Source organism: Coffea arabica, chromosome 5c (genome assembly GCF_036785885.1).
Source record: "Coffea arabica cultivar ET-39 chromosome 5c, Coffea Arabica ET-39 HiFi, whole genome shotgun sequence".
Lineage (NCBI taxonomy): Eukaryota > Viridiplantae > Streptophyta > Magnoliopsida > Gentianales > Rubiaceae > Coffea > Coffea arabica.
In genome coordinates this window covers 5,949,032-6,020,376 of record NC_092319.1, presented here as the reverse complement: position 1 = coordinate 6,020,376, position 71,345 = coordinate 5,949,032, and the positions used below count along the sequence as shown (strand labels likewise).

The 71,345-nt window shown below is 35.6% G+C and overlaps 5 protein-coding genes, 2 long non-coding RNA genes and 1 pseudogene across 12 annotated transcripts; 5 read left to right on the top strand and 3 right to left on the bottom strand.

Annotated features, from left to right (window-relative positions):
* Nucleotides 1–2,861: 2,861 nt before the first annotated feature.
* Nucleotides 2,862–6,152, bottom strand: LOC140007418 (uncharacterized). The gene is made up of 3 exons (XR_011814727.1): nucleotides 5,899–6,152; nucleotides 5,532–5,792; nucleotides 2,862–3,086 (listed from the first exon to the last, which is right to left on the bottom strand). It is a non-coding gene; the product is annotated as an uncharacterized lncRNA (long non-coding RNA).
* Nucleotides 6,153–27,865: 21,713 nt separating this feature from the next.
* LOC113690131 (large ribosomal subunit protein uL11m-like) lies at nucleotides 27,866–28,357 on the top strand (annotated as a pseudogene).
* Nucleotides 28,358–29,222: 865 nt separating this feature from the next.
* On the bottom strand, nucleotides 29,223–43,476 carry LOC113690308 (ATP-dependent zinc metalloprotease FTSH 12, chloroplastic-like). 5 transcript variants are annotated; one of them, XM_072050504.1, is made up of 23 exons: nucleotides 43,230–43,476; nucleotides 42,976–43,038; nucleotides 42,306–42,355; nucleotides 41,163–41,362; nucleotides 39,795–40,343; nucleotides 39,366–39,550; nucleotides 38,862–39,085; nucleotides 37,857–38,134; nucleotides 37,382–37,459; nucleotides 37,051–37,293; nucleotides 36,832–36,972; nucleotides 36,571–36,738; nucleotides 36,006–36,118; nucleotides 34,965–35,181; nucleotides 34,586–34,657; nucleotides 33,865–33,984; nucleotides 33,645–33,761; nucleotides 33,387–33,563; nucleotides 33,128–33,247; nucleotides 32,924–32,998; nucleotides 32,163–32,270; nucleotides 31,241–31,321; nucleotides 29,223–30,251 (listed from the first exon to the last, which is right to left on the bottom strand). In XM_072050504.1, the coding sequence occupies exons 5-23, from the start codon at nucleotides 40,320–40,322 to the stop codon at nucleotides 30,174–30,176; spliced, it is 3,123 nt and encodes a 1,040-aa protein (XP_071906605.1). In that variant the 5' UTR covers nucleotides 40,323–40,343; nucleotides 41,163–41,362; nucleotides 42,306–42,355; nucleotides 42,976–43,038; nucleotides 43,230–43,476; the 3' UTR covers nucleotides 29,223–30,173. The 5 variants fall into 5 exon arrangements, with proteins under 5 accessions (XP_071906605.1, XP_071906606.1, XP_071906607.1 ...); XM_072050505.1 differs by lacking the exon at nucleotides 42,306–42,355; XM_072050506.1 differs by lacking the exons at nucleotides 41,163–41,362; nucleotides 42,306–42,355; nucleotides 42,976–43,038; nucleotides 43,230–43,476 and having other exon boundaries at nucleotides 29,223–29,677; nucleotides 30,174–30,251; nucleotides 39,795–40,696.
* Nucleotides 43,477–43,648: 172 nt separating this feature from the next.
* LOC113689104 (replication protein A 70 kDa DNA-binding subunit B-like) lies at nucleotides 43,649–60,686 on the top strand. 2 transcript variants are annotated; one of them, XM_072050509.1, is made up of 13 exons: nucleotides 43,649–44,191; nucleotides 44,372–44,486; nucleotides 44,587–44,630; nucleotides 49,641–49,707; nucleotides 56,124–56,279; nucleotides 57,094–57,364; nucleotides 57,477–57,555; nucleotides 57,649–57,773; nucleotides 57,902–57,980; nucleotides 58,066–58,198; nucleotides 58,301–58,458; nucleotides 58,531–58,651; nucleotides 60,003–60,686. In XM_072050509.1, exons 5-13 carry the CDS (start codon nucleotides 56,130–56,132, stop codon nucleotides 60,456–60,458), a joined length of 1,572 nt encoding a protein of 523 aa, XP_071906610.1. In that variant the 5' UTR covers nucleotides 43,649–44,191; nucleotides 44,372–44,486; nucleotides 44,587–44,630; nucleotides 49,641–49,707; nucleotides 56,124–56,129; the 3' UTR covers nucleotides 60,459–60,686. The 2 variants fall into 2 exon arrangements, with proteins under 2 accessions (XP_071906610.1, XP_071906609.1); XM_072050508.1 differs by having other exon boundaries at nucleotides 44,323–44,486.
* On the top strand, nucleotides 52,692–53,882 carry LOC140007174 (uncharacterized). The gene has a single exon (XM_072049862.1). The coding sequence runs from the start codon at nucleotides 52,692–52,694 to the stop codon at nucleotides 53,880–53,882; it is 1,191 nt and encodes a 396-aa protein (XP_071905963.1).
* On the top strand, nucleotides 53,949–55,133 carry LOC140007173 (uncharacterized). Its single transcript, XM_072049861.1, has one exon. It carries the CDS (start codon nucleotides 53,949–53,951, stop codon nucleotides 55,131–55,133), a length of 1,185 nt encoding a protein of 394 aa, XP_071905962.1.
* On the top strand, nucleotides 55,167–56,027 carry LOC140007172 (uncharacterized). Its single transcript, XM_072049860.1, has one exon. It carries the CDS (start codon nucleotides 55,167–55,169, stop codon nucleotides 56,025–56,027), a length of 861 nt encoding a protein of 286 aa, XP_071905961.1.
* A 3,980-nt stretch (nucleotides 60,687–64,666) lies between the features above and the next one.
* Nucleotides 64,667–67,446, bottom strand: LOC140007417 (uncharacterized). Its single transcript, XR_011814726.1, has 4 exons — nucleotides 67,190–67,446; nucleotides 66,364–66,417; nucleotides 65,554–65,603; nucleotides 64,667–65,060 (listed from the first exon to the last, which is right to left on the bottom strand). It is a non-coding gene; the product is annotated as an uncharacterized lncRNA (long non-coding RNA).
* Nucleotides 67,447–71,345: the final 3,899 nt, after the last annotated feature.

Genomic DNA, 71,345 nt, shown 5'->3' with positions numbered 1-71,345 from the left:
ATTAATTATAAGTGTGAGATATTTTGGAGTACTTTAATTATGTATTGAAGTTATTTGAAGTATTCCGAACTTTTGAATTAAGGATTGTAGTGAGTTCTGGCGAGAGTTGGGCAGGCGTCTCGCGGATACCCTTTGGTTCGCCTTAGGGAGAAGTGGGGGCGTCACAGAATTTCGTCGCTGGCTATGAAAACAATTGGGAGAAAGATTTTTCCGCTGAAGGGCAGCCATGAACAAACCCTAGTGCAACCCTTCGAGGTGAATGCCCTAGCAGCTCTAAGACAGAACTAAGCTATTACATATTATGTAATATATTAGTAATATATTATACACATGGTATGAATTGATCATGAGATATCACCTTTGCAGACCTCAACTACTACTTTCAATAGTGCCCTGTTATTGTTGTTACCTTTGCAGTTCTTGAAATACAAGATTTATTTACAAACTAAAGCATTTCATTAAGTCAATTTAAAAAAAAATAAATGAAAATGTATTGTTTGAATAACTATGAAATCTTTAATTAATTAAACTCTTTATGCCACTAAGATTTAGGGGTTGCTCCTTTTGGATTGATCTAAAGAATTATTTCAAAAACTATTGTTTTCTTTTTTGCAGAACTTTCTATTTATCTAATTTTGAATGCAATTTTACATTGCGATTTATGTCTTAACTCAAGATTCAAAAATAACATGTTTTCTTCTTATAATACGATACAACAATGACGAGAAATTTGAATTAGACTCAAACTTCAGCTGCTACAAGTGCATAAGTCATACACGACTATGTAGAATATTTAAATGTCGATACCACAGGGAATATCGATCAATTGTCGAAAGTATTTGAACTCTTTTATTATTTAGGCAATCACTAGTGCTACTTAAGTAAACTACACTACAAACATGTACTAAAATAAAGTAAAAACTACAATAAAAATCTCCTTGGATTATAGAATTCAGAACTACTCTTGCTAGCAAATTTCTCTTGTTAATTGATTAATACTACATCGATTAGTTATGGTGTAATTTCCTATAGTATATGATACCCGTTTTCATCGGTGTACCAATCCTACCTATAGTTAATCCATACAACTCTTGTGGTTGTAAAATCAACTAAAATCTCATGAAATAAAACAAACCACAAAGAAACCTCTACGTTTATGGGCGTACTCCCTAAATTTTGCACTTCCTTGAACTAACATTGAATCACAACATTCATTGATAGTCCAACACCTTCAAATAATCACAATTAACGGTCAATTAATCATGATTAATATAACTAAAATGCTAAATAATTTGCTCAAGATAATAGCATCAGTTAACCAAGAAACTATCATATAACAATCACAAATAGTTCATCCAAAATCTAGGTCATGAAACTTAGCAAATCATATAGCAAATGAAAACCAAATCCAATCTTGTATTATAACCAAATACAAGAAATGAAGAGTTAGAGAGAAGAACCCTTGTCAAATAAGCTTCCAAACTCTCCCTCCTTCATTCTCAATCTTCATCTAAAATTAGCTAAACACAAGAGTAGATGAACCAATCTAATCCTACACTACCTAAGAAATATAGAGTTTTAGCTATTTTGTGGCTGTTTTGCTCTTTTTTCAGCTACAAAAATTACCCATGGAGATCCTTTTTATAGGGAAGAAGAAAGAAAGCAATAGTTGAACAAATCTTTCAAGTTAGAAAGTTGTAGCCATCCAAAATCCATGGATGGATTGTAAAGAATCTGTGGACGGATTGCTTACTCTATTTTTGGTCTCTAAGGTGAAGTTTCTACCTTAATTCCATGGATAGAATCTATTCATGCACATTTGAATCTGTCTGTGGATTCACTATCTCAATAAAGTACTTTAAATTAGCTCTCGTGCAAGATATAAAAGTTGTAGATTGAATTAGATTTCCAATGAATTAAATATCAAGTCATTTAGAGGTGTAAGGTGTTGAGTTATGCTCAAACTACCCCTAATTGGTCAGAAGATAAGTAAGTGTGTTGGTTTCGAGGATCCTTTTTGTTTCTTCATTGCACTTTATTTATTCATCATTTGCACTTCATGTACACTTGAAAACCACTTTATGTCATCAATAACATTTAAATATATTCTCATTTCATTCCAATTGATGCTTGGATCTTCAAAACCTACAAATCATGAAATTTTCATTGTTTAGCTCGATAGGAATGCAATTTTCCTAACTTTAACCACAAACTATAAAATCCAAATAAATTTCTAATTATTTGACTTGAAATTAAATGAAAAACACTAAAACACACATAAACACCTAGACACAAGTATGCAAAATGAACACTTATCAAGCAAAAAGTCAAAATTAAGAACACGGTCCTACACATATCAAATCAACCTCTTTAAATGACTAAATCACTTCATTGACATCCAAATTATTACCAATAAATTAAAACAAGAGAAATACTCTGATAATCATGTACAGTATATAGTAGAAGATATGAAATAATTTGAGAAATAAGCAAGAGTCTGACTCCACTAGAACTTTTGCCAAATTCACTCCTATAGATAGCTTCAGTCCAGCAAGAGATTGAAAAGAAAAAAGAAATCTCAAATATGAATATTTACATGAATTTGGAAAACATGCCTAAGGTAGAGGAGTAAATATTTGCATTCTTTGAGGGTTGAGAATCGAAAACTAGAAACAGGGCAAATGAAACAAATGGAAAACAAACTAATTTAATACGATATTAATTACTCAAAATCTAGAAATTCAAGAAAATTCTTTACAAAATACTAAGTGTTCTTGGTCTAAAAATCAATCAAGACCCTATTCAGAAGAAGTAAAAATTTGGGGGTCAAGGATTGATCAACATCAAGAATAGTACTCCAAGTTATGATTAATTGACTACTATAAAATAAATGATCAATAATATTACTCCTGAGTAAGAGAAGACAAAATAATGCATCATAGACTTGAGAACCATGATCAAGACAACAGAGTTGATCAAGATTCAGTACAAAGTACTTGATAAAAGTTGAACCCTTCATTGTCGGCAAAGTAAACTTCTAGAGGAGGTGTTGCTTCCATGATGAATATTCAAGATTGTACCCATTGCTGCAGTAACAAATGAGAAATTGCCAAATGTAGAAGGATTGTCAGTGGACAAGTGTTAGGTCCTAAAGTAACCTAAGAGGTGAGGTGAATTAGGTTGATAAAAATTAAAGCAAATAAAGACCAATTTTCACCCAATTATTCAACCAAAATAATTTAAGTAAACAAGAACTCAAACAAACACAATAATAATAGATATAAGCAAATTAAGTCACAAAACAAATAACAAAAACAGAACAATAAAGTAAAAGTATTGCAAACTAATAAAACTCCCAAAATTCTTCCAAAGTTGAAGTTGAATCAACCAAGTTCTTTCTTCAATTGATGGTGACACTAACCAATTTGTACAAGTGAAGGCTCACTTCTTCCTCACCCTAAAAGCCTTTAGTTAAGCTAAGGAGTTTTACAACTCTCATAATTAAGTCTCAACTAACTACAATTGAAAGTTCATCCAATCAATTAAGCACTACTTTACAAATGAGGATCACCTTCACAAAGGTTTTATTTCTCCTCTCTGAGAAGCCTCACAAACCCAACTTTCTCCATACCTATACAATAATCAAAGTATATTTCTACCCAAATATCACTCTTGAAAACTTGTATTTTGTGTAGACAAAAGTCATTCTTCTTCTCATACTTGAGAGTATTTATAGATGATGAAATTTTGCCTCAAAAGCATCTCCAACGGTAAAAAAGCTAGCTATTAGAAAACTAGCTGTTAGAGCTGCTCAACGTCTAACAGGAACCCTCTACGCCCAAGCCCTGCATTCGAAACTTGATTAGATGTTTGATCCAAATTTTCTGCATTTGACAAATGCATCCGAAAGAAGGTCAGAATGTTCTAATCTTTGCTCTCAATATTTCAGACGACCGACAAATGAGATGCGTTTGATCCTTGAGACAGCGTCATCTTCTATTCCTTCTTGACTTTCTTTTCTTCTTATTTCAATTACTAAGAACCTATCCTAAATCATTTCTTATGTCAATACATTAGTCGAAATCATCATTTTGTTTCGTTACCATCAAAACCAAGGAATGGTCAACCTAAGTCTTCCCTTTTTGATGATGACAAACAAAGTGATGATTTCTTTGATGAAATAAACAAAGTAATGATACCAATTGTAAGGTCCTAAAACAACCTAAGATGGAGGTGAATTAGGTTGATTAAGAACCTAGTTGGATTAGAGGCAATTTTGCACAATTAAAATTTTCCAAGTTGTCTAAGAGATCAAATCACTTGTTTACACAAAAACCAAGTATAATCAAGTAGAATAAAGCAATGAAGAGCAAGTAAACAAGTGAAATAAAGGAATCAGAGAAATGATAAGATAGTGTAAACCAACTCTTCCAAATTTAACCAAATTTGAAGTTTTGTTCCACTAATGAAATTTCTTCAATTTGGTGAAGCAAACAAATCTTGTAAAATGGAAGGATCACTCTTTATTCACCCCAAGCACTCCTTGGTTGATCCAAAGAGTTCTACAACTAACTTTAATTAACCCTCACAATGCCACAAATTGAATGTCTCACTTAAGCTTGAAAAGCTTTTACAATGATTTCATCTCACAAACAATCCGAACTGTAAAAGGAAAGTATTTTCTAGCTAAAATCACTCTTGAGTATCCTTTTCTATTTTTTTATTTTTATCTTTTCTTACTGGAACCCATTGCCATTTTGGATTTCTTCAATGAACAAGAATGTCATTATATATATTTTTTAAATTTTAGATGGTTGAAAATTGGAATCCTCTACTTCATAGTAAAAGAATGCTGGTAGAGCCACTAGCAAAGAAAGGGAAATTGAAAAATAAAGGCAACCATGGTTATACTTATTTTTTAGGGATAAGTTTAGGAACTTCCCTTGAGGTTTCAAACAATCTCACTCAACTCCCTTTAGGTTTAAGAAATTACACTTACATCCCCTGGCATAGTAAAGTACATAAAATACCTTTCACTTGGTAGACACTTCTCAATTTAAAGCAATAGATTTACAAAACCCAAAAAAAACTATATTTCTATTTCTTATCTATTTTTGCTCCTTTCTTTCTAATTAATATACTATTATACCCTTTTCTATTATCTTCACTTTATGGATATTAGAAGATTGAAATTGCAAAATTAACAGAGGGAGCAGATTATATGTCAAACTAGAGAGAAATGACAAGTCTTGCAATTATAGAAAAATAAATAATGAAATTGATTATTGATATAGGAAGAAGAACTGGTGCATATTTAGAAATATTCAGAAACTTAATTGTAATTTAAGTACATATTCTTAATCTGCAGCTGCATTGTATAAAAAATAATGCCATTTCATGAAATATCGATCTTTCATCAAAATGGTAAGCTAATAATTGTAACTTTTCTGTTAAACACCGAAGCAACAAAACTGAAAAATTGAGCTGACTGCAAATTCCATAGTCAGACCTGAAAAATTGAATTGACTCACCAGTCAGAGCCGACTGCCAATTCTACAATTGTACTTTCAGTACCTTGGGCAGAGCTGAAAAATTGATGACTTGGAAATAGGAGGAGCAACCAAAACAGGATACCAACCGGGTCAATTTTCAAAGGATCTCTGTCGAGCAAGCGAGCATCAGCAGGAATGATATCAACAAGTTTTATGCTGATTATATCCCCGGGCACAAGAATTGAAACATCTTCCTAGGTTTTGACGAACGGAGAAAGGGAGAGATGAATAAAATACCCACTATAAAAATAAAAAAGGAACCAATTAAGGACAAAATTGAAGGGTGATTTGGAGAAAAGAAACTGATTCAAGACAAAATTGAAGGATTATTTGATTTTTACATCACCTTAGACCATCGTGTTGTCTCTCTTATTGAAAGAGATGAAGACAAGTTCGGACTTCGGAGTTCGTTGTTGTTCTTTGTTGTTGGAGATATGAAAACAAGTTACAGATTTGGAGAAAGTGTTTCTTTGTCGTTGTTGTTCCAAAAGTAAGAGATATGGGAAAAGTGTTTCTTTGTTTCCCGGTTTCCATGTCATAAGTCTGATGTCCTTCTAAATTCTTTTTTGGTCCAAAACGGGGAAAAAATTGGAGGGAGAATGAAAACTTTTCCTGACAAATTGATGTGGGGAAAGTAACTTTAGACAATGAAATAAATAGAAAAACATGTTTGCCTTTTGAAGGACATTTTCCCGACGGGTTGTCATAAAAAGTATTGTTTTTGTAACGAATAGGTTGGTTGTCATGAAAAATTTGTCACGAAAGAAATAATTTTTTGTAGTGACCAAAGATGTGGAATTTGTCATATTTTGCTTGTTGGCAAGAAAAATTTTTGTAAAATGTCGATAATTGCATAAGGATTTCTTTCATTGAATTAAAATTTTTTATTATCATTTTATTGTGGAGGTAGAGTCATAAGATATTTGTAATGGTGCTTTTAGGCTAGATTAGCTTGTATTAAAAAGGCATTTGAGTATTGAGATTTAATTTTGGGGTATAAAATTGGTTGTCAATGGTATGTGTCTGTGTCTGTGTATTTTTATTTTTTTGCATGGCAAGCATTGATGTTGTGTATGCAATTTGACATATTTTAGACAGTTATTTAGATTTGGAACTTATGATTGGATGGTTGCTAGGGATTAGATTTGTTTATTTGTGTAAAATGTGGAAGAAAATGATTGAATATACTATGTTTTTCTTTCTTAGTTTTGCAGAAAAGGACAATTTAGGATTTTTGAGAGAAAATCTAGTTTGTTGGACCTACATTGTTATATAAATAGTAAAAGTAGGGTATGTATATGTAATTTTAAAACTTGAGTGGAGCTCTCTGCAATTATTAAAAACCTTAGGGAAAGTTTGTGAAATTGTCCATATTTTTTATTCTGGTTTGTTTTGACTTTAGAAGGCTACAACAATTTTCAAATAATAGTCCAAACAGTTATATAAGTTGAGGCCTAAAATAGTTTGTGGCACAATCAAAACGGCCCATCTATACTGGACGCTATCTTCTTTCTGTTCAATGAAAAGTGAATGAAAAATTCGTAAGAAAATGTGCTCCCTTTCTCCCTCATAAATTCCCAATTAAATTAAAGATCAACTAAAATTCTAACTACTATTTTTTCTTGGTTTCTTTGTCGATCTTCGTCTTTTATTGTCTTTTTCTTTATAGAAAGGAAAATCTTAGGTTTAAAGCTTATTAAGGACTTGGACAGAAATGAACTCAATTTTTGCTCATATAGCCTCGAGCAAACTGGATGATTGATTTCCAATCATTCGATGGGCCTTGTTTTCTCTGGTTGCATGTTTTATTCCTTCATCTTGTGCCAATCTTTTGATGTTGAGTGAACATGCTTCTAAATAATTTTTTGGTTCCTGTAAGGTGTAGTTTTTATAAGTTTTGAAGCTTTAGTATGTGAAGTGTTCAGAGTTTGATGTAGTTTTTGAGAATCTAGAAAAACATGTGTTCTTTGAGGTATACTCTGATTCCGAGCTTACCCTGGTGATTATATATTGGATTATAGCTGGTTTAAATGATTTAATGTTTGTGATGTTTAGTTTTGAGGAAGAAAAATAAAAAAAATATATTGATATGGTGATTAGAGAAAGTATGACAATCTATATTCTGGTAGTCTCAACTATACCATAAACCGTGCTATCGGGAAATTTCGTTTCATGAAAATGATCATAAGTTGTTGTATTATAGCAGCGAATCTAGAAAAATGCTGAATAAAATAAATCTTTATTAAAGACTAGTTCTGACTATTTGCAGGTCCATTTTTCCATTATCTGCTTAAAAGCATATCAAGTGTCTGTCATTTGCTGTTTGCTTTGTACAAGAATAATTTGTTAATGTGATTGATGTTTTTTTTCTTTTTCACTTAATTTGTTTTGCTATTCTGTATTCAATAGAAGGCCCTAACGGCATCACGATCGTCAAAAATTTTCAAAATTAGTAGGAACTAGAGGGAATCTGGCATCGGATCCTTCTTGGATCAAGTTCGATTCATCAGCCAGGTCCTAGACGGAGAGGTCTAGAATTTTGCAATAGGGAAATGGCCTCGGATCTAGCTTAGATCAAGAAGGATCTAGCCTCATATCTTCATTGGCATGTTGAGCTGGCCAAATCTGATTTTGTGCAGACAAGGATCCAAGGCCGGATCCTGTAATGATCAGAAACTAAAAACTTGCTATTTTAGAACCTTTTCATATATTGGTGGTTACCCCTTTAAATGATGTCTAAAACCCCTAATGAACTTCTATTTACATGTGTTAGCACAGAGAAACCTTGACTAACACAAACTAAGGAAAAGACATGAAACCATTGAACAAAAAATGTGACTTTTGGGACATTATAATCTGATTCTATAAAAGATTAAGTAGAAGATGGTTTGCTATAGAAAATCACTTTCCTACTACGAGAGTTCTCTACAAAAGCACTCCATTATTCAAGTGGTTGAAAACACTTTTCAAATTATCTTAAAAGATATTTGTCTAAATAGATTACACTTGTATGGGACAAATAAAATTTAAAGGAAAAGTGATTGTAAATCAGGATTTGAAGATCTTTTATTCTTGTTTATTCTTGCCATTGTCTTGTACCATTTTCTTGTTATAGCACCAACAATGACTATTCCAGGCTGTCTGGTGATTTTAAAATGAAGTGTGATCTCCCTGTTAATTGGCCTGCTATGTATGACGTGTTTGTAATAGCAATTTTTTCATATCATGTTTTTTCTCTAGCTAGTTGGCAGCTTGTGACTATTATAGGGAAATTCTAACAAATGGTTGACTAACTGGATGGAAAAACTAAATTGGGCATGAAAATGTTTGTGCACTTCTATGGCAATGTGGTGTAGTGGGTTGGCTATGGAGGTAAAAAGGCTGTTGACAATGCTAAAAAGATAGTAATTCTTTGACAAAACATGTGGCTTTCCTTGTGACATATGCTTTGTCTGACCAAGAACTTCACGTCGATGAAGTTGATTGCAAATTTTGAAAGTTGATCTTAAGTTGCTATTCGACTTAAACTGAGATCCCAGATGGTAATAATCTATGTGCGCCAAATCCAGGTAGTGGGTTGGGATGGTTTCAAAAAAAACTCTGATAATCGAAATCTAGCATTAGAAAATCTGCAATCCAATGAGATTGACGGTAATTTGGGGTAGTTGGGATTAAGCAATGAAAAGTAAAAGTACAGGACTTCAAGAAATCATGATTTTGAGAAACATAGTAGTTATGCATGGAGGAATGGGATTGTTCATAACCGCAAGAAGTGATTAAATTGTATTTGCCTGAAGCTAATAAACTTATATTAACCTGAAAGCTATTTTGCTTCTAGCAAAGTTGGGTAGAGCTGAAATTTGGATAAGCAAGTTTCTTGAACTGTTGGAGGAGTAAAGTTATGTTATTAGTCATTGAGAGTAGATGCATAGTACTATAAATTGAAATGGGATTTGTGCACGTATGGCAATTTTGTTTACATATTTTTAGGGGAATAAGAAAGTGTTGTACCTTTTTTTTTTTTTGCACAGTATGAATTTGAGGAGTGGCGGGAATGTTTTTATTTTTCCAACAAATAGTTATCTTTTATTTTGAACCAAACTATATTGGTGGTGATATTCTTGAATATGTTGTTGGAGTTTCACACCCCATATCAGGTGTAGGATCATACAAGGAAGCCATCAAGAAAAGGTTGTGTTTTCTTGAGGTGGCTAATCCGCCAGTCTCGCTTATGTCCAAATTATTGGAGTTGATTCCATTCGGAAATTTCCAATCGAAATGGTAAAGCAAAAGAGCTAATAGATGCTCAATATTGGCTAAGCCAAATGAGATTCTAGGGAAATCCTCCTTCCTGTACCAAATGGGAGACACTCGAAATGAGTTCCTGCAAAATCAACAAACTTGTTTTCAAATCTCGTCTAAAACTTTGGGTCATCCCAATACTTAGGGTCCCATCATTGTACCCAGGCATTAACTAAGACTTGTTCTCACGTACCATACTCAAGACATAACTCCGTCGTATCCCGTGGTTATCCCTAAGGCGCAAGCTAACATAGCTAATAAATTTAAAATGTATCAGTATATCATACAAACATAGATAATATTTCTTTTTCACAACCAAAAGAAGATATGATTCCAGCAATTCACTCCCATACATCTAACCTGATATAAATATAGATAAATAGCTAGTTACAAATGCTTACAGACTAAACAAAAGCCAATGCTAGAATATAAACTTTCAATCCTTTATTGCAATCCTCTCTCCATTAGGATCAAATTCTAAATGCCCAAATGCTTGACTTGAACCTCTTTAGAAGCTATAATCTCTACAAAAAAATGATAAGTGGAGTGAGCAACACCTTGCTCAGTAAGTAGCATGTGTATTTTCTTATTGGCTTGAGTACGTTAGTAGGCATACTAAAATCAAATATTCATTGATACATATGTACAGAATTCACAAAAAATGTGGTCATCATTGATACTAGGGTTTAATACCAAAAACCCCCCTATAGTTTGACTAATGTTCACTTTACCTCCTTATGGTTTGGAAACCTACAATTTAACTCCCTATCATTTCAACTAAAGTGAAAGTCTAACAGAAAACATCTACAATAACGGTATTTCTGTCAGACTTTCACTTTAAGTGAAATGACAGGGAGTTAAATTGTAGGTTTCCAAACCATAGGGAGGTAAAATGTACATTTGGCAAACCACATGGGGATTTTTGGTATTTTACCCACTCTCAAATGCACGAAACATTCTTCCAAGGGTTTGACTTATAGAGGGGCAATTTTGATATTTTGCTTTCAGATGTTAGTTTAGATGTTTTCCGTCAGACTTTTATTTTAATTGAAATGACGGGGAGTCAAATTGTAAGTTTCCAAACCATAGGAATGTAAAGTGAACATTAGTCAAACCACAGGCGGGTTTTTGGTATTTAACCCTTGATACTAAGATCTTTTACTAAGAAAGAATCAAAATGGCTAAATTTGTTAGTTTGTTAAAAGTTTGTCATTTATATAGGAAAAGTCAATCTAAAAGATATCAAAACTAAAGAGACACAATTTCCTCACTTTAATGATCGCCAAGAGGTTGCATTAGTCTCCTTTATTGGGCAAAATTACCAAAATCGTTTCCTCACTATAACGATCATTAAGAGGCTACAATTAGTCTCCTTCAATGGACAAAAATGCCAAAATCGTTTCCACCTATAATAGTTATCAAGAGGCTGCATTAAGCATTTTTCTTTTGTCCAATATTTTGAGTTTAACAAGCTTGCTTTCCATTTCAATTCACAAATTATTCCAACAGATACTTATTCAATATCGACAGATGGAATCAATTTTCCCATTTTATTGGCTTTTGATTGACTTGAAAGATGAAATCTTTAATGGAATGCTTTAGTACCGTGTTAACGTTTGAATTGTTTACGAGAATTTTGTTGAGATTTCTTAAACAAGTTTTGCAGTTGGTATATTTCTTTTTTACTTTTGTTCATTGTCAATTTCTTTATGTATTAGCTTCCTCATGTACTGCTTTTTTTACCTTCGGGCTTTCAGTTGTTCAAGATTTCGTTGGCCCCTTTGTGCAAATAAGTAACAATATTAGGAGTACTGATACATATTCAAGATGGATAGATGGTTAATTAATTATGCTAGCCTAATAGGTTCAATCAATTTTTCCATTTTTTTTTTGGTTTTTGATTGATTTGAAAGGTGAAACCTTTAATGGAAAGCATTAGTACTTTGTTAGTGTTTGAATTTATTTACGAGAATTTGTGCATTGTCTATTTCTTTCTATTTAAATTCCTCCTACAACATTTTTCTTCAATTGGTTGTAATGGAATTTTTTCTTCTCCATGGCGTGGTTTCTATTAGCCAAGCAACAAATACTTAGAAAATGTTGCAAAATACCTATTAGCAATTCAAGTGTTCCTCAATGTGTTTTCATACCTCAAATCACAATCTACACCTTCAACAAAACAACTATGCCAAAAGGTACCATTGTCCGCTATCCTATCAAAATATGGCATATTGAAACCATGAATTTATCTTTTTTTTTTTGGTTGGTCGAATCCTAATTTATCAGACAAAGAAAGTTACAATCACAGGATTGAAAATGTAAACGGGACTAAATCATACTAATCATGTAAAGTAGAGTTTATGCCATAGCATATAGCACAAGAAAAAAAAATTGACTAAGTCAAAACTCTTCAAGACACTTTGAAAAGAAGATAATTCAAGGACATCCGAACAAACTCTTCCAAGAAAAGCAATACTTAAGACAAAATTGATTACATTGTATTAGATCATTCCTTAAAAACCTAGAATTGGTTAATATTATAACCCAGTACAAGAAAAAGGCAAATACTGCCGGCCTAACATCAGTTCAATAAAGGAAAATGTCTCAATATGGCTAGAAGACATGAAAGACATTAACAATTCAAACAACAAAAACTAGAGAAGGAGTCTTCAACATAAATAGAGGTACAGAGTGCCCGCAATTCAATTGAAGATATCTATATAAAATACATCACGATTGGCACGGTCTAGAAATGCAGATACTATATTTAACCATGCATTATTATAGAAAAAGGGACTTGTAGTCGGGAAAAATGACACTTTGAACATGTAAAGATACAAGACTATAATAAAAGACAGAATCAAGGTAACTCTTGCTATAGTATTAGCAACTGTGGTAGTTGATATTGCTGGTCCTCTTCATCTTGGGTTTCCAACTGTTGATGTTGAATTTTCTAGCCCTGCTATTCTAACTCCTTGAGTTCTTGTCACCTTGCCAAACCCACACAATATCCTCCAGACCAAGTCTTATGATTTGAAAAGAAAGTTGGATGAGAAAACAAAATTTTATGAAAAAATTAAGGAAGAACAAATTTTGTTGAGAAAAAGAATGGATGACTTTAGTAAATTTGATGAAGGATCGCAAGTTGTTCAAGAGACTCAAGCTGCTACATGTCTTGATCCTATCAAAGTTCCAGTTGGTTCGATCACTCATTCTTGTGCTAAAAAGTTTAAAGACTCATTGATGGCTTTAGTTGGTGTTGTTCAAGACCAAGAAGGCACCTACAAGTTTATTGAGGGCGTTCAGTTGGAACGTCAACCTATGAAGACTCTCATTTATGTTGAAAGCTTGGTGGCTTTCAGCAAACTAGTCATTAGAGTCGTTTGGCAAAGGAAGAATGCGGGAACGTGAAGCAAAAGTAGAAATGCTGACCAATCCGCGAGGGAGCAGGTCGTAGATCCAGGTCTCATATTAGTTTCTTGTGCTTTTAATTTGATCTTCTGGTAATGTCTTGAACGTAGTTTTAGATCTAGGCTTGTGATTCTCTATTTTTTTCTTAATTCGTGTCATGTTTTTATTCTTGAAAAGAAAAAAAAATTCATTACTGTAGCTATTATTCTCCATCCAGAAGTTACTATTCATCCGAAAAAATTCTATCCATAGAGTTTTTTGAAGAAATCTGAAGTTCATACCTAGGGTTTCTTGAAGTTTTGGGAAGTTTATTGATAAAATCTTTTCTGTCCGAAAATTTCTAGCAAGTCTCTTGAAGTTCTTGAATTTCTTGCGCCAAACTTGAAGATTTCTACACTTTCTTGAACTACAAATCTTGAATTTTTGAAATCTTGAAATCTTTTTTGGTGGTACGGTTTTCAGTTCTTGAGAAACAAATATTAAACTAATTCTTGAAACCAAAACTGATTCCTTGCACCAAAACAGAATTTTTCTTGAAACAAAATCCGTGACTATTTGGAGAAAAAAAAATCCCAACAGCCTTAATTTGTTCTTGAATCCGTTAGTTACCACCTGGAAATTGAGTTTGGAAACAAGAAAGAAAAAAGCAACGTGCAAGTGTGAATGAGAAGAAATGCCGCGCACATTATCATACTTTTCCAAGTCCAAATCGGATTCCATTGTGACTACCATAACCGGATCTTGTTGGTCCAAATTCTTCCTAGAAAAAGCTAACCACCTTACAAAATCCTTGTTCCACCAAGAAATGGATAGCAAATCAGAAAATTTTGAGCATCCAAGTCCAAACCAGAATCGGCTTTGCAAGATAGGAAACCCGTGTCTTACTTATACCAAAGTACAGCTCAAATTCTCGAGTCATAATTTCTAAAATTCTCACAAAATTTTCAGCATACTTAGTGTTCAAATTCTATAAATTTTCTAGTCCATCTTGACCGCATTGTTGTTCTTGTTTTATTGCTAAATCCAAAATTTCAAATTGCTATCATCTAGTGTTAGTTATTGGTGGGTTGACTTTACCCAGAGGAAAGCTCTAGTTTATTCAAGGCAAGAAAATAACAACCATTAGAACTTGATTGTGAACTCATTAGAGTGATTGAGTGAAAACACGAGTGTTGAGAATAAACACTAATGGAATACGTGAGGAAAACATACTTGTTTCTTTGCTTACTCTTTTTTCAGGTTACTTAACTTGTCGATTGGAGAGGGATCATCCATTGTTGACCCTAAACTTTCTATGGAAGCCATGATGAGTGAGTTTCGATGATTGATGAGATTAGAACTTGAGCAATTATATGAACGGATAGATCAAATTGAAAATTCCCAGAATTGAAGTAGATCAAACCAGAGAAGGAGTAACAAGGATGAATATGAACCTTCCAATGATGAATTTGAGGAGGAGGATAGACGACATAGGGCTGTTTGAAACAACAATAAGAAAGGCGGCGATCCTATTAAGGGAATAAAGCTAAGGTTCCTTCATTTCAAGGAAAATCTGATCCAGAAGCTTACTTGGAATGGGAGAGGAAGATTGAAGTGATCTTTGAATGCAATAACTACATGGAAGAGCAAAAAGTAAAACCTGCAGCAATTGAATTCACAGATTATGCCATGATTTGTGGGATCAATTGCAAGCAAGTAGGAGGAGAAATCGTGAACGTGTAATGGAAACTTGGGATGAATTGCAAGGGTTGATGAGGAAAAGACTCTTACCTAACTATTAGCATCATGAACCACACATTTGGCTTCAAACACTCACTCAAGGGAACATGTTTGTGGATGATTAATATAAAGAGATGGAGATGGCCATGATGAGGGCTGATGTGCAAGAAGACTCGGAAGCGACAATGTCAAGGTTTTTGAATGGAATGAGGCCCAAAATCGCTGAAGTGGTTGAACTCTAACACTACATGGACATTAATGAGATGTTGGATAAAGCTGTAAAAGTGGAAAGACACCTCAAGAAGAGGAGTAATACTCATCCAAACACCTCTTACCAAACTGGAAGTTGGAAAAATTCCCAGCCAAGGAGGGAGGACAAGTTTGCGACCTCTGCACAACCTCAAAGGCCGAAACCAAGTGCCACTAAACCAGTCCCTAAAACTAAGATAAAAGCTGGTCCAGAAGCTCAAAAACTGTACAACTGGGACAACAAATGTTTCAAGTGTCATGGAGTTGGTCATAAAGTATCTCACTATGCAAACCAACGTGCCATGATCATAACATCCAATGGGTAGGTAGTAACGGATGATGAAGATGAATATTAAGACATGCCATCATTAGTTGAAGAGGATGAAGAAGAAGAGATGGAAACTAATGAGGAAATTGGTTGCTTGGTTGTTCGCAAGGTACTAACTGCTCGAGCTAAGGATGGAGAGGACGTGCAAAGGAGTAACTTACTCTACACGTGCTGCCATATCAAAAATAAAGTGTGAAAGTTTGATTATTGATCGTGAAAGTTGTCCTAACGTTGCTAGTTTGCTCATGGTTGAAAGGTAGGAACTTCCTACTACCAAACATCCAAATCCATACCATCTACAATGGCTCACTGAAGGTGGTGATGTACGTATCTATAGACAAGTGAAGGTACCATTCTGCAATAGTAGATATGAAGATGAAGTGATTTGTGATGTGATTTTGAGACGTCCATGGAAATTTGACAAAGCTATCAACTTCGAAGGATGCACCAATAAATATTCTTTTATGCATTGTAATAGGAAGATTACCCTTATTCCACTTTCCTCTAGACAGGTCTATGAGGATCAAGTGAGATTACAAAAAAGAGTATGAGCTAGATTGTGATAAGAAAAATAAAGAAAAAATGAGAGAGAAAAGAAGGGGAGTGAGGTTGAGGAAAAGGAAGAGAAAAAGACTATAGTAAGCTCGGCTAGAGGAGAAAAAAAAAAGAGAGAAAACAAAATTTGAATACAAAGGCTATTGATGTTAGGAGAGCTTTAATATGCTAAAACCTTTATTTGTACTAGGGTACAAAGAAGTGTTAGATATTTCTAATGATCTTACTAACACTTTACCTTCAAGTGTTTCATCTCTTTTGTGGGAATTTTAAGACGTTTTTCCAGAAGGGATACTAGATAGACTACCACCTTTGTAGGGTATTGAACATTAGATAGACTTGGTTCCTAGAGCACTGTTGCCTTACAAAGCTGGTTATCGGATGGGATCTGAAGAGACCAAGAAGACGCAAAAGCAAGTGGACAAATTGCTAAGGAAAGGATGGGTGCGAGAAAGTCTTAGTCCATGTGTCGTACCAGTTATTCTTGATTCTGAGAAAGATGGTGGATGGAGAATGTTCACCGATTGTTGAGCAGTCAATGTAGTAATGGTAAAGTATCATCATCCTATCCCTAAGTTAGATGATATGTTAGATGAATTGCATGGTGCCATTTGCCATTGCTCTTTTGGATCTCACTGAGTTTAGACTAGTGTTCTACCAGTTTCCTTATTTCATCCATTTATTATTTTTTACATTCAGGATTTGTACCCATAAAAGGTCTAGAACTACAACAAAGTGTTGCAAATTGCTAAAATAAGTGAATATAGGAAGAAAATTGTGATGTAAAGGAAACTATGTGTTATGACTTTGGAGTAAAATTATTGCTTTTCAAGTCTATAGTACATAGTCTTGTCTAACTTGTGTTTGGAGTAAAATTATTGTTATGTGATTTAGGAAGACAGATTCTTCTTTTGTCTAACTTGACTTCAGCGCACACACTCTTTCTTTCTTGCATGATCAAAATGAGTTCTGTTTTTACTTTTCTTAGTTATTAGTCATAATTTTAGAATATTTTGGGTGATTGAAAACATGGTTGTCAAAATCGCGATCCAGATCCGGATAACCAAAATCGATCCGGATCGCATTCAGAATCGCAAATTACATTAATCGTTCATAGGATCAGTAGGATCGTATAGAATCGTACGATCCTACGATCCTACAGCGATTCTACAAAATTTTGCTAATATGTGAAATATTAGGATCCATTTTACAAGTAAATAAAAACATTTGGGGTAGGCTTGTAATTTATCAAAGAATTGTGGCCTTTAATTGCAATGTTTTAACAACTTTTGCTCAAAAAGTCAAAGAAAGCACCGATTCTTCTCCTTTCCTCAGTCGGTCAGTCCTTTGGGCTTTGAGTCTTTGTCTTTTTGACTAATTGACTCCTTTCCTTTGTGACGTTTCTTTTAATCTTTTCTTCATTCTTCAGCCTACACTTTCCTTTTCTTCTCCACCGCTTCCCAAAACCCTAGATTTATCCATCAAACCACATTGCTGCAACTCATACGCCTACCAACAAGATGAAATCGCTGCGGACCTGTGGCTTCTACGGTCTACCAAGTACCAACAAGCTACAGCTTCAAGCTCCAGCACCCGTTGCTTCAAGGCATCAAGCCACGAAATCCTAGGAAAGTAATAATTTTGCAAATGTGAATTATGGGGATAATGAATTTGATGAAAACGATGAAAATGATTGGTTATAAATTAATGTATTTCTATATTATTATGATACTTGAAAATGATGAATTGTTACTATTTTATTTTTTATTTTTTCATATTTGTTTAAACTTGACAGATGACATTTTAGTAGTTAATTTTAATCTTGAAAATCTTTTTGGATGTTTGAAATTATGATAGTGTAAACTATAAAGCATTTGATTTTAAGACTTGAAATCATAACAGATAACAGGTTTATGTTCTCTTCTTTATTACTTGTCAGATAGTAAGTAAAAAATACTATATATTTATGAGTAACTTATTTATTTGATATCTTTTAAGATGTACATATATAAAGGGTATATGAATTTCAAGTTCATTAATTTAGTAAATTTAGGAACTTTTGGTGGGATCTTACGATCCGATCCTACGATCCGATCCTACGATCCGATTCTATAAAACTAAAATCGATCCTATGTAGGATCCCAATTTTACAAACCTTGATTGAAAAGTATTGCAAGTCGCTCTCTAGGGTTTCTCTCTCTAGACCTTGGCTACGGCTTTCCCAAGCTGATCTCCAGACATGGCTAGTCAGCTGGCCTTTCGGCAGTCTGCTGGAGGGCTTGCTTTTGCGTCCACCAAATCCTTTGCTGCTATTGTGCAGCATCACCCTCAACACTCAATGCCTAAAGAATATCCGTTGCTAATGTGTAATCCACCAAGCCATCTATCAATAATTAAAGAAGTCTCAAGCTTCAGGGGTAGGCCAGCAGTCTTTTTCATGAATAAGGGCATTCAAATTCTTGCTTCTCCCTTCAAATTTGCTCTGGTGGGAAAATTTTCAAGGGGTCAACCGAATATGGATGCGCTGTGTAAGTTGTTTCAAATCGTGGGATTCAAGGGCATGTTCAGCCTTGGGCTGCTAGATCCTCGACATGTCCTAATTCGGTTCAGCTTTGAAGAGGTCTACTTGCGGTGTTGGCTTTAGGGGTCATGGAATTTTCAGGGATTTTTCATGCGGGCGTTTAAGTGGTCTCCAACATTCTCAGTAGAGACGGAGTCCTCCATTGCCCCAGTTTGGGTTTCACTACCCAATTTACCAATTCACCTTTTCGATAAAAGGCCTTTGTTTTCCATTGTTCGGCTAATTGGAGAACCTTTGAAAGTGGATTCATCGACCATATCTTGAACAAACTGAGTGTTGCTTGGTTTTGCGTTGAACTCGATTGCTTCAAGAGCTGCCAGATAGAATCTGGCTCGGGAATGGGTCACAGGAAGGCTTTTGGCAAGCTGTAGAGTATGAGAACTTACCTCGATTTTGTCAGTCCTGCAATAGGCTAGGGTATGATGCGTCTTCATATCAGATGGGGCATCCCACGGAGAAAGGGCCAATCTATCAGGGGACGGCGTGGGTGCCTAAACAAAATGGCAGCAAGGAGGAGGGTCTCATCGAAACTGAGACGGCAGATCCTTCGGCAACGGGCCTTCACGTGGTGACAGACTCTGCATTAGCTAGTATGTCTGGGCTGCAGGAGCAGGATAAGGCAGCGATACCAACTGCCATTGGTAGGGTAGACCGAAAGGGTAACGAGGCAGCAAATTGCAAAGGAGGTGTGACGCATATGGACATGCGTCAAGTTCTTCTAGCATAGCGCTCTCCAAATGCTGCTGAGACGAGGAAGGATAAGCTGTTAGAGGTGGAGACCATGTTGGTGAAGAAGGCCAAGGCCAACTCCTTCGCTCAATCAAACACTTTTCAGGCATTACAAGAACTGGAGGAGCAGCATGAACCTAACGGTTTCATGACATTGATTGGCAGCCCTTGCACTTTCATTCTCGCTCTCTTTCTCCTGCTAAGAATGCGCGAATGAGCAGGGCCAGGCGTAGATCCATGAGGGATAGTTCGAGGAGTGTGGTCATGGAGGAGTTGCAACAATTCCATGCCAAATTGGAGGAACGTTTCCGAGTCACGGGCATCAATAATGAGCATGGTTCAAAGTCGCGGTCGCGGCATGGACCGTTCCACATCGATCTCGACATATCGGTCACAGTTTCGACGAGATGCCAATTTTTGAAATATTTAATATTTTAAAAAATATAAAAAATATGATAAACAAAAATAATTAAAAAATTAGTAAAAATAATAAAAATTCAAGTTGACTCGGGATGACTCGAAGTGATTCGGTCGTTTCAATCCTTCACGGTGACGTCTCAGCGAGTCGAGTATTTCGGTATCGTTTCGTCGCAGTCTCGTCTCGGACTAGGCCGAGACGGTGATGACTCGGTCGAGTTGTCTCGGTCTCGGTTGAGTCTTCGAACCATGATAATGAGACGCAACAAAACTCATCATGCGCTACTACCTGTACGTGCCCTAGAGATGACTCAGCAGCTTGTGTCGCAGCTCAAAAGACATGGCCATCCACCAAAGTCGGATAGACATGAGAGTTCAAGTGCACCTCATTAAGAAGTTGTTAGCCAAGGGAAACAATGGGGTCGGTCAGCTTCAATCACCAACAATGAATCTGGTATGCCAGTTTCATCTCAAAATAACATTTCTTTAGACTGTTATTAGCTGCACCAATCAACATGCTTATTTGGAATATAAGAGAGGTTGCTCAGTGGGCCTCCTTGTGTTATCTGAAAGAGCTATGTTTACGCCATTGAGTTCAGCTTTTGGCACTTATTGAACCCCTAACAAATGTGTCTTCTATACACTCATTTCAAATTAAACATGGCTTTGACTTTGCCTCCTCATTCTTGGAGGGTAGGATATGGTTTTTTTTGTTGCAACATTTGGAGTGCTCTTTTCTCCCCCTAGCAAATCAATTAGTACATGTAGACATTGTTTTACCTTCATCTTTCAAAATACATGTTACAATTGTCCACGGTAAATACTCGAAGGCAGCAAGGCGGCCCTTATGGGCAGCTTTGGAGGCCATTGCTAATGAGATGGAGGAGCCCTAGTTGGTTGGGGGCGACTTTAACGTTATTTCTTTAGCGCATGAATGGAGAGGCGGGGCGACTCCAAGGAGGGGTGATATGGAGGATTTTCAAAAAGTAATACAGGTAGCCAATCTCGCTGAAGTGAATTTTGACGGCTCACAATTTACTTGAACTAACGAGCGGGTCTGGCAGAGGCTAATAGAGTCCTAATTAACAGTGCATAGAATTCAGCTTTTGGTTTGGTTTGCCTCTCACATCTTGCTAGAGGTAAATCGGACCACTCTCCGTTGTTGGTACGATTCTCTAATATAGCAGGTGGTAGGAGTACCTTTCGATTTCTTAATATATGAGTTAAGCACCCAGAATTTCAAGATGTGATTCGATAGTCTTGGACTCAATCGATTAAATCAAGTGGTATGGTAGCTTTCTTTGCTAAGTTGATGCGGTTGCGACGATGCTTAAAGGAGTGGAATTGGCATAAGTTCGGCCATATCGATCAGACTCTAAAAGAAGCGAAGAAGGAGTTAATGTCTCGTCAATATTTGTATGATCAATAGAGAGGTGACGAGCTACGGAGTAGTCTCAACGAGGCTAGAGCAAACTATACTCGACTTCTTACCGTGCAACAGGAATTCTAGCAGCAAAAAACAACTATCAAGTGGTTGCAACACGGGGATGCAAATACAGCATACTCTCATGCTGTGGTGCAGCAGCGGCGTAATATAAACTATATCGGCTGTATACAATGTGAGGATGGAAGTTGGATAGAGTCTGTGCCCAAAATATGGAGCTCAACAATTCAATTTTTTGGTGCCTTGTTTGGATACAGAGATGATGTAGCTCCACTAGCCAGCAGCATAGGGACGAGATGGAGTCAATGCCCTCGGAGGAGGAGATAAAGGAAGCCATACTCGCTATTGACAAGAATAGTGCAGCGGGGCCGGATGGATTTCATCATTGTTTTACCAATGTTGTTAGGACACCATCAAAAAGGACTTAATGAGGGCAATAAAGGACTTTTTCTTAGAAGACACTCTGCTTAAGAGGTTCACAAGTACCATGATTACTCTTATCTCAAAAAAGCCAGGCGCAGTAAGATGGTCAGAGTTCAGACCAATCAGCCTCTGTAATGTGAGCTTCAAAATTTTGTCAAAAATTTTGGCTAATAGGATTAATAAGGTGCTACCTCACCTAATCTCACCTTTGCAATCGGGATTTGTACTAGGGCGTCATATTGAGGACAATGTTTTGTTGGCCCAGGAGTTGCTAGCTGACATTATTAGGAAGCTGAAGAAGCTGAATGTTGCCCTTAAGTTGGATATGGAGAGGGCGTATAACAAGCTGAACTGGTCATTTCTGATGCCGATGCTCAGAGCTTTTGGTTTCGGATCATGGTTCATCGACTTGGTGTTCCGGGCTCTCTCGAACAATTGATTTTCCATCTTGATAAATGGGGAGCAAGCAGGTTTCTTCAAATCCTTTCGTGAGGTTCGACAGAGAGATCCCTTATCCCCGGCTCTGTTCATTATAGCTGCAAACTTTTTAACTCGTGGAATTCAGCATTTGTTTGACAATGAGCGACGCATGTTTTACAAGGCCTCTAGTGGCCAAATCCCTATGCTGTGTTTGCAGATGACACTATGATCTTTACACATATTTCGTGGCATGGTTTGGGGAGAGTAAAAGATTTTCTAGAGCTTTATCAACGTGTTTCAAGTTAACGGATTAATACCTCAAAGAGTTCTTTCATTTGCTCTCACACACTGCCAGTCTCGAAAGACCATCTTGTTAGCTCTATCTTTGGCTTTCGTAGAGAGCAGCTTCCTATTAGATATTTAGGGGCCCCCTTGTTTGTGGGACGGTTGAGACGGAGGTTATTTGACGGGATTCTAGACAAAGTGAGAGCCAAGATACACAGTTGGAGTTGCAAACTGTTGTCACATGGGGGAAGGGTGATTCTACTTCGGTATGTGTTGGCTTCCATACCGATATATTTGTTATAGGTGTTGGCACCCCCAAAGGTCATTGTACTTGCATATGCTAAATAGCTTTCTATGGGATCAAGCAGTGGGGCACCGTCGAATACACTGGAAATCATGGCAACGTCTTTGCTATCCAGCGGAGGAGGGTGGCTTGGGTTTTAAGGATTTCACAGTGATGTGTCAGGCGTTTGGGATGAAGCTATGGGTAAGGTTGCGTAAAGAGGACTCACTATCATGGTTCAAAGTTGCGGTCGCGGTCGCGATCGTGGCCCGGAACGTTTCACATCGGTCTCGGCATATCAGTCGCGGTCTCGGTAAGACGCAAATTTTAAAGCATTTAATATTCTAAAAACTGTTAATAATATTAAAAAAGTATGCTAAACAAAAATAATAAAAAATAACAAAAGAAAATTTGTAAAATATACTATTTTTATACATATTACACACGATAAGTACTTTTAAATGTTTAAAACAATGGCATCACAAATAAAATCAAAATAACATAGACCACAATTTTAAAACTAATAATTGCAAAAGTAATATCAACCATTAACAATACAAACTAAAGATTTATTTATAGCATAAAGTTGGAATATTTTGATTAATCTCTTGCCAAAAATAAAAAGAAATCATATTAGATAAAAGGTAAATTTGTAAAAAGATATACTAGTACTTTATATTTTCGTACCTGTTAATACCAGGTAGAATGACGATGTGGTTCAAAATCATCCTCATTTGTCGATGAATGGTAAAACAGATGTGGAAGTGGCATAGGACCTTGAATAGGTAATGTATACGAGTTATCTGGTGTATTTACTGGATGTGAGAATTGACTAGATGTTTCATAATCATTGGACGGAAGAACTTCTGGATTGGAGATGATTTGCTGATGGTAGTATCCAAACCGTCGATAGTTAACACTATCGCTGGTACCATATGATGCAGTAGAATCATGACCATAAAATCCAATGTTATTGGAATCAAAAGAAGAACCATCATGAGACTTATCTATTTCTTTTTCATAGTATCCACTATGTGGACTAAATGACCGAATTCACTGTGAAACTAATTCCTATACCACAAATAACACTAAACCCCTATTTAATTGAAACACTTAATTACCCACATCAAATGCTAATTAGTTTGGTTTAATATTGTCAACACTCTCTTATATGACAAATAACACATGATTTGAAACTAATGTACACGATTGTGTTATGTATATATGCCGCCTAACAATGAAGATGGTATGACAGTAAATAGCGTTATCATTATATTTTTTTAGCCACACAACTCTATCCATTGTCCCTATCAATAATAGCTAATATAATACCAATTTGTACTTTGCCAAATGGTTGTTTATGCCATATTCTGATAATGGCCTTCTGGTCTCCGTTGTTTAGCTATCCGTTGTTTATGGCCTTCTAGTCTCCGGGGATCAAATATTATAGCAGAATTTAAGATATTGACAGTAGGAAGGACCTTTATGATTCACTTGATTGAAGTGTTCAATTATGTAGTTAATTCATCAAATGGTTTGTCACCAAAGTGGTAAGGTTATTGTCTGGTTGTGATTCTCATCTGGACATCTTCTCCACACCGATATACCTTACACTCCCTCCCCTGGCTATTGTCTGTTGCGATGGCTGTAATTCTCTTCCTAGCTACCAATATAGATACTATACTTTGTAATGGGAAAAAAAAAAGATAATAACCTGATTAAGAGTTATATGTGGAACTTCTGCGATTTTATTGATTTTTTTTTTCTTGTTTGCAAATCTGGACTTGTTGGCATTAAAATTTTAGAAACTTGACCAAAAAAGATGTTAAAGTTAACAAATTGCAGCAGATTTGATGAACAAAAGATATAGGAAAATGAACAAAACCAACAATAAAGACAAATGTCATATACATTCGTGAACATGTACCTTTCAGAGTGGAATCAACACAAAAAGATCAATGAAACTAATTGCACAGAGATAACTGGTCATCCAACCAATCTCAGGTTCCTTGTAGCTGCCCGGAGGATTTCCCGCGGTGCTTACTTCTGCGTACTCATATGTCTTCTTATTTAGATCTAACAAATAAGAACCAAGTCTGCCTGAAAGTTCGAAAACAAAGCAAAAGAGCTTAGGGAATCAGACAATACTAAGAAAAGAAAAGTAAAGTGAAGGTAGTATGTTTAACGTGGCAAATTCAAGGTAGTGCCTTCAAAGTAAAGTGAAGGTAGTACCTTCAAGGTGGAAAAGAAAACGCATCTTTTCACGTAATAGTACTGTGACAAATTTGTTTCTATTTCCCAATGAATGATTTCAACCTTTGACTTCTCCTTCTCATGTGTTAGGATCTAGCTGTAGTTTTTACTCCAAGGGTCGATGTAATTGAGCTGCGGTCCCAATGCTTCTCTCAATTATGTCCTGTGTTTCGGATGAGCTTGTCCCAATTATATCTGGAAATAGAATAGGCGATCCACTATGATTAATCTAAAGAAGGCCCCACGAAGTCTTTTATAACTTGTCCATCACTCGCATTTCTTTCCCCGTATGAAGGATCATTAGTACTAACCATGGTTCGATATAGGCGGTAGAAAGGTCCCCGAATTTCCCTTTTTTAATCCTTTTTTTTCCTTTTTATCTAAAGGTTTTTTGTTAAATTCACCTTGACTAAGGGTGACTCGGTGTGACTCAACCGTGACAACCCTTCGTGGTGACATCTCGGCGATTTCTTGGCGAGACGAGTTTCTTGGTCTCGATTCGTCACGGTATCGTCTCGGACTAGGCCGAGACGGTGACAACTTGGCCGAGTCGTCTCGGTCATGGCCATGTCTTCGAACCATGCTCACTATGAGCACAGTTCATGCGACAAAAGTATTTTAAACACGCACACCCGATGCTAGCGAATGGGACAAGAGGCTGTAGTATCTGACGGAGAATTTGCTCTATAAGGGAGATCGTCGATAAACAGATTTTTTGGCAAGTTGGGAAGGGGAAAATTGACTTTTGGAGGGATAGGTGGGCTTTGAAGGCGCCTTTGAGCGAAATTTGTGGCATGGAAAATTACCTCAGCAGCTTGTTGCAGTTTTCTTTCACGGAAGGGAATGGGATATACGAAGGTTGGAAGAATGGGTGCCTTCATCTATGCTTAACGCAATTCTTGCAGTGCGGTTTCAGCCTTCTTGTAAGGACACTTTAGTATGGAACACCTCTTCTTCAAGGGAATTCTCAACTAAATCAGCTTATGAACTGGTTCGGAAGAAATGTTGCTCCTCGCGGGTATTGTAGACGGTTTGGAATCCGATGGTACCATTGAAGATATCCTTTGTGGCTTGGCGAGTGTTGAACAATTCATTACCACTAGATTGTACTTTGCAACAGCGTGGGATTGCCTTGGCATCTAAGTGTCAATGTTTCTCCAAGACGGAGACTACTCGCCATGTTTTTTTTTTTTGGGAATGCGGTGGCCACTGAGGTGTGGCAATATTTCCACTTCTTGTTTGGGATGCCTTTTTTATAGCACTCTTGTCTTAGTGTGGCTATTAGGCACTGGGTAATGTCGACTCCTAGTGGTCACCTGCACCATATCAGAGGTATTGTACCGTTACTTGTTGTTTGGTTTGTTTGGCATAGGAGGAATACAGAATGGTTTGAAGGGGTTACGATGGATGCCGGATACATCATTAGTGAGGTGATGTGTCTTTTAAAGCTTTTGGGGGATGCAAACATAATCGATAAGAAACAGATGCTGGGTGATTCGGACTCGGTTATCGCACCATTTTTTCGTTTCAAGCAGAAGCAAAAGAAAGTGTGTATAGTCGTTAAATGGACAGTGCCAAAGCTTACTTTTGTGAAACTGAACACTAATGCTAGTCTCAGGAATGGGATGGTGGTAGGAGGTTGAGTTCTTCATGACCATTAGGGGAAGGTTATAATGGCCTTTTACAAAGAGTTCGGAGATATGCAGGTGCTCGAGGCTGAGTCCCGGGCTCTGCTCCATGGCTTGGAGATATGCCGCTGTGTAGGATCTTGTCGGGTAGAGGCCGAAGTGGATTCAAAGACATTTTATCAGTTGGTGATATCAAATAGACCGGCTGCTTGGCCCCTTTGCAATATCATTCAACATATAAGGACCCTGTTAGGGAGCCAAACTAGGTAGGTGCGTCACATTTATAAAGAGGCCAATGCGATTGCTGATGCTCTGGCGGGCTTCTCGAATGAGGGTCAAGGAATGTTTGACTCCTTCTCTAAATTGCCTTACCATATTCAACTACTGGTTAACTTGGACAATGCCATCTACATAGGAATTCGACGTGTGCATGTAAGGGAGGAGCACTCCCAGTTTTCTGCTTAAAAAATAATAAAAAAGAATGCTTTCAAAAAAAAAATATATTGCATAGGTGACATATTAGAGCATGCATCTTCTCATAATGTTCAACTTGGATGGTTTGTGATGTTATAAAATATTTAACCAAAGGTTATTTCTTATCAAAAAAAAAAATACATAGGACGCTCTATGCATATTCCCTTTTGTCAGCTAAACTTGCCCGTTAACTTGCAGAGGAAAGGGAGAAACCAGAACTATTGGCAGAATCACCTGCAAGGAGAAAGTGAGATGCAAAAGATTCTGGATATTACAATTTTTCTTTTGGCTTTTCTGTCTATTTACATCCTAGCATGTTTCATATATAACTTTCCTGTCTCTTTGAATTGCTTATAAACTGGTTTTGAAGAGCCTCAGTGATTGGTCAAATCTAACTTTATGGTGTATGATTATTCATCTCCAAATGTTATATTAAATTTTTTTCTTTGCTACAGTTTTGAGCTAAAGTGTGACATATACGCTTTTATACTTTAATATCAATATGGTATATTGGAACTTATTCGTGTGATGTGCCATAACGTTGTGGAGTCGTTTGTACCTTGGAATGGGAAGAAATCTATATCTCATCAAGCAAGTTAGATTTCATTCTTGTTGTCTTGGATTACGGTAGTTGTACTTCTACTTCCATATTTATGTGAATAGTTGATAAATAGACAAACTTGTCAGATAATTTGTCTCTTGGAATATAGCTATATGTTGATCTTGTAGAAGATGAAAAGCTGCATGTATTTTATGAAACCAAGGACCTAATTTACTTTGTGAATTCTTGTTTTCAAAGACTGGTACTGGTACATCTGGAAATTCCCCATAAAAAATGTCGACGTTGAAGGAGATCCTAACCCATCAGCCAATGGCGGCGACGATCCGCTTAACAGTTCCAGCCGGGGGAGCTCGGCCAGCACCTCTAATGAGGCCGGCGTTGGGGCAATACAGGCTCAATCTGATGGCCTTCTACAAGGATTTCAACGCCAGGATCCAAAAATACAAGCCCAACACTCCCATGGCCGTTGTCATCACAACCTTCAAGGACAACACCTTCGAGTTCACCGTTAGGTCGCCGTTGGTCACGTGGTACCTAAAGAAGGCAGCGGGGTTGGAGAAGGGAAGCAGGCGCCCCGGTCACATAACGGCTTCCTCCTTGACCTTGAAGCATGTGTACGAGATTGCCAAGGTGAAACAGTAGGACCCCCTATTGCCAGTATATGCCTCTAGAGTCCATTTGTAAGTCTATCATCGGAACTGCTAATTCCATAGGGATTGAAATCTAGAAGGAGTTTGATTAGATTTTTCTTTTCTTTTTTTGGTTCTTTTTGCTACTGCTGCTGATGTCTTAGTTTCGTGTTGTTCCGTTGCTGCTTCATTATTACATTTTTCTTTTTCTTTTTTGTTCTTCCGCTTTCTCTCCCTCTTTCTTTTGTTGTGTTTTTCAACTACTATGAGTTTTTTTTTTTTTTGGTGCGTTTAAGAATTTGGTGGTTGAGAGAGTACTGTTGGGCTCAAATTAAGTACAATACTACCAATAGTACCATTTTTGCAGCAATTTAGTCACGATGAACGGAGTGGGATGTTAGATTTTATTGCTATAAAATTTTTCATACTCTTTGATGGAATGGTTTTATTTATTTTTTTTCTTTGGGATGCTCAAGTCTTGAAATGTCAAGTGCAATTATTAGTTTCCAAGTCTGTGTTGCATTGCGTTATGGGAGATTTAATTTAAATTGCCTGTGTAAAACCAACCAATGTAATGCAGCTTTCGTAGTACTATTATTGTTTGGCACAAATGAACATTTGCTTGCTTATATTATCATTAACAAACGCGTATCATAAACTTTTTGTTTCCAATTTGCATCACCAAAAGATAGGTTCTAGACTCGTTTCAACAACCAATCTATTTTGGTATTACATGTCCACTAGATATTTCCCCATTACATATTTGTAACGAAACGCCTTTCTGCTGCTAATAACAAATTTGGCCCCTGTATGACATAGCCACCTTGATTCTAGAAAGCTCATACTTCTTCCTACTACTTCCCTCAAGTGGCTATTGGACTTTCTTCTGATTGGGATGAAAGGGTAACAAGTGCCAAACACACTCGTCCACATAGCAATAATACCAAAAACTGAAAACTGGAAAGTACAAGAAATAAGTGTACTAAGCATGGCAAAATTTTTAAATTAAAAATTAAAAAAAATTCTGCATACTGGAAAGTACAAGAAATAAGTGTACTAAGCATGGCAAAATTTTAAAATTAAAAATTAAAAAAAATTTCTGCATACAGGTCCATTCTCTGCTTTGTTTCTCAAGCCTTGGCTGCCATAATCTCTATCAAGGAAGTCCATGCTCCGTGGACAGCATATACTAAACCCGGCACTACAATTGCCATATCCAGAGCCAAACCCTACCACCCCAATTCTTCCTTGTGCACGATCAAGTGAAACAAAGCCGGCAAAACAAAACCCAGAACGATGCATACACTGCTCCCAACTAGAGACAAGAAATGAGCAAAATTTGGCACCAGGAGAGCCACCACCGTCACTCCCAAAACCGTAACCCATCTCATCCACAAGCAGTACCTGGCTTCACAGAATCTCCTCTCCACCACCTCATAAATGGGGTTCATCATCAGTGGGAAAGTAAAGAATAGGTTAATGCACAAACCCAACTAAACAAAGGCTGCTCAATAGTCCCTACAAAAAATTGGTCGTGTGATTATATCTTTGATCTTTGGAGACTTCAGACTGGATTCAAGTCTCTTCTGCATGTGGACTAAGAGCATCATATAGTGGTACGTGAGGAAGGCTACCGAGGAGAGCATAAGGACGCCCATCGCCCACCCTGTTCTCTTGAATATGTAGGGTAGGCCAAGAACACCTGCTCCCACTATATAGCTATGAAGACATTAGCAAAAGTCTTGCTCTGGGAAGAGAGATGATAGCCATTAGGGGCGATTAGGGGAGTATCTTCTCGAGGAACGTTCAGGACATACGAGGATGAGCTTGCTTTGTCCTTCTTGAATCCCATAACATTTTTTTTTCTTAATTCAAGAATTTATGCTATGAATCCCAACCAATCACACATTTGGGAGGATGAACCCCTACCTAGCATCTGTGAAGTGGTGCAGGATAGATGTCCAGCGGTTGATAACGCACGCGGTCATTGCGAGGCAATGGTCCATCCTGGCAGAATTCAACATAAAGGATTTAATAAATTACATGTGATAATCTGACGTTAAAATGAAAAGTCCCCATCACAAAGAAAAATATGCAGAATGTGTACAAGTACAAGGCTGTCAGAATAGCAAATTCATCCTTCAAACACTGTATCACTTTGCACTTTAGAGAAATTAGAAGGCCAATGGTATGGAAATTTTGAAAACGAAGTAAAGGATAAATGGTACTCTCACAGTTCAAAATAACAATTTAGCCTTTAACTTGATAAATAACAGCCTTCTGTGACTTGAGAGCTGGACTAGTGACGTACTTTAGCTGACACTAAAAAACATGGCAAGAAAGGATGTCCAGTAGACCCAAATAAACACGTACAAACAGTATCCATATCTAGGCAGAAAGAATGCAGACATAAAACACCAGCAATATATGCTGCTCTCACAAATCACAAGCATCTCACTTAACACACGTACAGGCTACACCTTGGCCTAACAGGAAGAAAAAATAGCTTTATAGTAATCAGGAACACGAGACTTCAATTTAAAAAAAAAAACCACAAACCAAAGATATCAAGTACGTCAATTAATGCAAAACAATTTTGTAGTTTTGTCACCACAATGAAAAGCTGCTGAATCAATTTCCAAAATAATGTATCTAGAAAACATTCTCCATGGTAACAAAAGTGCAAGACATTCCAAGTCAACAAGTTTCTTTGCGCTCAATCACCAAAGCTACATTGCTCAACAAAAGATTGGATGGAGATGAATAAAGATTGTTCAACTGGTTATATCTTTGGGCATTGATGTGACATTTAAATAAAAGGCACAAATCAGAGCCAGAGAGACAGAGCCGCATGTTAGAAGATCAAATGCATTTTCCTGAGCTATAATATTATCATAATATTTATCACAAAGATAACAGACGCTTCAGTGACTAAAGCTTCACATAGTACTATTGGCTTTATCAACATAACGAGGAAATACAGAAAGGAATACTACCTCAGCCAAATTTATTTGGAAAGGCTTCACAAAATCTTCAAACATACGTGGCGATTGTCCTCTCATCTTTTCCTCAACTTCCTGAGAACAGAAACAGAAAGCACCAAAAGAGCTAACACCACAATCCCAAATCCTTCTTCGTTTTTCACTAACAAAAGTGGTAAACAAATACTTGAAAAAACCTTATCCCATTGCAAATCTAGACACAGAAGGTTTAGGTCAAACAAGAATCCATCATTGAGCAAATAAGAAAGAAACACAATAATTAAGCACTACTTAATTATCACAAAGCACTGCAGAGAAAAATCACCATATAGGCAGTTAACATCAAGACTTCCTGCAGGGAATATCTTCTTATAAACTTCCATCCAGAAAAGCAAGTTCATGTAGTTGCAGAGGTGTATACATAGCTGATTTTCCTAGAAAACCTTTGCTAGGTCTGGTCAAACTTATTTTCCTAACATATTGTTCTTTCTTAGGGGTATAGTACGCTGACTAGCCCAATGCAATAGTCAAGAAGGAAACGGAAAAAAATCTGGGAAACATTAATATAAATCCTTTTCTAAACAAAAGCTATTATTCGACATTTATACATACATACACACAAACATACATACGTTCATACATAAGTACATAGATCTATGCATAGACTCCAAGACAGCATCTTTTAAGCAATACCAAGAGTACATGTTGACAACAAAGCTTCCTGCAAGAGCACTTATATTAAATCATGAATGCATGAGGCAGTTAATCAGACTCTTATAAAGTAAATGATCTATTCATGCAGCTCCAAACATATTTATTCATCAGAATAACACAAATGGGAGAGAGAAAAAGAACGAAAAATTAGCCAATAAGGATAATATTTGTTATATGTCTCAGAGCCACAGACGAGAAGAATGAAAGGTAAATAATGACTCACCAATCCAGTTATCCTTGAGTGTTCAAGAAGTTCCTTTGCAACAATGTCTAGTATGTGCCTGTTCTCCATTAATTTCTTCATTGCAAATTCTTCTGTTTCTTCAATGTACTGCAACATAAGAAATTATAGTTTTCACTGAATTTGCAGATATGCAATATATAGAGAAGTAAGTGCATTGGAGACCCTCCTCCTCATATCTGTTTTGCTTGGCAGTATAATCTGGTTCCACAGAGTAAATCTATAAAATTATTTCACCTCAGTGATGTTATGGGTTTCACCCTCATTTTGCTATGAACAGAAAAAATATCGTCATGAAAATTATTCTCATAAAGTTATCCTTTTGTGGTTACATAGTTTCTTCATATCTGGAAAAGTTTAGCTTAAAAGAAAGCTGAAAGTAGTAACAATAACACAAACTTGAACTCAATTCTCCTTTCCTTAATAGTCCTGGAAACATGTTTTATTTTAGTAGCAGACAACGATGTTCAAGACTCCCATATCTTCCACCTGACAAGGTCTATAAATCTAAAGTGGTTTGGATGTGAGAAGTAACTGAATTATATTCTTCACTTATCTCAAACCAGAAAAACCTTTATATGAGCAAAGCAATAACCACATTTGGGTGCAAAAAGATTCAGGATGTCTTTCAAGAAACATGAGACCATCACAAAGGGATATGTCCTTCAAGAAACATGAAACCATCACAAAGGGCTATGTCCTCCAAGAAACATGAAACAATCACAAAGGGATACTTCACTTACTCTTGCCAACTCCCTGGTAAATAGTTCAGAAACTTCAACTGTCATATCAGCAGGAATAACATGAGGATCGTCCCACTATATCACCATAACAAGTTGAAGCAGCATAATTAGTTGCTCAGAAAAATTAAGGATGTGATCATGCTTAAGCAAAAGGAATTCCTACAATGAAGCTTAAAATTCTTTAAAAAAAAAAACAAGAACTACCTTATATGTAATAAGCTCACGATCAGGATTATCTGGTCTCTCAACCAGTCCAAGTCTTCTTGTCAAAGCTGTAAGCCCCAACCTAGGATTTCCGGGGCTTATCACCATTTCTCGAGCAATCTAAAGGGAAAATGGAAATTATTACCAAGCAGAAGAGATAGGTCCCCATTTAACTCCAAAGTAGATACTTAAAAACTCGCCCATCAGTGAAGCAGCTTCTTATCTGCTTTCAGAAATAGATCTGAAACTATTTACTTACCTTTGTAATCTTTTCCAGATCATCTTGTCCACCATCGGTAATATCATCCCCAAATACAATACGTTCAGCACATCGCCCACCATGAGCAACTACCATTTGCATTTTCATGTAGCCAAAGGTTGTATAACCTTGATCAACCATATCTTCTCGAGGATAAAACACAGATATAGCAGTTTCCTTTTCAATAGAACAAGCAACAGTGTTGGAGACAACTCGGGCAAGACTAAGCGCTATAAATGTTCACAACAGGAGCTGTACCTTGCCACCAGGTAGAAGCTGAGAAAATGCATGCCAATCAAAACGAGGGAACAAGTGTGCCAAGACTATGTGTCCAGCTTCATGTACTGCCAGAAGTCTTTTCTTTTCAAAAGACACCTATTATGTGAACGCATTAAACATGTGATGAAAAGAACATCTAGAAGGATCTCAAAATGTTTGCAGCAATACTCTTATTAGTTTGCATGCATAAAATGCTTACATTTTGTTCACACTTCTGCTGCTCTTCCTCCGTGAGAAGCACACCCATACCCTCAAGCAGTTGCTTGTCCAATACATCTACAATGTCTTGCTGGTAGATCTTAGTGTGCCCTTTTCTCACCTGTACAAGTAGTGAAAAAGCCTGTTAGGAGTATTTTGTTCATCATCTGTATGTATACAATACAAGTGAAATAGAAGACAACAATCATATCTAGAGCCAAAGGTCATGAAAAGTTCCAACAGTTGAGAGAGCCTCAACATCTTGAAGATCTTTCTGCATGGATTTAATACGTTGAGCTCACAAAAAAGGGAGGGAGGGTTGGGAAGTAAATATTATATCCGAGTTGCATCTTAAGTTCTCATGTTTAACCAAATATATATCTTGAGATAGACTTTTAAACATCAGCTGCAGTTTAGGAAGGCTATACATTTTGAAACTCAAGATATTTAATTTATCCATTACACAAATAATAGCAAAGGATTAAGCCTTGATCTCAATAATCAGGATTTAAGAATTCAAATGCAAAAGGATAAGAGATCTGCCAACAAGTAATCCGCAAAACATGGTGATAAAAACGTTTTTAATTCTGCAAGCTTTCTCTTGAACAATAAAACATTTCCATGTTCATTATTCCATTCCATCCATTAAAACAGAGGTCACCAGAATATGTACACAGTAGATCAGAAATGTAGCTTGTAAAGCACAGAGATGACTAACTTACCGACATTATTCCAGCTTCATTCACTAGGTTTCTAATATCCGCTCCTGAATATCCAACAGTCCGAAATACAAGCTGCACAAGTAAAGAGACAAGATTGTCATAAGTAAACCATTCTCCAGACCTTTTAGTCAGAAGCCCCTTTACTCCAAAGCCCCATGGAGGTAAAATATTTAACAGAAAGAGAGGGCGGGAGAGTAAATTCTTAATTAAATGGTAGCAGACAAAAGAAAACAAGACTCTCCTTCCACTGATACATTAAATGGAAGGGGACCACGACCTGCATAGAAAGAGATTGAAAAAACCCTCCATATGATACCTCGGAGGAGTTGTAAAATCAGTGAAGAGTGATACAAGAGTTCAGCAATTAGACACATTATACCTTCTCAAAATCAACATCCTCTGCAAGTCGTTTACCAGCACTATGCACACCAAAAATTTGTACACGTTGTTTTGCATCAGGTAATCCAATATATAAACGACGGTCAATACGTCCAGGCCGAACAAATTCTAGGTCCAATTCATCTGGCCTATTAGTAGCACAGATGAATATGACAGCTTGCCTCAATGAGAACCTGTCAACACCTGTTCTTTCTTTCCTGGGAACAACAGACTTCCCTTTGTAAGTGGTAATATTAAACTTGAAATTACTAAACAGCAGCTGCAAATTTCAATATGGACAATTATAAAATTGTGAAATTGACCCTATCCCTTCATCTATCTCTCTTTCTACTCCCACCCCTTCCTTCTCCTTGCCAATCTTTATTCGATTACAACATGTTCCCATGATTGATATACATCCAATCAGAAGTACAACAATATGCAATGTGAAAACACTAATGTTAGTGAAGTTATGACAACAATAGTCAGAAACTCTAACTTGATACTACTAATAAATAGAGAAGCCATAACTAGCTCCACTATTTCTTCCCTAGTGCATGGCAACAATACATCAAAATGCATAAACGTTCACCATCTATTAATCGCATGAAAGCAGTATAATGTATTATTCAGTTTAGCAAGTCTGTCATTTTAAGTCTTACATCACATACATAGTCTTGTAATATGATCTTTGTAACAAAAACAGAAACTCTCTCTTACAGTTGAATTCTGCTTGAGCACACAACCCTATAGATTTAAAAAGTTTACCATGCTACTAAACATCCTTCACTAGGAGACCAAGATGGAACAACATGAAACACCACACACATCGAATCATCACTATGAATTTCCCTCACAATCACTTGTATGTGGATAATTCCTCCTGGATTCACAAAAACTGAATCTCAAGCCAAAAAAGTGCTGTGGTCAAAATTTTGGGGATTCCGGGAAATAACATCCTAAATCTTAAAAAGATAAACCTGCCAGATCAATACTTGGATACGCAGAAGCAATATAGTTGTGGCATAAGGAAGACACTAACTCTCCATCAAGCTGAGCAATAAGAGCTTCAAATGTTGCTCTTCTTCGTGGATCCTTTCGGGCATGCCTCCCAGCAATAGCATCAATCTCATCAACAAAAACAAAAGCAGGAGCCTGCATAAAGAAGGAAGATTAAATTTTGTTCTTCCTAGACATAACACGAAGGCATCGAAAGTTTTTTGGGGGGAAAAAATCCTAAAACAAAACTAATGAAGATCAGAATGTGTTTTTCCAAAAGCTCCAAAGGCAGAGAATTCTTGCCCGATGATCTTTAGTAAATTTCATGTATAAGAACATGATCAACAGAAAAATAATGGGGAACTGTTAAACGTAAAGCATGGAAACATTAAACACGCAAAAGGGAAATTTAGAAGACACAGCAGTCTTTGTATCAAGATGTTTCAGAAGCAGAGGGTGGGAGAAAGGAATGAAGAGGAGAGGAGAATGGAGATGGTCCGAATCAAACTTTTGTTCTAACACAAGGAAAAAAGAAGCTTAACCACATGCCTACATCACCATCTACATTATAAGATATCAAACAAGGTTTTCAAACTGGCCAGACTTACATTTCTCCTAGCAATAGAAAACATTTCATTTATTCTTGCAGCACCACTTTTTTCACTGTCTGTAAACTCTGCACCAGAAGCAAAAACGAAAGGCAACCCACTTTCCTTTGCAAGAGTTCGGGCAAAAAGTGTTTTGCCTGTTCCAGGAGGTCCAGAGAGAAGCACACCCTGTAAAGCAAATAACATGACACGAAAAAATTACAACTCTTTAATTCTTGGCATATTTTATCCACTGTTTAATTATCAACATATGAAGCTCACCCGCACAAACTTCACTTCTTTTTCATAATAATGCATGGGATTTCCCATGTATATCATCAACTCATCTAGTAGATCCCAGACATCTCCTCCCAGTACTACTTCTTTGTACATAGACTTTGTTTCCCCAACTTCCCCTACTGGCTGAGAAAGTGGCGGAATAAGACATCAAAAATAAACTCAAAACAAGGAAACCACAAATTTAGAGAAAATAAAATTTACCAAAATGAAATTTTCAGCATAAGCCATGTCGAAGAGTTGATTGTACTTCTTATAAAGGAAACGTTTTGAAGTGATGTGAAGAAGCATCAGAGATTCTCTTATGAACCACAATATCAGTATTCCAGGCAGCAAAGCAAAGACAACTTTAAGAAAGTAATGAATCTGCCGCTTTTGGAGGAGATCAACTTCAGCTCCAGAACTTGATATCATCTCAAACAAATAAGGATCAAGTGGAATATCTACCTGAGAAAGTACAATGCATCAATAAGCAATTTCAAATGAAAAAGAATACAATTTCAGCTGAACCATAACCAAGAGCTACAAAGCTCACAATATACTCCATTGGGAACCCTTCTTTCATTGTCACATACAACCTTTTCAGGTCTTCTGTGAAAACAATAGCAGCGACCTGCAAAAATCAAACACAAATCATAACCTGACTTCTACAGTTGACCCCAACAATTTATTGCACCTAGCATCAAATCAGGGATATCAAAGAAATCTGACATCTGACATCTCACACTCCCACTGGAGTTCATCAATGAAATCTAACATCTCACACTCCCACTAATGGAAGCCAACCAGTCAAGAAAGCGTTGCACAGTTCAAGTTTTATGCGTACACAAGCATGACATAAATCACATTGCTCCATCTGCATCATTTTTTTTACCAAATATGTTTTCATGTATGTGAACTTTACAAGTTCTCTCTCTCATCAGTGCAGAAATGCGTGAGGAAAGATTCTCCAATTTCCTAAATGGCAAGACGAAGAAAGACACAGAAGGATGAACTACTAGAATCATTACCTCAGAAGAATCAAGTTTTTGAAGAAAATACATGTAAGGAAGTTTAGGGCGGTAGCGCCACCATCTTTTAGAAATCCACAGCGCTCGGTTTCCGTGGTTGTTCTTGACCTTTTCAAGAACATCTTTGCGCAGGTTATTCTCAACTTCTTTCATATCGAACTCAACTACATATCTGGCATTCAATGAATCTAATTGTTCAGCTAACTTATCCTTCTGAAGGATTTCATTCCATGCTTGAAGCCTTTCACGCCAAGTTCCTCGACTCTCCTGATTTTCTCCTGCAAAAGAAGGTTGTTAAAAAAGCTATTTAACCACATTAACAGGCCATCACGCAGATCGTGGGGCACTTAAGGCGGCAGCTGGCACCTAACAGCATCTTGACCCCCATCAAATTTCCACTTTGTACTACTCACAAAAAAAAAAAATCAGATTCATGCCAAATCCAAGTTTGCTGCTCCAATTTTCACCAAAGTAATGCTGATTTTGTTTAGTCCTTCAGGTATGTAAAAGAGACATAACAAACCAAACTACAGCATTTCCACACTTGTATCTTCTTGCATCTTCACTAGTCAGTTGCAGTCCATTATTTTTACTTACAACATAATCACATGTATACAACTGGTCAAAGAAAATAGTTAAAGCCGGGAATTCCACCAGGACATAATGGAAACATTGTATAAAAAATATTTGCTGGTAAAACATTCCATCCTTATGTTTTCTATAAACTAACTCTATATAGGACGTTAAATTACCAAATCAGCTAAAATTTAATTAACTTAAAACATAGAAAACAACTCAATATCCAGTCCCAGGTCCTTAATAAAAACAATAAAAAAAAGCACGCATCAAGTCAAAAATTAATGTACCCAGGAACCTTGTTAAGTGAAGATTTAAAAACATTAATCTTTTTCCCTTTTCTTATTTTCACGGGTAGAGTCATAAAATGGTCTGTAAAAGGAGCATGCCCACTAACTTGAGGGAAGAAAAACAGACTTGCAAACTCACCCAAAATTGTTAAATCTTCTTTCAAAACCTTCTTCTCTTCTTTGTTCAATTTCACATCTTGGTCTATAATTTCCTTTACACTCTCCCGGGGATGATCATCATCATCATATGCATCTTCCCCAACAAAAGAACTATCATGAACAAGCATTCCATCAGGTCCTTCAATAAACTTTTTGAGTTTTAGGCCCTTTGGAGTTGTCTTCCTCCACAAACCCTTTTTGAACCTGCATTAAAGAAGAAACATCTGAGATAACGAGTGCAATCAAAAGGCACTTTAAAAAATAAAAGAAAAAAATCATGGCAGCGGGTATTGAGAGAGTCAAATGCCCAACATTATCAAGGAAGTCATAAGTATGTCATCAGGTAACATTGGAACGTGTATATAAAAGTAAATATGCAGAAGATTCGTGTCATAGTAACTGTTCAAGTCATGTGCTCCTGGGTGAGAGCTGAATCGTACTCTTCCAAACTAAAATCAGGTGAGATAGGAAAAGTAGCACACACTTTCTGACATTTGTGGGAGTAGGCTCAGGAATGAGAGCCTCCATATATGCCTCAGCCAGCTCTCTTCTTTCTCGATCAATAACAGGTGCTTGAATTGCCTTGTAAATTCCTCGAGAAGAAACCACCATAACAAGTGCATAAAGAATTAGAACACCAATTCTCTTGGCTTCCCAATTCTTTACGTCCTGAAAACCCAAACAAGAAAACAAGCACATTACCTCAGTTGAGATTCACACTGAGAGGGGCCATCAATCAAGAACTTTTAAAAAAACCCAAAAAAAAAAGATGATGCTAATAATTCAATGGTGCCAAGTATGCAGAGCAACAGAATCAACCCATGCATTTATTATTATTATTTCACAACTCCAAAAAAAAAATTGAATTGCACAAACGGAAATACCCAGAGTTGTGTGTATTGTTTAAAATTACCTTCCAGCAATCCAATTTATTCCAGTTGACGAAATCGGGAAGTAAGTGGGACCTAAACCTTTCCAGCGCAGAGTGGGGCAACTGGACAGAGCGACGAAGTGGAGCAGTGAGCCGAGCCAGTGCGGCAATAGCGTCATGTTGAAAATCAATACCGGTTTGTTGCTTGAAATTTGTAAAGAAGCGGCGAGAAAGATGGAGCCAAGAGAAGCCAGCAGCAGCATTGGAAGCAGAGTGGTCGAGAGGGTTATCATTACTAGTAGAATCAGAAGAAGAAGAAGAGGAAGCTAAAATGGGGGTCCTTTGGGATTTTTTATGGCAGGAGAGCTTAGACATGTAAGTGAAGCGAGAAAATGGAGCAAAAGGGCGGCTCACGGGGAGAAGAAAGAAGTTTGAAAGAGTAGAGGAAGGAGGAGGAGTGTTAGGGCTGAGGAGGAGGTGTTGTTTGGCAGTTATAGTTGGTGGCGTTGAAGTGGAGGACAACTGAAATGGGTGACCGCCGGCCGCATAATTCAATGTGCTTATCTCCATGGTTGGTTAAGTACATTAACCCTGATGATGAATAAGAAAGTGCTTCAGAAAGCAGCAGCAGCAGAAGATGGTAGTAGTAGTCTAGTCAAAGTGCTAGAAAGAAAGAATGCAGCTGCACCACCGGCAAAAATGGTTTTGAGACTTCGGCTTCTCTCTTCATCTCAGTTTTTCCTCTCCCTCTATCTTTCAATGCTAGCCGGAAATTGGAAAAGCACCCTCCGAAGTCCAGGTGACAAATGCGGGTCCGCGCAATGATAGTTTAGGCAATCAATCATGGGGTCAATCAAATTATCACGCGTCCAGGCCCAACAACAAATAGGCCCAACACAAAAGTAATTAATTCGGTTATTTGACTTATAGAAATCTAAACCAATTTCAAATTCGAATCGGATATAACCGAATTCATTTCGCAACCGATTTCGAATTCGAAAATGGTAATGAATTCGGTTAGACCGAATTCATTTAAAAAAAAAACCTGCTGAGATAACTCTGTTATCAACTTAATAGCTACGCTGCTTCTGAGTCCTGACACAACTGTAATCAATCTAATATTCTAATTACAAACTTACATGCAACAAGTCTACAACACCAATTCATGTGAATTGCAAAATCTCAGCTTTATGCCTCTACACAGCTATAAAATTGTTACTCAAATGAACAATCAATTCATAATTTTAGCCACACAAAATAGGCAATATGAAGACATCGAAACTATTGAGCTAAGCTGACAAGTCTAATCAACCAATTTACATTATTATTCAAACCCTAAATGGCACTGATTGAAAGCAATTAAGCAAAAATCAAACATAAAAAAGATAGTTTAGGGATATATGAACTTACCTAAGTGAGCCAGCACGGCAATGAACCAGAGATGAGCAGTGATTGGTGTTTTGGCTTCGGCAGCGACGAACCAGCACAGCGTACAGCTGCGGTAATTAAGGTCGGCTAATGGTTAAGATGAACCAGTGAAGTGAGAACTGAGATGGAGACGTAGAGTGCGGCGGAGAGCACCTTCGATTTGGGAGTGAAGCTTTGAAGGGCTGAAGGCAGAGTCGCAGGAGAAGAAGAAGAAGAAGACTTCGTTAAACTTGTTTTTGTTTCTTAGATTGACTAGAAATTTTCTAGATGTGCAAGGCACAGCCAATGCCCAAATTTTTGTGTAAAAAATATTGAAAAATTCCCTATAACTCTCATTTTTAAAATTAATAGAACATGAAAGATCTTAATTGTCGTCATGTTGAGAAACCATGTCCATGTGCAAACTATTATAGCAGTAGGGTAATTAAAGCAATGTCCATGTCCATGTGCAAAACCAGGGAAACTAATGTAACAAGGAAGCTGCAAAATAATTGAAGACTGAGGTATGTTAAAAGTCTTTGTCCCCCAAGTTAGGATCCGTCCATTGAACAATCCCCTTTCAATGAACCAAGGTATGGAACTCAGAAGTGCTTATCTGTGCCAAGAATTAATCAGTACATGACCAGTTCCTAAAACCAAAATTTAAGTAGAAACCAAATTATATCAAACAAATCATGATTTCAGTGCAGATTCTACTTGTTGAGCCCAAAAACATGTGGAAAATTAGAACCAAGACAGTAGAAGCTGGGGAAATACCCTTTAACTGGTCTTTGGTCCTAACTATGATAGTCACTAACATGACAATGCAGTAAAAGTCAAAAACAATCGATGAAATTAATGTTTCTAGGTCTATCAAAGTATCGTTTCCAATGGAATTTAAAGATAGTTCGAGCCATTGCAAGACATTAAAGGATCATTCAGCATACAAACACAAAGGCAAAAGTAAAATCATTTTTGTTTAGGACCAAACAGTAAGCTAAAGAGCATCTCTCAAATCATCTAATACTCCATAACAACGGGACACGTAAATTTTCAGAAAACTAAACCAGTGTAGTGGTAAAGCTACTTTTAGAAGCAAATCATCAAACACAAAGCATGCTACTATTGTAAGAGATGATCACACACCTTAGACACTGGATGTTTACTTTGCTGTGCTTCTTCTTGATTCTTTCAAACTTACAAAACAATCAATAATAACAAAAGCAAACATTTCAGCTAGGAGGTCAATTTTGGGAAAAAAAAAAGCTAGAAAAACTCAACAATAAATTCATCAAATGGCTGAAAATTGATGTGAAAGTGTGAGTTTTTCTTCATGTTTTTTGCAAGGAAGGCAAATAGGGGTGGGGAGGGGAGATGTATAGTGCTTTCCCCTCTTTGATTCTCTCCTTTTTCTAGGGAAAAAAGAATTGCATTGTTGGGAGATGAGATAGTGTACATAGAAGGTAAATCGGAAGGGCAAGCATAAGTTGGGGGGAAAAATCACTAATTTTTTGGCCAATAAGAATTTTTTTTAAATATACTTAATTAACATTTCGATGCATTAAAACACCACATAAAACCAGTAAAGCGCAGTTATATCTTCTTAAGAAGCATAAGCAAAAACTTATCATAAGAGTAAATAGCCAAACATATAGGCACATAACACTAATATTAAAATATTTAAAATATCAGCCCATATAAAACCTTTTCTATTTTCGGACCAAAGCTTAAAATTGCAAAAAAAAATACTGATCAGTATATATGTTCGTGGTGCAAAAAAAATAAAGAAAAAAAGAATGGCAAGAAATGTATTTACCAGGATGCAAGGGAACAAAAGGCACCAAACCACTTGCGAGGATTTTCCACTTTCCAAACAAAGCTGAAAATACCGAAAAAAAAAACACTAATTGTTTAGCATTCGCGTGTCTGCTATGCGAAGAGGAAAAAAGCAAACAAGTTTAAAATTTTTCTTTACCATAGAGGAATACACCAAAAGGCAAGAAACCTATCTATTTTTCTTTTCACCTATGAGAAAATGAAATAAGATGTATATCCTATAAAGCCTCTAACCTCAAGCGCCCTTTTCTATTCCTCCAGTTTTTAATACTGATTCTATTTCCCTCTTACTAACCAGCCATCAAATCGAAGCCGAGAGAGTAAAATTTAGAGTCAGAAATTGTTGACAAAGATCTGAAGGTTGAGAAATAAGGGTTCGTATGGGCTTAGTGAATCAGATGAGGGACCATTTTTGGGCAAAAAATCCCTGAATTTTAGGGTCAAAGTGTACACCTAATCTATGGAAAAATTTGTGGGTTTCATGTTTGCAATTATCTACCTAGTATATAAGAAAAGAGCCAGATTTAATGCTTTGCTTTCCTCTTGCCACGTGGTTTGTTATGTATCTGACAAGTGGCAAGTTGTTTAGTCTTCTATTTGTTTTCCTTCTTTTGCTATTGCCCCGTTTTCCCCTCAAATTGCATTCCCCTCAAATTGCATTGAAGCCCCCTCAAATTGCATTGAAGCCTTTTCCTGCTCTCTCTACCACGCGCCTATTCTGAGCAAAATTCAGCCTACCTATTCTGAGCAAGTCCAGTCCCAACCAGCTATGCTACCAAACCCAACATCTCTTTCCCAAATTGCCGTTGAACCCTTTTCCTCCCTTTCCTCTACCGCACGGCTATTCTTAGCACAAATTCGACGCATCTGTCCTGAGCAATCCCCAATTCCAGCCGTAAAAAGTTTGGATTTTCCATGATTTGAGCGATGGGTTTTGTGGCTTCCTTCTTTAAGCCAGCAGGTCAGCTGCTACTCCTGCAGCCGCTTCATTTGCTGACCGTTCACATGGTCTTTGTACTTCAGAGCAGGAGAATTGGGTGCAGGTCAACTACTTTGCTTACACTAGCTGTTTTTCCCTCTTTCTCTGATATCCAATTAACCCGTTTCTGTATCGATTCCGTCTCATGTTGCCGAATTCTTGGAGCCTCACGTGATAGTTGTACTTCAGAGGAGTGAAATGGGGAACTTTTTGTTAGGTATGCCATTCTATTTTGATCAGCTTTGGTATTCAATTTTCCACCTAAATTATGCTTTCTATTCAACCTTCATCATCCGTATGATTACGATTACAATTATCTGCTTGGATGTGATTTTTCCCTTATTCCAGTTATGCTACGAAGTAGAGTTCCTATTCACTTAGCCTGTACCTTTTCCAGCGGCTGACGAAATGGGATGCACGTATTTATCAGTGCATCGTGCTGCCTTCTCTGCCTTGTGAGCTGCAAGAAAAATCCTCCGAGCCTTTACACCTTGTTCTTTGGAGCCTCTCTGGTGAGAAAAAAACTCCCCCTTTTTCCCCCCAAATTTTCCTCTTATGAATAGTTCTCAGATTAATAAATTCTAATATACAGATATATGTTTCAATTCATAGGTTCCTTTTGCTGCGGTTCCTTCGACGAACCTTTTAACTTGAAAGTCAGTTTGCTGTCTTCCTTCAATCTATCCACAGCTTTTCTTTTTTTGAGTGCCTATATTTTCATAAGTGAAATTTCACCTTTCCCTTTTCTTTTTTGTAGTTTTTCTTCAGTTTCTGCTTCATTTATTTTAAGTTTATTGGTGCTATTTGTTTTGTGTTATCCTTTATGAAACAAACGATTGCTTATTTGAGCAGGTGATATTGGGCCTGTTTGGAACCTGAGTTTTTTGGGAGTTTGTCTAAAACTTTACTGTAGTGTACTGTAGAAGTTTTTGAAAAAATTTTATAGAAGTTTTTGTAAGGTGAAAAACTTTTTTTTTCTTTTTTTTTTCTCTTTCCCTTTCCTTTTCTTTTTCTTTTTCTTTCTTTCCTTTTTCTTTTATTTCCTCTCTTTTTCTTCTTCTTCTTCTTCTTCTTCTTCTTCTTCTTCCCCGTCACTTCCGCACCCCCAGCAACAACTCCACCTCCCGGTTGCCCCGCCTTCCCCCTCCACCCATCACCCCTCTCTGCCCCGCTGCTCCCATCTGCGCCGCCCCCTCTGCCCCTTCCCCTTCCCCCCTCCGCCACCCTCTGCCTCTTTCCCCTCTGCCCCTTCCGCCGCCCCCTCTGCCCCTTCCCCTTCCCCCCTCCGCCACCCTCTGCCTCTTTCCCCTCTGCCCCTTCCGCCGCCCCCCTCTGCCCTCCTCGCCACCCCCGTCTACCCCTTCCCCCTCTGCCCCGCCTTCCCCCTTTCCCCCGCCGCCCCTTCTGCGCCACCCCCCTCTGCCCCTTCCCCCTCCTCCCGCCTTCCCTCTCTCCCCCGCCGTCCCCCTCTACGCCGCCCCCTCTGCCCCTTCCCCCCTGTGCCTTCCTCGCCGCCCCCCTCTGGCCACCCCCCTCTGCGCCGGACGTAGAGAGAAAAAAAAAAGACAAGAGAGGAGATGGCAGGGGAGGAAGAGGGGGAGAGGGAAAAAAAGGGGGAAAAAAATTTCTTGTCCGGCACCGGAAATTGGTGACGGAGCCGGCAATGGAGGTAGTGGTGGGGGAGGAAGAAGAAGTAATTTTTTTTTTGTTGTATTTTGGATATTTTAAGTGTGTAGGTTAAAAATTTTTGATAAGTTTTTTGGGATTCCTGTAGCAAAAGTTGTTAAAAAACTAGTTTTATACAAACTTGGTAAAAAATCAAGCTTCCAAACAGGGCCTTTGTTAATTTGAAATATTTGATTAAAAAAACTTTCTTATACACATGGGCTTACAAAATTATTGCTGAGTACCAGTTTAAACGATGAATATTGGGTTGTAAAGGATGCATTATAGGGTGTGTGGAATAGTTGATTGTATGCTATCTTTATCATATTCTGGCCTTAAACTGTGACGTAGTTAATTCAAGCCAAAGCTTCAACGCAAACACTAATCTGCCATTAAAATTTTAGCTAAGATTTCAGCTTGACTCTAATGTATGATCTTAAGGTAGCTAAAGTAAGCAAAAGCTCTCGAAAATGTATGAGCAGGTGATTTTGTTAATTTGAAATATTTGTTATGGACAAAAATAGCCCTAAATAGTTAGTAACTATTCACACAACCACCTTTCATGAAAGGATGCAACTGACTTTTAACGCTTATTAAAACACAAACAAAATTAAAAAATAAATATATTTAATCCATTATTATCAATTGACCCCTAAATAGTAAGCTAATATTGAAATTCTCAATTGTAAGACCAAGTCTCAAATAGACATTTATCATTCTTTAAGGTCCAAAATAAATAAAACAAAGTTCCTTCCTCCAATAGATGTGTGGAATAGTTGATTGTATGCTATCTTTATCATATTCTGGCCTTAAACTGTGACGTAGTTAATTCAAGCCAAAGCTTCAACGCAAACACTAATCTGCCATTAAAATTTTAGCTAAGATTTCAGCTTGACTCTAATGTATGATCTTAAGGTAGCTAAAGTAAGCAAAAGCTCTCGAAAATGTCAAGTCATATTAGACAACAGGCATTCAATATGTCTATGACAGCTTGATTATCTCAAGCTTAGATTTTTTTTTTTGGTTGGTATCTCATGCCTAGAATAGACTAAATAACAAATTTTTGCTCACAATTAAAAGCTGTTCACCCATTTGCTGATGTTATTCTAAGTAACTGAGCTGTCCTATTGGTTTGCATATAATGGGTGTTCTATCAAATAGTCAAATTGCTATATGCACACTAGAAAAAAGATTGTAGTGATGGACATCAATAACAGATTTTATCCACCAAAGTCATTTCGAACCTCCTGGTACTGATGCTTTGGTCTTTAATCACAATGAAGCTATACAGACTCTAAGTTAGTTTTTCTTACAATATACATGTCTGCTATATGTGACCTGTTGTTGTTCTAAATGAGGAATGGGAGTGCTTATCTATTTTTAAGATAGCATTAAGCTGGCCAGCCTTTTTTTATTAGTGATCTAAATGCCTATTGGTTAAGCAGCTTAAGACTTTGTACTTCTTGTTTCTAATTGCTTACTTAGTGTGTTCCTTGCTTGCTGTTTCGTTTAAGCTACACTTGTCTGGGGCAATGAAAAGCTCAATGGTTATTTTTTAAGGATATTGTATGTAGCCCATTCTTCGTCTGTTATTCATTGTAGTCTTTTTACTCAAAGCTCATTCACTCATTTATATGCCTATCAGTTGAACATCTTAGGTTATTATGCCTGTTTTATCCCAAGTATATACACACTATTTTTTGGCTTGAAATTGCAGAAGTATGTGTAAATGTATATGTTAATCTTATCTAGGTGTATCATTGGGTCCCCTAATAGCATTAATTTGACTACCATTCGAGCTGAATCAGGAAGGAAACAAATTGCAGTAGGATGTAGTTCTTGGATTGAGGAGTTGGCTGCTTTTAATCATTCATGTATTTGACAAAGGTGAAAGTGCCACTTATGAGAGTCGGTCTTGTTTTTGTGGACTAAATGGATTTCTTAAGGTCATTAAGCTGCAATACTCATTTCTGATTTTGATGTCCTTTGGTATAATGAACATACTTTAATGTCCTTTTCAAACTTGATTCTGTGCCTTGGAGAGTAGAGTACATTTTCTTATCTTTATAACTGAACTTCATTAATTGATACCTTATCTAACTTTGAAGCAGCTCTGTATTTGTTTTCTGTTCTTATTTTCCATATTTCTTTAGTAACTTATCTTTTTTATCCTCTCCAGAATTACCACTTAATATGGGCCATGGACAATTATCATTTTATCAGCAATTTAAATAAATTACAGTAATGGATGCTAATCCCAATTCCCAGACATCATGAACTTATAACCCATACTTGGAACATCTTAATGTATCTAAACTGATTACAACTTTATAGGTCAACAGCTCATATAGCAAACTAATGCAAGCATTATCATTTACTGTTTTTCTTTCCCCCCTTTTGTCTATGCTCTTTCCCTGATATGCACTTTATAGGTTATTATGCCTGTTTTATCCCAAGTATATACACACTATTTTTTGGCTTGAAATTGCAGAAGTATGTGTAAATGTATATGTTAATCTTATCTAGGTGTATCATTGGGTCCCCTAATAGCATTAATTTGACTACCATTCGAGCTGAATCAGGAAGGAAACAAATTGCAGTAGGATGTAGTTCTTGGATTGAGGAGTTGGCTGCTTTTAATCATTCATGTATTTGACAAAGGTGAAAGTGCCACTTATGAGAGTCGGTCTTGTTTTTGTGGACTAAATGGATTTCTTAAGGTCATTAAGCTGCAATACTCATTTCTGATTTTGATGTCCTTTGGTATAATGAACATACTTTAATGTCCTTTTCAAACTTGATTCTGTGCCTTGGAGAGTAGAGTACATTTTCTTATCTTTATAACTGAACTTCATTAATTGATACCTTATCTAACTTTGAAGCAGCTCTGTATTTGTTTTCTGTTCTTATTTTCCATATTTCTTTAGTAACTTATCTTTTTTATCCTCTCCAGAATTACCACTTAATATGGGCCATGGACAATTATCATTTTATCAGCAATTTAAATAAATTACAGTAATGGATGCTAATCCCAATTCCCAGACATCATGAACTTATAACCCATACTTGGAACATCTTAATGTATCTAAACTGATTACAACTTTATAGGTCAACAGCTCATATAGCAAACTAATGCAAGCATTATCATTTACTGTTTTTCTTTCCCCCCTTTTGTCTATGCTCTTTCCCTGATATGCACTTTATAGGTTATTATGCCTGTTTTATCCCAAGTATATACACACTATTTTTTGGCTTGAAATTGCAGAAGTATGTGTAAATGTATATGTTAATCTTATCTAGGTGTATCATTGGGTCCCCTAATAGCATTAATTTGACTACCATTCGAGCTGAATCAGGAAGGAAACAAATTGCAGTAGGATGTAGTTCTTGGATTGAGGAGTTGGCTGCTTTTAATCATTCATGTATTTGACAAAGGTGAAAGTGCCACTTATGAGAGTCGGTCTTGTTTTTGTGGACTAAATGGATTTCTTAAGGTCATTAAGCTGCAATACTCATTTCTGATTTTGATGTCCTTTGGTATAATGAACATACTTTAATGTCCTTTTCAAACTTGATTCTGTGCCTTGGAGAGTAGAGTACATTTTCTTATCTTTATAACTGAACTTCATTAATTGATACCTTATCTAACTTTGAAGCAGCTCTGTATTTGTTTTCTGTTCTTATTTTCCATATTTCTTTAGTAACTTATCTTTTTTCTCCTCTCCAGAATTACCACTTAATATGGGCCATGGACAATTATCATTTTATCAGCAATTTAAATAAATTACAGTAATGGATGCTAATCCCAATTCCCAGACATCATGAACTTATAACCCATACTTGGAACATCTTAATGTATCTAAACTGATTACAACTTTATAGGTCAACAGCTCATATAGCAAACTAATGCAAGCATTATCATTTACTGTTTTTCTTTCCCCCCTTTTGTCTATGCTCTTTCCCTGATATTTCTTTTTCCCTGTGTTTTGTTGCTTGGATAGTCTACACCTCATCCTAGGCGCAAAGCTTTTTGCATGTCCCTATCTGATTTATCGTTGCTGTTACCAGGTATGCCTAATGCTTCAGCCTGACTTTTACACAAAAAACCTGTTCTTAGCTGTATTGTCTCCTTAGTTCATGTTTTTTTTATGCTTTTGCTATTAGACTTTGATGCCTCTATATACTCAGTTCCTTTAACCTCTGCTTAGTCGTATGTCCAATTGGTTCTACATTTATTCTGTAGTTGCTTTCTGTTTATTTGATTGTCTAATATTGTTTGCATAAGAGTATATAAACAACCGTATAATATAGACAAATTATATGATTGACTAAATTGTCATCGAGATATCTGATAGTCAGCCATTACATTAGAGAAGTTCCATTAGCTATTTTATCCTGTCTGCCTTGATGGACTAGCATCATTCTTTTCTTATATATTTTGTCACAAACGAGCCTTCTGAGAATGCTACTGGTATTCCTCCATTTGAGGTGACTCAAAAATATGGATAAAGTTAGTTATAGAAAACAAGCTATTCAAAGATGGAGGCACAAACGATTAGATAGGCTGTCGCGGCTTCGTGCCTCGGGACCCTCAAATGTAATTAATGTTCCTCACTTGCTTCCTATAGGGCCCAATGACAGCCAACTATCTATGAGTAGATCACTTCCATTTCTACACAATCAATTTCTTGCTATAAGAAATAATGGAAGCGAAAAAAATATGGGACATAGAAGCAAAAAAACCCAGAAAGATGGCTTGCTTCACTCCATATCGCTGGAATCGAATCAGCCATTTCTTCTTAGACACCCGAATGTCCATTCTATCCTGCCAACCAATTCAAATGACACAGAAGCATCCATGAATATGCCATTTATATTTGCACCACTTGAGCCTTCCAGTATAGCCTATAACAAAGAGGATCATCTTACATTAGAACCTGATATATTTCAGATGCATTGTATGCATGAAACAGAGCAAATAGAAGCTGAAAATGCTAGCTGCTCTAGGTTTGTGACTCACCCTATTGAGTCTGGTATGCCTCATCCTGTGAACCCAGCTACTTTGCTGTTTACAAGTTCAAATATGGTGCATTCAATGGTCAATGCGCCATCTGAACTCTTGGCAACAAAAAATCCCGTTGCAGCAAATAATAGAAGGCAAAGATCTGTGATACTAAAACATAAAAGATGTCAAGAAAAAAAGACATCTAAAAGTTCGCCTGCCAAACCTCAACTTCCTCTTCCTTCAATTGTTGCCATCCCTGCAGTGGATACTGTGCAATCAAAATCAATTCAATATCAATCCACAGGTGCTTGCCTGAATCCCTATTTTAACTGAAGTATCATACAGTTAAGCTCATCGAACAGTTTCATACCAGTATTTTTTTCATACCAGTATTTTAACAGGTCATCGAACAGTTAAGCTCATACAGTTTCATACCAGTATTTTTTTCATATCATTATTTTCACTAATTTCTGCATATTTTCCAAGTTAACCATTTTAAGCTTTTGTAAAAGTATATGCCTTCTATTCACTGTCAACCAAAATAGGTCTGTAACATTAAAAATATTATGTGATTTTATTTTAAACTCGTTTTGTCTTTTAAAGCCTTTTTTATAAATTCCAGCTTCCTATGCCTTCAATCTTAAAATTAAATCAATTACTCTAACTTATCATTCTCTAAACTATAAAATTAATTTTATACAATTTTCATGACCTTTTCACATTTAGAACAATTCACTTAGCTACTGGAATCATCATCCTTTTACAAACAGTGTTTTCCAGCCCTTTAGTCTACCATGAAAAAACTTTAACCTAAGATAAATCTTTCCCATAAACATAGACTTTTAACCTACTACACCCCTTAGCGCTTTTGTTTAACTTATACCATATTCTATCCAGTTTCAGTAGCAAACACTGAAGGAATAGATAGAGTCATACTCCAATCAAACCAAGTAAAGCCTAAGAGAAAGCGTGCAGGTTTTGTAAACTTTTTAATGTCTTACTAGCTTCAGTTTGTTAATTTCTACTTCCCTGCATTACACAAAATGAATAACTAGATATCTTTTCCTTGTCGATTATAGCAAGAACGCCAAAAATAGGTCGGGAGGTCTTAAACCACATTCCTACTGCTGCTGATCTGCTTCCTCGCCAACGCAACTGTCCCCATTGTAGTGCAAAAAAATTTGCTCATGAAACAGCAAATTTTTGTTATTCTAATGGGGATGTTATTTTAGCTAGCAATTCAATCCCAACTGTTCTAAAAGAACTTCTTATGTCAACATCTGAGGAAGCTCAACTATTTAGGACCTGTATTAGAACAATTAATAACACATTTGCTTTCACTTCCTTTGGAGTGAAATGTGATAAAAATTTGGCTAAGAGAAATAAGGGCATTTATACTTTTAAAGTGCAAGGTCAGGTCTATCATTTCATCAATGATTTAGAGACCTCAAAAAATTTGCAATTCTATTTTCATGACAGTGAAAATGAATTAGCAAATCGATTAGATGCCTACCCAAGATTAACTGAGAGTATTCTCCAAAAAACCATGAATCTCATGCAGCAAAATCCCTATGCTAGATTCTTTCGCGGCTTGAGAGAAGTTCATAACCTTGATACTTATCGCATTGGTTTAGACCAAAGAGTATTCAATAAGCCTACAGTGTCCCAAGTTGCTGCTTTATGGGTAGAAGGAGAAGAAAATGGAGAAACAAGCCGTCGAGATATTCGAGTGTACACCCATGGTGGCCATTCACACAATATCCAATATTACTATGGCTGTTATGACCCTCTCCAGTACCCTCTTTTGCTTCCTTTTGGTGAAGCTGGTTGGCATCAAGGGATTAAAAAATACTTGAAAAAGGTGCACAAAAAAAAGACTAGGAAAAGGGATGCTCAAATTTCTATTTCTCCAATGAATGCTTCTACTGCCGAAGAGTTAATACAAATGGAACAAGACTGTAAGTAGAATAAATCTTTTCCACCTGTATTCTATTAATTTTAGCATACCAGCCTCATTAACCTTTTTTCTAAATTCCTTCAACCAGTAATGGCAGGAATAGACGGCGATCCTGATTTCGTTTCCATCCGTGAATACTATGCCTATAAATTGCAAATGAGAAATGATGATGAATCTTTCTTACTGCACTTTGGTAGGCTATTTCAGCAATATGTTGTTGATATGTATGTTAAACTTGAATCACAAAGATTAGATTATTTGAGAACCCAGCAAGAAGAATTTAGAAAAGAATTCTTACAAGGTATAGTAGACTCAATAGGTACTGGTGAAGTCTGGGCAGCAAATGTCGGTCAAAGAGTATTTTTACAAGCTAGCTTTATTGGAGGACCAAGAAATATGAGAAGAAAATACATAGATGCAATGACTTTGGTCCAAAAATTTGGCAAGCCGGATATATTCTTGACCATGACTTGCAATCCCAATTGGCCGGAAATAAAAGAACATTTACTGCCAACAGAGGAAGCCCAAAATCGACCAGATTTGGTTGTAAGGGTCTTTCGTGCTAAACTAGAAGAATTAAAGAATGAACTTTTGAAGAAAAATATTTTTGGAGAAGTGGCAGCCTATACATATGTGATAGAATTTCAAAAAAGAGGCCTGCCACATGTTCATTTTCTTTTAATCTTAAAGCCTCAGCACAAAATGTTCATCCCTGATGAATATGATAAAATTGTCAGTGCAGAAATTCCAGATAAAACAAAATATCCGCACCTGTACAGAATGGTTAAAAAACACATGATGCACGGTCCTTGTGGTGTGTTGAACCCATCAAATGTTTGCATGACTAAGCATGGCTGCTGTAAAAATTCTTATCCAAAAGAGTACTCTGAGCATACAATTCAGACGCTAGATTCCTATCCACTATACCGAAGAAGAAACAATGGTGTTAAAATTAAAGTCAGAAAACAAAAACTTGATAATACATGGGTTGTTCCTCATAATGCATATTTACTTGCTAAGTTCAATTGCCACATTAATGTTGAGATCTGCTCAACAATTCAGGCTGTCAAATATATTTACAAGTATATCTGCAAAGGCCATGATCGAATCAGTTTCCATATCAATTCTGATAATCCAAACAATCAGATTGATGAAATTCAGCAATATCAGGCAGCTCGGTGGGTTTCCCCGCCTGAAGCTGTTTGGAGACTATTTCGCTTTTCCATGGGAGAAATTAAACCAGCTATCATTCACCTTCAATTGCATCTTCCAAATTTTTAGCCAATTCACTTCAAGAAGCATGAGAATTTAAATAACATAGTCAAAAATCCAAGAAATAGGAAGACAATGTTGACTGAATTTTTCTATATGAATAGAACAGATTCAGTTGCACAAGAACTAAATTGCACATACGCTCAATTTCCAGACCATTTTGTCTGGTTAGCTAAAGAAAAACGCTGGAAAATTAAAGATAGGGGAGATTCTATAGGCCGAATAAATACAGCTCATCCATCTGAGGGAGAAAGATATTACCTTAGACTTCTTTTGTCTAAAGTTCGTGCTCCAAAGTCTTTTGAAGACTTAATGACTCACAATGGAGTGCAAGTTACCACCTTTCGTGAAGCAGCTCTCTTACGTGGCCTTCTTGAGAATGATAATAGCCAGGAAATTTGCCTACAAGAAGCGTCTCTTTTTCATATGCCTTATGAAATGAGACGACTTTTTGCTACGCTATTAGTTTATTCCTGTCCTAATGACCCCAAACAGCTATGGACAAAATTTGAGGCTGTCATGTCCGAAGATTTCATGAGAAATACTGCTTTGTCTCCTACAGAAATCAAACGAAAAGTTTTAGAGCAAATAAATGGTTTTCTACAGTCAATGGGAAAAAATATAGCTTCGTTTGGCTTACTTCCTAATAATTTCTCATTCTCAGATGTAGACAACCAAACAAGAGATGTATTGGCTGAAAAAAACATAAAAGTTCTTGAAGAGGACTTAAATGCAATTTCTTTGCTTAATCTGAACCAAACGCATGCATTTGAAGTTATATCTAAAAGAGTTTATGAAAATAAGAGTGGTGCATTTTTTGTTGATGGCCCTGGTGGAACTGGAAAATCTTTTCTTTATAGAGCGTTGTTAGCTGATATTAGATCAAAGGGATATATAGCATTAGCGACAGCCACATCAGGTATCGCTGCATCAATACTACCTGGAGGTAGAACTGCTCATTCTCGGTTTAAAATACCAATTGATACCTCACAGGGTAGAGCATGCAAAATTAGTAAGCAAAGCAGTTTGGCAAGTATGATTAAGGAATGCAAATTAATTATTTGGGATGAGGCTCCAATGTGCAAGAGATCTGCGATTGAAGCTTTAAATGATTTTCTTAGAGATCTTATGAATTCAGATAAGATTTTTGGTGGGAAAGTAATTGTTCTTGGGGGTGATTTCAGGCAAACCTTACCAGTAGTTCGTAAGGGAAGCCAACCTGAAACCATTGCTGCTTCTTTGATTAATTCCCCTATCTAGCCAGCTCTTGAAAAATTAGAGCTCACACAAAACATGAGGGCTCGATTTGATCCCTCATTCACTGATTACTTATTAAGGGTTGGTGATGGCACTGACCAAACTGAAGATGACAGTCTCATACACCTGCCTTCTTCTATTTTGGTTAGCAACGGTTCACAGAATGCATCACTTCATGACTTGATAGATGTGGTTTATCCCCACATCCATTATAGATCAGAAAATCCTGCCTTGCCATTAAATCGAGCAATCCTCACTACAAAGAATCATTTTGTGGATGAAGTGAATGATATCTTAATTGATAAATTTCCAGGTACAGCAGTACAATATCTGAGTTTCGACCGAGCTTTGAATCCAAACAACCAAGTTCAATATGAAGATTTTTTAAACTCCTTATCTCCCAGTGGCCTTCCACCCTATAAGCTAATCTTGAAACCTGGTGTTCCTGTGATATTGCTTAGGAACCTCGACCCTACTGAGGGTCTTTGCAATGGAACAAGATTAATTTGTAAAAGTTTGAGCAAATATGTCATTCATGCTCAAATAGCTGTAGGAGATTTTGCTGGAAAAGATGTCTTCATCCATAGAATTCCCTTACAACCTCCAACTGATGAACAATATCCTATTCCATATACAAGGACTCAGTTTCCAATTCGCTTGTGCTTTGCCATGACAATAAACAAAGCTCAAGGACAAACGCTTGATTATGTTGGTATCTATTTGAAGGAACCGGTGTTTTCCCATGGGCAGCTCTATGTTGCATTATCACGAGCAAGAACTGCTTCTCAAGTCAAAGTGCTCATTAAACCTCGCTTTTTTGACAAGCCTAGAACAGACCAGACAAAAAATATTGTATTTAGAGAAGTTCTTGAAACTTCTCGCATAGCTGCCAAGTAAATATGTTGTTTTAGGATTTAGTTTCAATTTTCCTGAATGTTCCAGAATTTCTCTTTTAACTTACAAACTGATTATGTGTCTCTCTCATTATTATAGATAACAATGGCAAGGAGATGTCTATCAGTGCATGAAGTCAACGACAAGATGAGAAGGTGGACAGTGCTTGTGCAAGTTGTGGAGAAATCGCACGTGTTAACCAGTAACAGATCGCCGCCTATCAGATTTCAGCGTCTCGTGTTAACAGATTCTGAGGTAATATAAGCTCAAACTAATCTTGGCAATTTAACATTTCCTAAATCATCAACATGTCCAGATCATTAATCATCCTCTGTGCAATTTAATTTCAGGCCAATTGACTATAGTGAAATTCTGATTTAACTTACATGATTCTACCCTATAATATTCCAAGACTTGTTATTAACCAATGATATATGCCTAATCAGTATAACTTTCTCTATGGGAGATCATATATAGTGATTTGAAAATGTTACAGCTTGGATGCATTTGAGTGCCTCAATGTGCGTTCAATGACTAAAACAAAATACAGAAGTTTACCTGTTCCCAATTTTACTCCTCTGGACTTACGAAGTACAGAGAACTTCTTGAAATTTTCAAGAAGGAAAAGAATCTAAAAAAAATCCTGCTACTAACGTGGCCAATAGCTGCTAAAGTATCTATACAGAAAGCATTTAGATTTTTTCTGCTTCGATTCTTTCGAAGAGTCCCGCTTTTTCTCCTGTTACATATCCCTGTATCTGAAATACTTTCTTTCCCTTTATAGAGAATTGAGGCAAATGATGGCAGTCTGTTGATAACATTAGTTGATAGCAGTCTCTTGTCAAATTCTCTTCTCATTTTTCTACCATTTTCCTTCATAAATGTCTCTGGTTATTCTTAGTGATTTGCTTCTTCCAACTCAAACATTGCTGTTATATGTTTTCTTCCCCCTCTTCCTCCTTAAAAAAAAAAAACCCTCTGCATACTTCCTGTTGTATGTTTCTTACCTTAAGTGTTCTACTTCAGCCTTTTGGTTAATATTGCTCATCTTGGTTCTTTCTATGAACAGGGGACTCTGGTTTCAGCTGTCATTTATGGAAATGACATTCGCTATTTTTCTAATCTGCTTCAACCATTCAAGCGATACTATATTACTGGTGGGATTGTCAAAAAACAGGATGCAAAGTATAAAGTTAGTGACTATCAGTTCTCATGGATGCTTCATAACAAGACATTAGTTGAAGAGTGTGTCGAACCAAATCCACCACTGCTACCATGCACTTTTGAATTCACCAAATTTGAAGACCTTTTTAGGTTCGCAAACACAGAGAATGTTCAGAGTAAGTTATATCTATGCTTTACTAATTGAAATATAAATTCATTTTCATATTTTCTTTAGCTATTGAAACACATCTAACCTCTTCTCTTTTGGTTTGTACTAAAATTTACAAGCTGTTGTTGTCACTGCATTTGCGACAAAGGAACAGAATAACGGGTGTACAACAAGAGGCTTCATTGTTGTGAATGAAGAGTTAGTTATATAGACCTTACTTTTAATATTCCTATTCAATGCATAAAATTGTTCCATTCACATTTTCCCCTGTTTTTCCTCTTCTTTGTAAAGGAAAAAGCCAATGCTTCTTACTCTTTGGAATGAGTTCGAACAAAATCAGGGAACACAGCTTGCAAACAGTATTGGGAATGCCAACGTTATCATTGGCATGAAGTTGAAAATCACAACTTTTAATTGTAAGTGAAGTTAATATACTTTTAACAGCTTATACTTCAATGATAGTCATCCAGTTACAATAACTCAGCCTATCACTGTCTTTTAAATTGCTCTATTACTTAATGAAAATTATTGCTTTTACTATTAGACTTATCCCTGACAACCAAGCCTGGGAGTGGCCTTCTGATTAATCCTCCCACTTCTGAAGCAAATGCACTCAAAGATTGGTACGCATGTTCTTTGATCATTTTACTTAAACTTTTCTAGATCCTTTTGATAAATTATAGTCTGTTGCATTCATTTCTTGGATAGGTATAATGCAAATAAAGAAGAAATTGCAGAATTGATACAACAAATGGCATACAAAGATTCATCTAAGCTGCTGCCACCTCCAAGTTCTAACGACATCATCAGTGTAGCCAATGCACTCAACACACTCAAAGATGTATCTTCTTTTTTCGTTTATGACCTGATTTATATCTTTTACCCATCCAAAATAATGCAAAACTCATATGTTCTTCTTTCTGTTCACAAAAACATCTATTAGGTGAAAACAGCTTGGATAACCGGAAAAATCAATTTGTCCCCTAGACAACAAAAGTTCTGGTTTGAAGCATGTGAGAACTGCCAAAAGCCTATCAATGTTGACGTAGGATGGGTTATGAGATGCTCATCTTGCAAAGAAGAGAGCAGAGTTATAGCAAGGTAATTACCGAATTAACTTTCCCTCTCTTGCAATGAATTAGAATATAATATTTTATTTCCAATATGTAATAGGACCCGAGTTGGGATTGCTGTTGATGATGGTACGGGCTCCATAAATACCGTTATCTTTGGCCTTGATGCTGAAAAGCTTATCCCATTTACAGCACTTCAATTCTGGGAAGCTCATACTGAGGTGAGCTAACAATCTTGTGCCTATATTTCTGCTACAATGAACTTCATGTGCCTATATTTCTGCTGTCAATTATAATTTCCTATATGGAATTGCCACTTTCATCTTTGTTTTCCATTTTTTGGGTTGTTTTTTGTCTGAGATGCTCAGCCAGTTGGTTTGCCTGCTAATTTGAACTTTCATGCTTGTAGCCTTTTCTATTAGTTACTGAAGCCACAAACTGAGAATGCAGTTAGAATTGGAACACTGTTTGCACTCTCGCACCTGAGCTCAAAACCTTCTCCCAGTAGTCCAATTCCTGTATCAAATCAACCACTCTGGATAGCTTAGATAACCTTAATTTTCTAGATAACCTTTACCAAGGAAACCAGTTATCAAACCAGAATGAGATGCTCTTCCCGTCACCAATATCGAAACTAATCAGGGGTTGTACAAGTGTCTGAGCTAAAGAATCTTCCTCCATATCCAGAAGCACTAGGTAGAGATTCTAAGGTCCCAGAAGCTACATTTGTTTAGCATGACAGAGCCGATCCATCTCACCCCTAAATATCTGACCATTTTAATCTAGCTATAAAATGATCCTAAATCTCTCCAGACCATAGGAAAAAAAAAACTACTAAGGAGTATGAACACGCTTGCCCAATTAACATATATGCCACTCAAAACTGATTATAACAACTGCACTCTAACCCTATAGCTGAGTTTCTTAGTTGTCCAACTATGAACTCTTTGTTGAATTTTAATAAAACTAGGTTGAGAGTCTTTGAATTTGAACTTAGTGGAGATCAATGGCAGTCCCAGCTCCCAAGTATTTTATAGCTTCTCAGCTGTCTCATCATCCACCCCTGATAAAAATAAACCACACTTTGGTAGATTTCGTTTTCATCCAGATAATCAGTCAAATAGTTCTGCCTTCTTCTCACCAAGTGACTTTCTGTTCATACAACAACTGCAACATCTCTCCTTTGTTGCTTTTCCTGGTCTATATTAATGCGCCAAATGAACTCAAAAAATTTCAGCCTTTTTAGGCCTTTACCCGAATACAAAAAAAAAAAGTGAGTCTTATTTAGTTCATTGAGCTCTAATGGTAATAACTATCGAATAATCTGATTCTTACGCTTCTTTTCTTTGGTATCAATGCTGCTCTCACCATGTAAAAGTGTTATGATAGTAAGAAACAAAAGATTATTTGGTCTTGCCATCTTTCACAGTTATTCCATAATCTCTTGGGTATAATATGTTTTGTTTCCTTCCATAACTTATGCTTGGATCCAGTTCTATTTATACAGCATGAAGTTACTCAGAATTTGAATATCATTGCTAATTATTTATACTATAAAACAAAAAAATTCAGGAGCTTAACTTTTCTGCTGAACTAGCATCTGCACTTGGAAAGCATGCAATTGTGTGTTTCATTCGCTACTATGAGTCAAATTATCAAGGCCAGAAGGAAGGCAAGTATAATATTGTCAAGGCATACACTGCCGAGGAATCAGCTCACATTCCAATGGCCATCACAACTGCAGAAACGAATGAAATAATTCCAGACCAACAAGCTACTGTCCTGCAGCCTACCAAGAAAACTGAATTTTTCAGTCCATCAACCAAAAAAATCCTTGATGCCATTGCTGAATCATCTACTGCTGCAAATGAACTGCCGCCTGCAGTGACAACAGCAAAGAGGGCCTTGGTTTTTGGAACTGTGCCTCCTGGAATTGGTTTGGATTCTGCTGAAGCTAATACACCTACCTTGCTGTCCACCAATGCACCTGGAAGTCCCTTGAAGAAGCGGCGTGACGATGAACTCTGAACTTCCTTGAAGCCTTTTGAATTGTTCATTTTGCTAATGTTAAAACACTTTACAGCTGCATTCCTAATCTTGCATCTTTTGACATAATATTGACATCCATTAAGAAATTGTCCTTTTGTGCACCTTAATGGATCTCAATATGTGATCTTTTGTAATTGCAGCCTATGATTGCACTTTATATTTGAAGATGTTAAGCTATTTATGAAACTACTTGTCAACCTTTTGTCATCTTCTCTTATCTGTTGCAATACTAATGATTGGTGATGTTTTGTTTAGTCTCATATTCTTAGCTACATACTTGATTGGTTATTATTTGCCAACAGATTATAGGGGGCCTAGGCTGTGCTTAGCACAGCCGATAACCCCCTAGTAAATACCTGATAAAAGGAAGAAATCTACAGTCAAAATAAGAAAGAAATTGTGGTGATTGTCAGGCATCAAAAAGGAAGAGAAACAGGGAGAAGAAACAGAGAAGAGACGGGAGAAGCCAGGTAAGGAAAACAATCAATCCTTTAATCATCATTAGGAATGATCCAACGGTTCTCGGGCATCAATCTTAGACTAAGACACGATCTAACGGCAGAAAGTTGCCAGAACAATCTTTATTATGCTAACAAATGCAACTAACAAAACACAATAAAAAAGGGAATATGGTTCAAAATTACAATGGTACCCACAACAGTTAGAAACTATTCTGGCCTCCTTTTATCCCTGAAGGGTTTAGTGGACATTTAACACTTGGGCAAACAAAAATGCCCATGAATAGTAGAGCACTATTTGTCAAAACAATCAAAACTCAAGGGCTTAATTGACATTCACCACAATTTCAATACAACTTTTTTAAAGTTCCCCAGTTTCCTTCGAACATGTGGTGCCAAAGTCTTATGTTTTTATATATATGTAAGATAATGGGATTTGGAAATTCAGAATTGTGACTTGAGAAATTAGGAATGAGTTAATTTGCGAGTGTGAACTGTGAAGTGCGAAGTGTCCGACCCAAAGTCCCAAATTCACCTGAAGGCAGTGATTGTGTAATTTTTAATTTACAAATTGGGGGTCCTAAATTATAATACATTCATTATGCTCCTTAATGATTTAAAAATTATTACTGATTTGATCCCCAAATTTATTCATAATTAAACACATTACTTATGTTCTAATTATTTTGTCGTTTAATTAGCATTTATTTGATCACTTATACCTAGAATCCTCAGTCTATGATTTAAGGAATACATAAAATGTGATTAATTTAAACTAGAATACACCTTAGACTGTACAATGATTAGTGATAATTTACAATTTTATAATTTACAATGATTAATAATAAGTAATATTAGTTACAAACTTACAAATTACAATGATTAGTGATAAGTTATATTAGTTACAAATTTATAATTTACAATAATTAGTGATAAGTTACTAAGTTACAAACTTATAATTTATTTCAAATCAAAATACAACTTATTTACTTACTTATATTATTGTGAAAGTCAATACACTAATACATTGATTTGCAATTCATATGCATTCACTTACACTGTTTGCAATTCATATCATATGTACAAATATGTTTGGATGGGAGTGTTTTTCAAAAAATAGTTTTTCAAATACAATAAAAATTTTTAAAAAGTACTCCAAAATGTAATCTAAAAATTAGTTTAAATTTTAAAAAAAATTTTAAAAAATATCTCAAAATATATTCTAGAAACTCTTCTACTCTTAAATATCCCAAAATATTTTCTAAAAATATCCTAAAATATAATCTAAAAACTCTGCTATAACAAAATTTTTCAAAAACACCCCCAAAAACAGCTAATCCAAACGGATAATTGCAAGTTACAGGTTACGCATTCAAATATTCAATAATTCAAATATGAATGATGTATCAAATTACCAATATCTAAATTCTAATTACTAATTATGTTTATTATTTAATATTTAGTATTATACATATAGTTATTAACTATTATCTAATTCTAGTCATGTATAAAATAATATTATAGTTATGTTATGTATTATTGTATATTTGTATTATTATAGTCATATAACAATTAACAAATACTAAAATAGTAAATTATACATTATTATATATTATTATTACCATAAGTACATGATAATACCATATATTAACTATTATTAATAGCATTTACCTATATAATATAATAATATATTAGTAGTATATACTAATACTAAATAGCAAATATTATTTAAATGACCAAATATTTAAATATTTGAATTACCAAATATATTAGTAGTATATACTATAGTAGTATTTATCTTTGATGCTCAATGCGGTAATATGGTACCCTATTTCATTTATCGAATTTGAATGTGAAATCAATTATTACCAAATTCATAATCTCATTACCTATTTCATATCATATTAGAATTCGGTGAATTCAGTAAATACCGAATTTGTACCAAAATTACCAAATACCCAATTTCAAATTACCAAATTGAATTTGAATTCGGTTATGAATTCGGTACGTACCGAATTTGCTCACGTCTAATATCTACGCTTCACATTTGAAATTGTTGGTTACTTTTTAAAATCATTTCATTTCAAATTGTTAGTTAATGTGCATGTGCATGTTATCCTTTGCAGTTGAAATACGATTTTAACTCATTAGTATGCATGTTCTGCACCATTTAATCTAATTAGTATGCATGCTCTGCTCTTATTTTTTATACTTACTGCCACATTTCCGTATTTCAACTCATCACATTTCCCGATTGCATGCGTTATTTGCGATTTTACTCCATTTAAGACTTCTATAAGACCATAATAAAAGATAACAAATATAACATCCTTTCATGTCTTTTTAATTTAAATAAGGGAAAATATTATTTATAGTCCCTTTTTTGTTATTCACACTTTCATGATCATTTAATCATATAGCTTTCATTAATTAGACTATATGATAATACAAATGGTGGGAGTGCAAGTAATAAAAAATGGAGTGCAAATAAAATTTTCCCAAGTAAGAAGTGGCTTTCATACCTTTTGAATTTAAATAAGTAAGAAGTGGCTCCACTTATAGTAAGAAGTGGCTTTCATGCCTTTTTAATTTGGGTAAGTAAAGAGAAAACATTGCCAGTAAAAAAGTAAATGACAATATTTTATCTTTTAACTTAGTAATTCTAACTAAAAGGGCCAAATTATATAGAAAATAAAAAGGAAATAATATTCATTGGTTGTGGATTTAAAAAATCAAGAATGATATCATTTATGAAATCTAAATTATGAAATCTCTAAATAAAAAACAAAGTACTACTGGCCTTTTAACGTGGAAATTTTTATTTGAAATATTCATTTTTGATTAAAAAAAAGATAATGATAATAACAACACCAATTCTATCACAAATTTTAAAAAAGTAACATTGCCGCTTAACAGATGAGGGAAGGGTGGTGGTTTTTAATAATTTTGAGAACTCTAAAAACACATATTACAGAGATTTTTTTTTAAATCTACGTAAAAGTCTATGAAAAATACTAATATAGATGCAGTCAACAATTTTAGGGGCACAAGATACTAATCTAGCATTTTAACCCGTGCTACGCACGAGCTTATATTTCAAATCGAAATAATTTTGTATATAGGAGAAAGAATTTTTTTCTAAAAATCGAAGAAAAATAAATTGGTTATAATTTATTTTTTTATATTATAAGTTTTGATAGATGGGTATAACATAATATCTTTTGTCAGATTTTGGTAAATTGGTTTTTTTTTTTGGAAATTTCTTCTCATCTTACCACCCAATCAAACCTTCTCCTTAAATGCATTAACAATTCCTCTATCATGTAAATCATTATAAGTTAAATTATTTTATTCAAATTGCTTTCAGATAATGATAGACAATAAGTAAGCAAGTTTTGGCTTCAAGTTATTTAAGATTTTAAAATTAAAAAAGTCCATTTGGTGCTCATAATGTAAATTTTTTTTCAACATGTTAAGCATACATTTCTTTAAAATTTTTAGTCTTTATATATATACTAATGTATAGTGCCACACTTTGCGTGGCCCTGCCCATGCATGGTTCAATCTTATTGTGTATTAGTTTTGAGTATTTGTTGATTTTGTGTATAGACTTCACTGAAGGATCCGTCAAATGCAGTAGCTATAAAAAGTAACTTTTACAAAGAAAGATAGCTTATTTAAAAGAAAGCCATTATCAGACGAAGCAAGCAGTTTAAGAGAGCTTTAAAATAATAAAAGTAAAAATTAACACTATCATAAAAGAGCAAAAGATGCAAACGTACTACTACAAGATAATTGCTCCAATTTCTTGAAACAAAGATTCATGTTCCCAAGGAACAGCCACATCCATTAGCCATAGTTTCAAGTGACAATCATGACCATCGTTAAAATGGATGCTAAAATAAGGTGGAATGGGATGAAGGGTTTCACTTACACTAGCACTCTTAGGCCTCAAATAGCAATTATTAGTTGATTTCTTCCTTGAAGTTTCACACCTAGAGCCCTCCAATTTGAAGATGATTAGTTGATTTGAAGCTCACTTTCGTGTTCAAACTTCAGGGTGTTTGGTGGCTTCTCATTTACCAAAGCAGCACTATCTAATAACTCAGCATTCAGCACCCCACTAATTTAAGAAAAATTATAATTAAAAACACTCCGGTAACACACGTATTTTGTAACAAAGTTTCAAAGCCAAATTTTCCAGATGAAAAAGCCTCACCATTGAAGAAGATACTCCAACAGTACTATTAATTACTACATGTTTTACGGTTCTAAAGTTGCATTAACAGAAAATGATAGCTCAACAAACCACCACATTAAGTACTGCAGTAGTACATGTAATCATCATCTATGTCATAGGTTAAGCAGTTATCCAGTTTGAGCTGAACTCTATTAAGCAATTAGAAATTGCATGTAAGTTGAATTGTTATTATCATGTTAGAGATTTTATTCCATGCAACACAAAAGCACAAATTCAAATAAGCTGGCATTAGGTAATGCCCAACTGCATAACTGTCCCATTGGATATTCACTCCAAAATTTCAAAATCAGTAAAGAAATCTAAAATTCATAAATCAAATTGACAATAAAAAATAAAATAAAATATTCAAACTCACAATCTTTCAAGTGAGAGTGGCCATAGTCCTCAGATTCAGCTCTAGGTGCTCTGAAAGTTTCAAAGAATAGTATTATCATCACTTCGTCGTCATTAAAAACTGACCATCAAATTTTAATTGCATATAAACATTTCTCATATGCATAATTTCCTAAAATAAAACAAGCCTCAGGAAAAAAAAATTCAAAAATAGACAATGGAAAAAGGACAAAACAAATGATTATAGTACTATGATTTACAGCCAAGAACTACTCATAAAGTAGGTAGTTGGAAAACCACATGAGCCAAGAACTACTTATAAATTACTAGGAGATGAGCAAGTTTCTTATAATTTTTCTTACTTTCATGAGAGGACTGATTTGATGGAACCCATAAACAAGTAGATTTCTTGTCCTTCTTGTCCCTAAAACTATATTCTGATCCTGTCAAACAAATAGCATAAATGACCTTAGCCGAACAAATAATTTGTTGTTAAAACTTTTTTCTGCAAAAGACTAACCTGATCAAGAGAGGGGATATTGGGAATAGAAATTGAGAGTTTGAAAGGTAAGGAAGAGAAGGCGGCTGTGGTGGTGAGAAGTTGAGAGTTGTAAGCTCTGATATTGGGAATAGGATATTGGGAATAGATATTGGCGATATGGGTTGAAGATAAAACAGTGATTCAGCTTTGTAGCTCATTCCAGCCTCATTAGATAAACTAAGCCCAGTCATAACCATCTAGATTAAGGACATAATGGATAACCACAGAGTTTTTTAAAAAAAAAGCTGAAATACAATTAGAAATATGTAGTAACCTGCAGATGGAAAGTACCTTTAAGTTGTACTCCACCATAGAGCCTGCCTTCTTACTCAGCAAAGCCAATGCCTTTGTTGAACAAAAACTCAAGAAAATCAATAAGTACAAATTTGATGTACCAAAAGAAATATGTACTAGTCCATGCTCTAAGTTTATGCTTTTTAATGTGCTGCTTAACAACAAGCATCAAATCCCAGTGCATTTAACAGTAAAATACACCAAAAAAACTCCAGTTAACAATCTAAACTCTACAAGAATGAGCCTAAACTAGAGAACTAATCAGTGATAAGTTGCTTCTCTATTGTATTTAACTATCATGAGAATAACTAGCAATCATTTGCATCTTCTTCTTCTTCTTCTTCTTTTTCTTTTGTTTTAATGAGTTTTAAGATAAGAAGAAGGATTATCCAGCTATCCCTTAAAATTACAATTAAATACAAACCTTTTGAGAATTGTTGTTTCTCTCTAAAAACTAATATGTCGAACTATAGGACCACAACAAAAGGCCAGAGTCCTAAGAATGGAATCAATTTGTAGTCCTCTAAAAATTAAAGTGATTGTTCACATAAATTACCATTAATTAACTGCAACAATAGTAAAGTTTGAAGCACAAGTACAATAATTCTTGGTCTGCTAAGTAAGAAAAATCTACAAGCCAAATATATAAAGAAACCAGAAATTGAATACTATCTATCAATTGCTTGCAATTTCAACATTCTGTAGGTCAAAGCCTCATGTATTTTTTCATCCAAGTATAGTTTAATTTCCTAATCATGCAAGTACCACAAAAGCTTTGAGGAAAAAAAACATACAAAAAAGCGGCAAAGGTTTAAAAGAATACCTCAGCCAGTGAATAAGGTCTCTGAATTCCAAATCTTTTCAGAAATAAGATCAATAAGTAGTTTCTTCCAAAAAATCTGTGAGATAGAAAGCTGTAAATATGAGCTATTCGGTCTGGTGGATAATTGGATCATCAGAGAGGGGAGCAGAATGGTGGGTTATGGAACGAGCAGAAATTCTGGCTCACTGCCTACTTCTGGTCTAACATATCAACAGAGTGACGATATTGCCCTAAACTTCTTTGAATGTCACATTGTAAAAGCCACCAGAGTTGCTAAAAATTAGACCATAACCGGTCCATATCTACTGTAGGCTGTAGCTAAATCGACGCTTTTTATACAGTTAAGTTATATCATGTGATATGACTAGCATTTTAAATCGTGTTATGCTGGGTTTATATTTCAAATCAAAATTATATTGTATATATTTATATATTTTGGTACAAAATAATATATATATATATATAGACAAAATTTTAAAGAAGTGTATGCTTAATATGTTGAACAAAAATTTATTTTACGAGCAAAAAATGGACTTATTTAATTTTAAAATCTTAAATAACTTGAAGCCAAAACTTGTTTACTTATTGTCTATCAATATCTGAAGCAATTTGAATAAAATAATTTCACTTATAATGATTTATATAATAGAGGAATTGTTAATGCATTTAAGGAGAGGGTTAGGTTGGGTGGTACGGTCAGAAGAATTTTCCAAAAAAAAATTGACAAAAAATATTATGTTATGCCCATGTATCAAAACTTATAATATAAAAAAATAAATTATAACCAATTTATTTTCTTCAATTTTAGAAAAAAATTCTTTCTCCTATATACAATATTATTTCGATTTGAAATATTAACCCGTGCATAACACAGGTTAAAATGCTAGATTAGTATCTTGTGTCCCTAAAATTGTTGACTGCATCTAGATTAGTGTTTTCATAAACTTTAACGTAAATTAAAAAAAACCTTTGTAATATGTGTTTTTAGAGTTTTCAAAATTATTAAAAACCATCATCCTTTCTCTCATCTCTTAAACGGTAATGTTACTTTTTAAAAATTTTTGATCAAACTGGTGTTGTTATTATCATTATTTTTATCAAAAATGAATGTTTCAAATAAAAATTTCCACATTAAAAGGCCAGCAGTGCATTGTTTTTTATTTAGCAATTTCGTAATTTAGATTTCATAAATGATACCATTCTTTATTTTTTAAATCCACAACCAATGAATATTATTTCCTTTTTATTTTCTATATAATTTGGCCCTTTTAGTTAGGATTACTAAGTTAAAAGATAAAGTATTGTCATTTATTTTTTTACTTTTAGGAAGTTTGGTAATGTTTTCTCTTTACTTACCCAAATTAAAAAAGCATGAAAGCCACTCCGTACTATAAGTGGAGCCACCTCTTACTTATTTAAATTAAAAAGGTATGTAAATCACTTCTTACTCAGAAAAATTTTATTTGCACTCCATTTTTTATTACTTGCACTCCCATCATTTGTTTTATCATATAGTCTAATTAATGAAACCTGTATGATTAAAATGATTATAAATGTGTGAATAACAAAAAATGGGACTATAAATAATATTTTCCCTTACTTATTTAAATTAAAAACACATGAAAAGATGTTATATTTGTTATCTCTTATTATGGTCTTATAGAAGTTTTAATTGGAATAGAATCGTAAATAACGATGCAATCGGGAAATGTGATGAGTTGAAATACGGAAACGTGGAAGTAATTATAAAAAATAAGAGCAGAGCATGCATACTAATTAGATTAAATGGTGCAGAACATGCATACTAATGAGTTAAAATCGCGTTTCAACTATAAAGGATAACATGCACATCCATATTAACTAATAATTTGAAATGAAATAATTCTAAAAAGCGATCAAGCCTCAATGCTTGGTCGAATCTGACTTTATGGAGCATGATTATTCATCTCCAAATGTTACATTAAATTTTTTCTTTGCTACAGTTTTGAGCTAAAGTGTGACATATACCCTTTTCTACTTTAATATCAATATGGTATATTGGAACTGATTTGTGTGATGTGTCATAACGTTGTGAAGTCATTTGTATCTTGGGATGGGAAGAAATCTATAACTCATCATTCAAGTTAGATTTTGTTCTTGTTGTTTTGGATTATAGTAGTTGTACTTCTACTTCCATATTTATGTGAATAGTTGATAAATAGACCAACTTGTCAAATAGTATGTCTTCTTGGAATATAACTAAATGTTGATCATGTAAAAGGTGAAAAGCTGTATGTATTTTATGAAACCAGGGACCTAATTTTCTTTGAAAGTAAAATATTCGTAAAGAACCGATATTTTAATGAGTAATGCGTGTTTGCTCATAAATTATACTCCTTAAAGTTTATTAATTGTTAATTGATTTATAGTACTTTGTCATTCATTGAACATGTAGCACAAAGGACAAATCTGGTACAAAACTCTAATTTCACTCCCTAAAATAATATTTTAATCGTTTGGACTAAATTTGCAAAGGATTAGTAACCTCAGGGGAGGTCAATGCAAATATCAAAAACCTCAGGGGAGGTTTCTGCAATTATCCCTTAAATTTTTCTAGAAACTCCACGTGTACATTTCATTTGTAGATGCATTACAACAAATTCCAACTTATGCAATGTTCTTGAAAGAAATATTAACCAACAAAGAAAAGTCTATAACTTTAAGACAATGTGCTATAGCTTAACAAAAGATTGCTCAGTTCTTTTGCAAAATAAGTTGCCACCAAAACTAAAGGATTTGGAGGGTTGTTTTATTTATTGTATTATATGCAACTTAAATTCTAATAAACTCTTATATGATTTGGGAGCTAGCATTAATCTTATGCCTTACTATGTGTTTAAGAAGTTAGGTTATGGAAGGCAAAACCTACTAGTATCTTCTTGCAATTGGTTAATTGAACAATTAAATACTCTAAAGTAGTAATATAGGATATCCTAGTTATGGTTGATGATTTCATATTTTTTTGGTAGTTTCATAGTTTAAGATATGGACAATGATTATAAGATACTCATCATTGATGGTCAATGTTTCTTACCAAGGAGAAGGATTATAAAAGATGTTAAAAAAAAATTGAACTTAAGGTTTGGTTTTAATGTTTTTCAAAAGCAATGAAACATCCTTTTGAGCATAATTAGTGTTCAAATTTTATATTTTTAATGATCTTATTGATGACTACTTTTTGAAAAATGTTTTCAAGGGCCTAGGGGAGGCTACTATGCAAACCTTTTAAAGGCTGCACCATGCTTTTCAAATATTTTGAAATCAAAATTTGTAGAATTATACATGACCTAGAATGGTTTAAAACATCCATTGAAGAACTTGACCTTGAACTTAACCATTTTCCAAAAGCATCAAAGCTGAAATTACAAAAAGGTAGAGGGACATTTTATTGTACAAAGAAAAGAGGATAAAGGTTGAAAACCTATATTGAATATGGATTTAATAAGCATGAGTCAGTTATAGACGTTAAGGATCCAACATTAGAAAGTCCAATAAGCAGATTGCCTAACTAGTGACTACAACTTTAAACAACTTCTACCACATCTCATTTATTTTCGATTGAGTCCTCTTGAAATCACTAGCTTCTTCATTTTCTTGTTTTTGAATCACTAGCTTCAGTTTCGGTTGTCTTTTGAATCTTTGGTTTGTCATTGTCCTTGTAGGTAGCCATGGTTCCTCGCAAGTTTTGGGGTGAAAAAACTAAGTTATCTCTATTAAAGATCAACCTAAGGTTATGGAAGATCATGAGCATATCAAAGAATTTTTCTTTACTCTCTTTCGTCTTTGATTTTTCTTTAACATTGATAATAATGTAAAGTTTTAAAGTGGGAGAGAGGAGTGGAAAACCACTCATGATTGTTGTACTTGTGTATGTGTTTCTGAATCTTGAGTGTCTGCTCAATTGATCATGCTATGTGTTTTTGATTAAAGATCATTATTGAATTTTTTAAGCTTTTGCAAAAATTATTCAAATACTTCTAATATTCCTTCTTCTTGAATTCTAACTTAGCTTCATTTATGATTGACCCATGATAATTTAGCACAATGAATTGAGTGTTAGTTGTATACTTGATGAACTTGGTGTTAATGTTGTCCCTCTTATGAATGTTTAAGTCTT

Excerpts from the sequence above, each read along its gene's own strand:
- LOC140007172 (XM_072049860.1), top strand. The coding sequence starts at position 55,167 with ATGAGGGCTCGATTTGATCCCTCATTCACTGATTACTTATTAAGGGTT.
- LOC113689104 (XM_072050509.1), top strand. The coding sequence starts at position 56,130 with ATGGCAAGGAGATGTCTATCAGTGCATGAAGTCAACGACAAGATGAGA. Across the intron at positions 56,280-57,093 it reads TCGTGTTAACAGATTCTGAG|GGGACTCTGGTTTCAGCTGT; the intron begins GTAATATAAGCT and ends TTCTATGAACAG. Across the intron at positions 57,365-57,476 it reads AAACACAGAGAATGTTCAGA|CTGTTGTTGTCACTGCATTT; the intron begins GTAAGTTATATC and ends AAAATTTACAAG.
- LOC140007173 (XM_072049861.1), top strand. The coding sequence starts at position 53,949 with ATGTTGACTGAATTTTTCTATATGAATAGAACAGATTCAGTTGCACAA.
- LOC140007174 (XM_072049862.1), top strand. The coding sequence starts at position 52,692 with ATGGCAGGAATAGACGGCGATCCTGATTTCGTTTCCATCCGTGAATAC.
- LOC113690308 (XM_072050504.1), bottom strand. The coding sequence starts at position 40,322 with ATGGAGATAAGCACATTGAATTATGCGGCCGGCGGTCACCCATTTCAG. Across the intron at positions 39,086-39,365 it reads ACTCCCACAAATGTCAGAAA|GTTCAAAAAGGGTTTGTGGA; the intron begins GTGTGTGCTACT and ends TCTTTAATGCAG. Across the intron at positions 35,182-36,005 it reads ATTGCTCAGCTTGATGGAGA|GAAAGAAAGAACAGGTGTTG; the intron begins GTTAGTGTCTTC and ends TGTTGTTCCCAG.